A 72,089-nucleotide genomic window follows, 5' to 3' on the forward strand; every position below is an offset into this window, starting at 1 on the left:
CTTCTTCAGCATTACTGGTCAGGGCATAGAATTGGATTACCATGATATTGAATGGTTTGCCTTGGAAATGAACAGAGATCTTTCTGTCATTTTTGAGATTGCATCCAAGTACCTCATTTTGGTTTCTTTTGTTGATTATGATGGTTTTTCCATTCCTTTTAAGGGTTCCTTGCCCACAGTAGTTGATATAATGGTCATCTGAGTTAAATTCACCCATTCTAGTCCATTTTAGTTCACTGATTCCTAAAATGTCAAGGTTAATTCTTGCCGTCTCCTGTTTGATCACTTCTAATTTGCCTTGATTCATGGACCTAACATTCCAGGTTCCTATGCAGTATTGCTTTTACACCATCGGACCTTGCTTCTATCACCAGTAACATCCACAGCTGGGTATTGTTTTTGCTTTGGCTCCATCCCTTCATTCTTTCTGGTGTTACTTCTCCACTGATCTCCAGTAGCATATTGGGCACCTACTGACCTGGGGAGTTCCTCTTTCAGTGTCCTATCTTTTTGCCTTTTCATGCTGTTCAATGGGGTTCTCAAGGCAAGAATACTGAAGTGGTTTGCCATTCCCTTCTCCAGTGGACCACACTCATCACCATGACCCATCCGTCTTGGGTGGCCCTGCACAGCATGGCTCATAGTTTCACTGAGTTAGACAAGACTGTGGTCCTTGTGATCAGATTGGTTAGTTTTCTGTGATTATGGTTTTCAGTCTGTCTGCCCTCTGATGGAGAAGGATCAGAGGCTTATGGAAGCTTCCTGATGGGACAGACTGACTGAGGGGGAAAATGGGTCTTGTTCTGATGGGCAGGGCCATATTCTGTAAATCTTTAATCCAATTTTCTGTTGATGGGTGGGGCTTCGTTCCCTCCCTGCTATTTACCTGAGGCCAAACTATGATGGAGGTGATGAAGATAATGGTGGCCTCCCTCGAAAGACCCCAGGCATGTACTGCTACAGTCTGTGCCCCTGACCCTGCAGCAGGCCTCCACCCACCCACGCCTCCAGCGGAGACTCCCGGACACCCACAGGCACGTCTCCTGAGGGGTCACTGCTCCTTTCTCCCGGGTCCTGGTGCAGAAGGAGCTGTCTCGCCCTCCTAGAGTCTGGTTCCCAGCCCTGTGTACTTCCTGGCGGCTCTGTGGTGGGGTCACTGGTGACCGTCTCCAGGAGGACTTTGCCACACCCACAGCCAGAGCCCCCGTCCCTGCAGGGGGCCGCCACCACCCCGTGCCTCCGCAGGAGACGCCCACACCCACTTCTGTCTCCGTCTCTGTGGGGCCCCTGCGTCCTGGTGCGCATGAGGTTTGCTTGAGTCCTCTGAGCATCTCTGCGAGAGTGGGGTTTGGTTCTGAACACGAGTTTGCCCCTCCTACCATCTGCTGGAGCTTCTCTATTGCCCTTGGACGTGGGGCATCTCCTCACAGCCGCGCCTGTTCCTACCGTGTTACTGGGGTACCTCCTCACGGCCACTGCTCCTGACCTTGGACGTGGGGTTTGGAGGACTAATGGTTATGGTCAGTAAGGTCTCTTTGATATTGCACGCTGGGTGTTTTCCCCCATGAGAATATAAGGTTTTTGTCACTCCAATATCAGATAACATAGTAGGCACTGACATTCTACAAGATCAAATTCTGCCAACCTCTGCAGGTAAATTCTACCTCTGGGTTCAAGTAATCAAACCAGTGCGGAGGGAAAAACCAACTGGGAACCAGTAGGTCTACCACACCAAGGAAGAGTATTAACTCAAACAATATAAATTTCCTGGGGGGGGGGATAAGGTAATAGGATAAGATATCCTGTAACTGCACTGAACAAGTATTGTACACCCTGACCATATGTATGTTGAACAACAGTTTTAAAGACAACAGCATAAAGATGAATGTGTGTGTGCGTGAACGTCAGTCGTGTCTGACTCTTTGCAACCTCATGGACTGTAGCCTGCCAGGCTCCTCTGTCCATGAAATTCTCCAGGCCAGAGTACTGGAGTGGGTAGCTTCCCTTCTCCAGGGGATCTTCCCAACCAAGCGATCAAACCCAGGTCTCCCACATTGCAGGTGGATTCTTTACCATCTGAGCCATGAGGGAAGCCCGTAAAGATGAACAGGGGAAGGGAAAGACAGAGTGACTGGTGGAGGTGATGTTGTTTTGATAGTTGTCAAAAAGATGATGTTTGGTCAATATCTGAAGGTAACTAAGGGATGAGCCATGTAGATACCCAGGAAAAGAGGATTCTAAGCAGAATGTAGCAAGTGCAAGTGGCCCGAGGTGGAATTTGCTTGGTGTGTTAAAGCAACAGTCCAGTGATCCTGGCGGAGAGTGAGAACCAATAGTGGTGGTCAGAAGGCCCACAGGTTGTCATGGGTTATAGGTGATGGAGTTGGAATTTACTCTCAACTTTGATGTCAAAGGAAGATTTTATTATATGCAGAAAAATATTTAAGATAGATTTTTGCTAAACGTTCTGAAATTCCTAAAATTGATGAATGGTTCTAGTTCTAATTCTGCTGGGCTTTGTAGTCAAAAGTGGAGAGAATTAAATTTTTATGTAGGAAACAAATTTAGAAAAACAATATTCTGGGGAGGTATGTGTTTCCCAGAAGTCAATGATAATAGCATCCTAAATTGATAAATAATAGTAATATAACTCTATCCAGTTGTTCTGAGCTGTGTGTGGAAACATTTGAGCACTTTTAATTACTTCAAGGAGTTAGGGTAAACTTAAAAATTGTTTCTTAATATCGCCTCTTATAATAAGCATTGTGTATTTATTTAAGCACTACTAAACACAGTCAAAATAAATGTATTTTCCATTCTGAACTTGTAAGACCAGGCTTAGCTTGAATCTTTGCTCTGTCACATGCTTACTCTTTCACCTTGAGCGAATGCCCACAGCATCTTTGAGTCTCTGTTTCTTTATTCCAAAAATGGGCATAATAGTCTCCAATTCATGGATAATTTCTGGTACGCAATTACCCCAGTTTTTACCACATGGTAAGCATTTAAAGATAGTTGTAGTTATAATAATTATATTGTTTTTGTCTCTCCTAGTTTTGTTACATATTGTAACTAAGTAGGTTATGATATTTGTATTCTGTTCACTAAACCATACTTATTAATGTTTATTGATATTCTTTTCAATTTTTAATAAATCCTGAGGATCTGAAAATAATATGTATATGAATAAAACAAAGAAATCCTATAAATACAAATAATTTAGACAGAAAAGAATATTCTTTTATATAAATCAATTAACATGAAATTTTAATTTCGCAATAACCAGCCTTTGCTTTAGTATTATGAGGACATTGTGTTGTTCAAAGAATGTTTGACAGTGCCTATTTTTTCTGGACTCACCTGGCATTTGTGAATAATGCATGTTCAGTGATTGCTTGACAAAGAAATTCCATGTGTGTGTGTGTGTGTGCGTGTGTGTGTGTGTGTGCGTGTGTGCATGTGCAAGAGAGAGAGAGATTTTTTCAAATGAAGTACGGTTGGGACTGGTGTGCGCTGCAGATAGGGAGGTAAACCCCTGCAGCCACTATGGGGAACAAAATGGCTGTTCCTCACAAAGAACTGTTCCATGACTCAGCAGTTCCACTTCTATGTACGTACCCCCAACATTGAAAGCAGGAACCAAAACAGACATATTTAGAGCAATGTTCATAGCAAACCTTTGCAATAACCAAAAAGTGAAAACAACCCAACTATCCATCATCAAGTGAATGGATAAAGCAAATGTTGTATATACATACGGTAAAATATGATTTGGCCTAAAAAGGAATGGAATTCTGATACATGCTACAACATGGACTAACCTGGGAAACATTATGCAATTTGAAATTAGCCGGATTTTTAAAAACACTGTGTTATTCTACTTATATAAAGTGCATAGCATAGGCAAATTCAGAGCAGAAAGTCTAACAAGGCTACCAGAGGCTGGGGGAAGGTGAAAATGGGGAGTTTCTGTTTCATGGGTACAAAACAAAGTTATGAAAATAGATAGTGGTGATGGTTGTAGAACATTGTGAATGTACTGAATCCCAGGGAATTGTATGCTTGAAATAGTTAAAATGGTAAATTTTTTGTTTGTATATTTTACCTCAGTTAAAAAGAAAAAAAATAGTTTAGAATTTTAAAAAGTAAAGTATCTTCAAAAGTAAATTGACTTTTAAATGCCCAGGTAAATACAGTTATTGATTTTAGTAATGCATGTTGGTTTATACATTCAATTATTGAAAATTTGTGACATGTTAGGGCTGTTTTCCCAGCTTGTTTCCTAGAACATTATGTACCAGCCATGCAGTTAGGGGAGAGGGGTACCAGGTGTTCATATTTTACACTCTCCAGAGTTGCTTTACCTTCTTATGGTAATATGGTTCTTCTAGTCACAGGCATTGCTTCAGAGATGGGTAGTTGCCCAGGCATAAGAGAATATATTAAGGGTTACAGTATTAATATCTGCAAAAGGAGCATGGCTGTAGACTAATTACTACAACTACCGAAGACTTCCTTTCTCCAAGAAGTGGAGAGTTGACTGTGTCAGGGACACTTTTTTTAAAAAATTGAAGCATAAATTGGTTTAAAATATTTCAGGTACATAGCAAAATGATTCATTTATACATACATACATAAACATATGTGTATATGTGTATTTTTCTGATTATTTTCCTTTATGGATTATTGCAAGATATCACAGGACACTGAATACAGTTCCCAGCGGCGTGCAGTAGGTTCTTGTTTATTTTATTATTTGTTAATCCCAAATTCCTAAGTTATGCCTCCTCCCTCCCCATTTTGGTAACCATATATTTGTTTTCTGTGTCTATGAGTTTATTTCTGTTTTGTAAGTAAATTCACTTGTATTATTCTTTTAGATTCCACATATAATGGTATCATATGATACTTGTCTTTCTCTGTTTGACTTTCTTCCCTCAGTTTGATAATCTCTAGGCTCATCCTTGTTGCTGCAAATAGCATTATTTCATTCTTTTATATGGCTGAATAATATTCTATTGTGTATATATGTGTGTGTGTGTGTGTGTGTATAGCATTTTCTTAAAATATATCACAACTTTATAATAACTGCAATTATATAATTTTCTCTGGCTATTAAATACTACTGTCTTAAAAATTCTTATAGGAGTGCTGTTTCAAGATCATGTTACCCCATATTTTCCAGATATAAATAAACAAGTTACATAAAATCTGCTGTTTAATTTTATTGGTGCACTTAATAAGTTGTTCAAATTTGTCCAACAAAGATAAAGGTCTTTTTATTAATGATTCATAAACTTGTTTGAACTTTAAATTTTCTCTTTTAATAGATGGATATGCACTCATCTGTTAGAATTTCAGTTTTTAAATTTTAGGTGCTGTATTTATAATTACTTTTGTAGGTTATTATTTTTTCTGTGTGTTTGTTTTCTTACTGAAGTAGAGTTGATTTATAAGTTTCAGGTATAGAGCAAAATGATTTATATATATATATACATATTTTGGGGGGTTCTTTTTACCCTTATAGGTTAATTCAAAATACTGAGTATAGTTCCCTGTGCTACAGAGTAGTTGGTTCTTGTTAATTACCTATTTTATATATAGTAATGTGTACGTGTTCATCTCAAACTCCTAATTTATCCCTGCCCTTCCTTTTCTGTTTGGTAGCCGTGTTTGTTTTCTACGTCTGTGAGTCTGTTTCTGTTCTGTATGTAAGTTCATTTGTGTCGCTTTTTAAGATTCCACCTGTGAGTGATGCATATACTCGTTTTGCTCTGGCTTCACTGAGTACAGTAATCTCTGGGTCCACCGATGTTTCTGCAAATGGCATTATTTCCTTCTTTTTTATGGGTGAGTCATGTTCCACTGTGTGTGTGTATGTGTGTGTCTGTGTGTGTCTGTGTGTCTCTGTTTGTGTGTGTGTGTGTGTTTGTGTGTGTTTGTCTGTGTGGGTATGTGTGTCTGTGTGTGTATATGTGTGTCTGTGTGTGTGCATGTGTGTGCATGTGTGTGTATGTGTGTGCGCACATGTGTGTGTGTGTATCTATATGTATCTATATCTTATATACACATCCAGGTCACGCTTTTGTTTCATAGTTCTGCTATGAATGTTGTGATGCACGTATCTTTTTGATTATGGTTTTCTCTACGTATAATCCCAGGAGTGGGATTGCTGGATTGTGTGGTAGCTCTATGTTTAGTTTTTTAAATAACCTCCGTATGTTCTCTGGAATGGCTGTACGCATTTACATTCCCAACGGTGCCGGGTGGCTCCCTTTTCTGTATACCCTCTCCGTCATTTATTATTGGTAGACTTTTTGATGATGGTTGTTCTGATCAATGTGAAGGTGATAACCTCACTGTTGCTTTAATTTGCATTTCTCTACCCCATATTCTTTACTCATTCATTTGATAGGCATTTGGGTTGCTTCCATGTCATGGCTGTTCTACGTATTGCTGCTGTGAACATTGGGATGCATGCATCTTTTTAAATTAGTTTTTCCATAGATATTTTTATGACCTAGCATCATAGAACAGAACCAGCCAATACTAAACACTATGTTCCAAGTAAATTCACTGGCATGTTATGAAAAATTAGAGGCTCGCCTGTCTTCTGGAAAGGTGTCAGATACTTTGGTATTTTTTTTTTTCTATAAAAATAACTTGAGAGCCACTAGAAAAACCACTGGCAAACAGAAGGAGAAGCACAGGAAGCTATGAAACATTCCCTGTGTTTTTGTTTTCTTTGTTTAATATGCTAAATGCAAAATAGTGCTGGGTGTATACCTAGGTTCATTTAACTTAAACTCCAAATTTTGCCCAAGAACAATCAGAACAATGTCCACCTTCTCCCGCACCACTCCTTACTTACAGCAAGAGAATCTTCTAAAGCAGACAGAGACAAATTGTTCTCAGCCTGGAACTAAATCACCTCTGGTGGAGGTGGAAAAGGCCTTTGACTACAAAGAATACAATAGCTGAAGTTATTTTGGTTCTGTTTCTCTGCTCAGTAAGTGAAGGCTTGCATCCTTTCTCCTCCCTTCTTCTCTTACCCCATTATCTTTCAAAAAAGGAACGGCAAAAATCAAGATAAACATAAAATAAAGATGATGGGGACAATTGAATATAATCTTAAAGAGACAGTGTTTAAATTCTGTTTTAGTTTTCCAAGTTTATGTAAGATTCAGTTTAATTTAGCTTTTGTAAAGGTACAGGCTTTCGTATACAAGAAGAGGTATTAAACTGGAGTTTAGGAGGTAAAATTACTTTCTATAAATACATAGAAGGGAGGTTATATTGTAAGTGCGACCAAACAAGAATCTTAATATTCCATATATGAAGATTTCAATCACTTGACCACTATCAGTCTAAATGTCTAATTATGGGGAATAAATTGCCGAAATTGCTATGTATTTTTCTAAATAGTGCTGTGGTAAGTCAGGAAAGGCATTCAAGGGGACACAAATGGTTGGAGGTTTTAAAAGAATAAACACAAAGAAGTAACTGGAAGCAAAACCTAGCCAAAATGTGGAGCAGATGTGGAAACGACCATTTGATAAGGATTTTGTGCTTTTTAATTTACATCATGTACATGACTTCAAATTTCCTGTAGACAAGGAAAATCCAGGATTCTATGTTTGGAAACCTAATGGCATGTCTAGAGGAATTATTTCTCTAGGATTAGAGAGAAAAGGGAGATGTGTGAGCAGTGAGGAGAAAAGTTTCAGTCTCTTCAGAAAATGATCTAGATTTCTTAATGAAAAAACCCCTTGAAGCACTCCAGTAAAGGTGTGGGGTGTGTGTGGGAGGGGTCAGAGTAGGAGACTTGAGGCTCCCCTGAGATCTTCTCGTCTAAGTGATCCAGGGTGACTAAAAGCTCTGTGTACAAGACTTATTTTACCTTGCTTGTAACTCCTTTTCCACCATTTTTTTTAATTGACTGTATTTGTTATGCAAAGAAAATGATAATAAGAGCAACAATTCTGAAAGAAATGTATTCACTCAAAAATCTATCTCTTAAATCATTTTTATTTGGCTTTTTTGGTTTGTTTTTTTCCTGTTCCTTCACAATATTTTTTGTTCATATGCACCTATGTCATTTCAAAGTGGTTGTAATCACTTCAAAGGTACTGTTTTGAATTCACCACAGCATTTCACCCTAGCATCTGTTTAAAAGAATTATTTCATCTTCTTGTTAGTTTTAAAATCATCTCGTCGATGGCCATGACTGCATCGATGTGCTAGTGTTAGGCTGCTTCAGTTGTGTCCAACTCTTTGCGACCCTGTGGACCATAGCCTGCCAGGCTCATCTGTCCGGGGGATTCTCCAGGCAAGAATACTGGAGTGGGTTGCCATTTCCTCCTCCAGGGGATATCTGACAATTAAGTTTTATCAGTCTTTTGTAGCCACAAATGATATAAGGACAAGTAATAAAAATCCATTTTTAGAGAGTAAGCGTTTTTGTAAAAATATATCAAAAGCCTGAGGTACAGGGTGGGACATTAAAGCTTCAACTAAGACCAACACTTCTGAGAAAGGGCAGAAGTATGTTAAAGAGACATACAGGAGAAATTATCGAAGCTCCTTGTGAAACAATGGAAAATGAATGTGGGAAGGAGCCAATAATACTGACATGTTCAGCACTATTTAGCTTTTTTGCCTATTTATTATTTCTTATTTTAAATTTTTCTATTTTTTTCTTATTTTCTTATTCTTTCATTTTTCTTATTTTTTCTTTATAAAGATATAAAGAGGAAGCATATTCCTGATAATAATTGGTCTTGATAAATTGTGCCAAATTATTTCTAAAAGAGTTTCTCATTGATTTTGCCATTAACATAAAATAAGACTAATCAATTCTTCCAAATGTTATTAGCAGCTTCCATATATTACACAGCATTTAAATGAACTCAACGGAGTTTTTCACAGTGAGAACAGAGTGAGAAAAAGGATTGCCTGAATTGCTTTGGAGATGGAGTGGATATATCTGAGTATAGTTATGCTTGCTAGTTTTATTGTATCCTTCATTACCTAACTATTGTGTCATTGGTTAAAAAATCTCTTCCTTAGGAACCTCTACCCGTCCATTCATGGTTGCAATGAGAGTTGCCGTGTTATTTCTACACAGTTTTATTTTCCATTGTCACCATTGCTTGGGCCAGAGATGAGACCGTGACCCATTTGGGCTATTGAGTTCATTCCCAGATAATATAGGTGGACATTGACATCAATTTATCCTTGGTTCCAGGACTGTAATATGGGAGGCCCATGGGCTATTGGTTGGTTGTTTCATCATATGGTTTGTGAAGGAGGAGAAGCTTGTGTAAGGAAATATCCTCTAAGAGGAATATCTGGAGAAAGAAGCAGACCCTGAGTGGAGAAAGAAGCTGATGGCACTGGGTCTCTTTCCAATCCGTTCATGCTGTTTAGATCTTGGATTCTGTCTTCTTATTCATTCTTTGGGCCTTCTGGATAGACACACAATACTCTTGTGCACTTTCCTACCTCTATGATGACCTGCTGTGGAATCTTACCGTAGAATCTCATGCTTCTCAGAGATGAACTTTGCTCCTGGTTAAGCTTCCATTAGCTATCAGTTAATTCTATTATCCCTATATTGTTGGAAAAATAATTATCTTATAAACTAATTCACGTTGCAAATATAGGTTAACAGTTTAATACATGTTCCCAAATCTGGTAAATCAGAACTTTCCAGAAAGACACTATATTTTTTAAAATTTCTTTGTTATGCCAGTTATTTCAGAGAACTTAGGGAGAATCACTCAGCAAAAACTGAGACCCTGGCCTAGTCTGACTGGCCTCTCTCCATTTTCTGACTTTCCTCGTTGCCTGCCTCTCTCTGTCTCTGGACTGACTGCCTCTCTTTTCTGTGCTGCATATTTCTGCTTTTCCTCAGCTGCTGTATGTGGTCCATTTCAGATGCGGGGAGGGGTGGTCTGTACAAAAGCCGACAAGTGATTTCCATATTTGGTCAGAACTAAACAAGATAACTCCAGTTGGACTCCATGATCACTTGGTAGAAAGTGAAGTCCCATGACGTCCTGCTAATGCCACGCTTCACTCTTCATCTGCTTACAGCTTGCTACATCTGGACCCAGTCACGTGATGAGCTTGTTTCACTTTTAGATCCACTGCTCACCAACAAAGTCTCTCAATATTCCCTGTTCCAGTGGGTGAGGGAGAGGTTCCCCTGGCCCCTGGCCGTGAGCCATGTACGAACAGACTGGCTAGCACTGCATCGGGTGCTCACTCCTGACCCAGTTCCAACGACAGGAAGCGTGGGTTTACACAGAGTGAGCTGGTCACACAGGCATAACAGAAATCCTCTTAGCAGAGGGACTGGGCAGACGTGACATTAAACGATTCCGTTTTTTAAGTGAGATCGCAATTGATCTTTTTAAATTTTTTTAAGAATTTTCATTTTTTAGCTTCACTGCACAGCCTGTGGGATTTTAGGTCCCAGATCGGGGATTGAACCTAGGCCCACGGCAGTGAAAACATTGAGTCCTAACCAGGGGACCGCCAGGGAATCCCCTGATATCTCAGTTCCCAGTTGATCTCAACCACGAAACGGGCTAAGAAGAGAGAACCATTTTTTTTAAATTTAAAAGATGCCTTAATTCCTTTGTTCCTTCCTTCCTTGTTTTATACACATGTTCACACACACACACACACGTGCACGATAGTTAGCTCATGGTCCCGATTTCTCAGAATTAACCATGTGATGACTCACAGTCGTGGTCCTGGGTTTACTCAGCTCTTTGGAGGCATTATTAGTCTTAATTTTCTTTCCTTTTTTTTTGGTCTTCCCCTTCTCCATCAGGGATTAATATAGGATAGCACAATAGAATGAGCACTTAGAGACAAGCAACTTAGATTCCCTGACAATCACCAGCTCGATAAATGTCTTTGAGAACCCATCTAGGTTTATATAACTCCCTCTCTCTCTATATATATATATATATGTGTGTGTGTGTGTATACATATATGTGTGTATACATATACATATATATTTCTAAATGTATATTTATGTATACACACATAAATATATAAATATTTAAAACAAATATATATAAATATATACATATATATTTATAAATACATAAATAATTTAGTACTGTTTATAAATATATTTAGCATATGCAAAAGGAAAATGACTCTACTCAACACATGTATTTATAAAATTGTCAATTTCCCAAATATAAATTACTATGGGTTCAGGAAAAAAAAATTACTATGGGTTCAAGGTTTTAAGTAGCAATACCAAAAAGAATAAATTATAATCTATAAAATTTACAGTGTCTAGAAATTTTGGAATGATGTCTAGCCCCAATGGAGAATAACATTTCTTTTTATTGAGATGAAGAAGGTATTCCTTCCATGAGTCCTCATAGAGAAGGCATCATATGAGTAATAAACAATCATTTTAATTATCTCCTGAAAATGATTATAGGAGTTTCTGTCATGATTAAGGGAATGGTCTCTGAAAATCTGGCTCAGGTTTTCATATCATCATTTTCAAACTGAGTGACCTTGAGCAAATTACTCACTCTCTCTGTGGCTCTGCTTCCTCATTATTAAAACAGGGAAAATAATCGTTAACTCAAATGTGTTGTGAGGATTAAGTGAAATCTCATACATGTGACTCTTAGAGTAGTGACTGGCACGTAGTCAACACTTATAATAAACTATCATTAATTCTGAAATACAGTTCATTATTTTTTAAAATCTCAAAATAGAAAATAGCCTAACACCAAATTGCATTTCTGTCACAATAAGGGTTTGAACAAGCCAAAAGTTTCAGAGTTCTGTGACAATCAGACTCAATCCAGGGAGATGTTTTAGACATCTCCCAGTAGACAAACAAATGGACCACCTGTTCTTCAGACAAGCATCTGTAAATAGTTCTGTTCAACTTAGTCTGTGATAGCTATTGACCAGCAGTGATTGTGTGGTTATACTCTGACAGGCACGTGGAGCGCAGCTTGTCTGAGTTCTTGATTAAGTGCAAAACTCATGTTTTGAAAGGGCTACAGGATTTAAAGTTGAGAAGCTTGATAAAAGCATGGCTTAATAGAAACCATCTATCTCTGCAGGGAGGTGGGCAGAGGTTACCTGTGGAAAATAGCAACTTTCTAGTTAAAATATAACTTGGGATTTGACCTAGCATCTAGATGGAGGTGTGATTGAGGCACACACTTTTTAATCAGAAAGCAGATGTATTATGATTTCACCTGAAAATGTTTTGAAAGCAGATATAAACAAATGCTCACCTCAGCTGTAAATAAAAACCCAGTGGCATCCTCATTGAATGTTTAACCTTGAGCAATATCTCTTTCTTGTATGTGCACCAAATGTATGCCAAAGTAACTGAATGGATTTAACATACTGCATATGCTTATTGATCAAGAGCCACTTAAGAGTTACAGAACATGAACTCAAAATACCATTTGGTTTATAGAATCTTTCATGGTACAGTTTATATTTGAAATTGCTCTGGTGGCTAACTGTAGCCTAGGCTGGCAAACTGTAGCCTAGGGTGTTGGAAGGCAGTTGTGAAATTGGGAAGGTACATTGGGATACTAAAGCAGGAAAACAGGTGAGTGTTTATGGCTCATGATGAATCCATTTGGAGATTTGTAAAAGACCCTGATAGGAAGCCTACAAGTTTCATCCGCAATCCTGATGTTCATATCCCCAGTTTCAGAAGACTCCTTCAAGGAATATGAGAAATGAAAGTTAAAATATTATAAAATGATCTTTTAAACCTTCGTAGTGCTTTTTAAAGCAAACCATACACAGCTTGCCAGGGATTTGAACTGGGCTCAGAAATTAGAGTTTTCAGTGGTAGGGCTCAAGTGACAGCCCCTTTGCAGGTGACATCGATAAGGATGACCAAAATACCGTTCTCCTTTTTTTTTTTTTTTTTTGCCACTTCTTTTCTCTGAATTCTGGAGACTTTAAAGTTCACAAAACTATCAAAGTGAACATACAGTTATGTGGAACTCCAAGCCTCTTACTGAAAAGTGATGGCAGAGAAAAATTCTATCAGGGTTCTTATTTTTGGCTGTTCAACTAGCCCTGTTTCAGAAAACAAAGTCATAATCTTTGAAGCCTGCATTCTAGGGAATCTACTACACTAAGACTAGAAAACTTGTGAAGCAATATATTTATATTTCCCACCTGGCAATATTAAGAAGTATAACCAATATAGAGCACTTTTTAAAGGAAGATAAGGTCGTATTACCAAAATATTAATATTAAATTCAGGACTTTATTGAGAACTTGGAAGAATCTGAAACTTTATCCTTAATATATCAGCCTGCTACAGTTTTATGTATACTGGTTTGTTGTTGTTGAGTCGCTAAGTCATGTCTGACCCTCTGCGACCCCATGGGCCGCAGCACGCAAGGCTTCCCTGTCATCCACTATCCCTGGAAGTCTGTTCAAATTTATGTCAGTTGAGTCGGTGATGCTACCCAGCTTCATCCCCTGCCACCTCCTACTCCTTCTGCCTTCAATCTTTCCCAGCATCAGGGTCTTTTACAATGAATCGGCTCTTTGGTGGCCAAAGTATTTGAGCTTCAGCTTTAGCATCAGTCCCTCCTATGAATATTCAGGGTTGACCTCCCTTAGGATTGACTGGTTTGATCTCCTTGCAGTTCAAGGGACTCTGGAGTCTTCTTTTGCACCACAATAAGAAAGCATAATTTCTTCAGTGCTCAGCTTTCTTTATGGTCCAACTCTCACATCCATTCATGACTACTGGAAAACCTGTAACTTTGACTCTATGGACCTTTGTTGGCAAAGTGATGTCCTTCCTTTTTAATACACAGTCTTGTCATAGCTTTTCTTCCAAGAAGCAAGTATATTCTAATTTTATGGCTGAACTCACCATCTGTAGAGATTTTGCAACCCAAGAAAAGAAAATCTGTTATTGCTTCCACAGTTTCCCCTTATATTTGCTAAGAAGTGATGGGACTGGATGCCATGATCTTAGTTTTTTGAATGTTGTGCTTAAGCCAGCTTTTCCACTCTCCTCTTTTAGCCTCATCAAGAGGCTCTTTAATTCCTTTTTGCTTTCTGTCATTAGAGTGGTATCATCTGCATATCTGAGGTTGTTGCTATTTCTCCTGGCAATTTTGATTCCAGCTTGTGAGTCATCCAGCCTGGAATTTTGCATGATGTACTCTGCATGTAAGTTAAACAAACAGGGTCACAACATACAGCCTTGATGTACTCCTTTCCCAATTTTGAACCAATTCATTGTTCCATGTAAGGTTCTAACTCTTTCTTCTTGACCTGCATATAGGCTTCTCAGGAGACAGGTAAGGTGATCTGGTATTCCCGTCGTTTTAAGGATTTTCCACAGTTTGTTGTGATCCTCATAGCCAATGAATTAGAAGTAGATGTATTTTTGGGATTTTCTTGCTTTCTCTATGATCCAACAATGCTTGGCAATTTGATCTCTGGCTCCTCTGACTATTCTAAATCCAGCTTGAACATCTGGAATTTCTCGGTACACATTCTGCTGAAGCCTAGATTGAAGGATTTTAAGCATAATATTAGTAGCATGGGAAATCTGTGCAGTTGTCTGACAGTTTGAACATTCTTTGGCATTGCCCTTCTTTGGGATTGGAATGAAAACTGACCTTTTCCAGTCCTATGGCCACTGCTGAGTTTTCCAAATTTGCTGATGTATTGCGTGCAGCCCTTTAACAGTATCATCTTTCAGGATTTGAAATAGCTCAGCTGGAATTCCATCATTACCACTAGCTTTGTTTGTATAATGCTTCCTAAGGCCCATTTGACTTCACATGCCAGGATGTCTGGCTCTAGGTGAGTGATCACACCATCATGGTTATCCCAGTCATTAAGACCTTTTTTTGTATGGTTCCTCTGGGTATTCTTGCCACCTCTTCTTAATCTCTTCTGCTTCTATGAGGTCCATACCGTTTCTGTCTTTTATCATGCCCATCTGGCATGAAATGCTCCCTTCATATCTCCAGTTTTCTTGAGATCTCTAGTCTTTACCATGTATTGTTTTCCTCTATTTCTCTGCATTGTTCACTTCAGGCCTTCTTCTCTTCTTGCTGTTCTCTGCAACTCTGCATTCAGTTGGGTATATCTAACCCCTTTTCCCTTGCTTTTCACTGCTTTTCTTTTCTCAGCTATTTGTAAAGCCTCCTCACAAAACCACTTTGCCTTCTTGCATGTCTTTTCTTTTGTGATGGTTTTGGTAACTGCCTCCTGTACAATGTTATAAATCTCCATCTGTATTTCTTCAGGCACTTTGTCTACCAGACCTAATGCCTTGAATTTATTTGTCATGTCGACTGTAGAGTCATAAGATATTTGACTTAGGTCGTGCCTGAATGGCTGAGTGGTCTTACCTACTTTCTTCAATTTAAGCCTGAATTTTGCAATAGGGAGTTCATGATCTGAGCCACATTCAACTCAAGTTCTTTCTTTCTTTCTTTTTTTTTTTCCCTTGACTGTATGTAGCTTCTCCATTTTCAGCTACAAAGACTATAACCAATCTGATTTCAGTATTGACCATTTGGTGATGTCCATGTGTAGAGTCATCTCTTGTGTTATTGAAAAAGGGTATTTGCTATAACCAGTGCATTCTCTTGGCAAAACTCTGTCAGCCTTTGCCCTGCTTCATTCTGTACTGCAAGGCCAAAGTTGCCTGTTACTCCAGGTATCTCTTGACTTCCTACTTTCACGTTCCAATTCCCTATGATGAAAAGAACATCTTTTTTTTTTGACGTTAGTTCTAGAAGGTCTTGTGAGTCTTTATAGATCCGTTCAACTTCAGCTTCTTTGACATTAGTTTTCTGGGCATAGACTTGAATTACTGTTATGTTGAATGGTTTGCCTTGGAAACAAACTGAGATCATTCAGTCACTTTTGAGATTGCACCCAAGTACTGCATTTTGGACTCTTGTTGACTAGGAGGGCTACTTCATTCTTTCCCACAGTGGTAGATATAATGGTCATCTGAATTAAATTCACCCATTCGCATCCATTTTAGTTCACTGATTTCTAAGATATTGATGTTCACTCCAGCCATCTCCTTCGTGACCATGTCCAATTTACCTTGATTTATGGGCCTAACATCACAGGTTCCTATTCAGTGTTGCTCTTAACATCATCAGACTTTACTTTCACCACCAGACACATCCACAGATGAGTGTTGTTTCCACTTTGGCCCAGCAGCTTCTTCCTGTCTGGAGCTAGTAGTGACTGCCCTCTGCTCCTCCCCACTGGTATGCTAGCTACCGTCTGACCTGGGGAGCTTATCCTTCAGTTTCATATCTTTTGCCTTTTTGCGCCGTTCATGGGGCTCTTATGGCAAGGATACGGGAGTGGATTGCCGGTCCCTTCCCCAGTGAGCCGCGTTTGGTCAGCTTGCCATCTGCCTGCTGCACTTTCATGGATATTGGTAGGAGACAAGAAAGTCTAGAGTCAGAAAGAAAGGATTTTATTAGTGTAGGCATGGCATACAGCATGAGTCTTAATTTGCAATGACCCCTTACCGCACCCGCCCTCCGCCCCACCAAGTTCCACAGGAGCGATTCTGAGCTGGGCCCTGGTGGACGCTTTTCAGGTGACACATTTGCACCGTAGCTGAAGAACCTCAAGCTTAGCACACCTCAATCTTTTGTAATATGGATTCAAGCAAAGCTGCCCAATTTTTGCTCTAAAGGGAGATACTATCTTTGTTATATTGGATATTTAATTCTGCCATCCGCTTCAGAGGCCATATATCTATCTCCCATAGCTCTTTGCTATCCAAAACATACTTCAAAAGATAGCCCAGACAGTTTCTGTATGTCTGCTCATAAGACATACAGAACCATGAGAGACAGATGGAAAATTTTGTCCCAAGAATGGTTATGAGAAAAGCCACAAGTAAACATCAAAATACAATTTTAAGTATAAATTTAGATGTATAGTTCATCTGCATGATGCATTGTACATGATACAAGATACAGGTATCTTCATTGTAAAAAAAAATATATGGTAAAAACATTATCGCCATCTATGTCCGATGTCACACTTTTATCTCATTTAAGCACCTGGTTTGAGAAGCTATTCTGTACATGATTAGTTAGCTTTAACTGGGCTCTTCCATCTTGATCACCGAGAACAGACGAGTGTTCTGGGGTCTTCACAGCAGCAGACGAAGTTCAGCCAGACTTCTCGTGACGGTTCTGTTCTCTCCCCTCCGCCTGCTTCTGTTCCCCTCCCCTTGGCGTTTCATCACACGGCGCACAGCTGGTTTAAAGGCCCTGTGGCCTGTGGGGAGCAGAGAGGGGGCCACAGGCGGGGGAACGTGGCATTTTGTTTGTTTTTGCCACGCTGTTCTCTGCGGTCTCATTGCCACGCGGGGGATCTTAGTTTCTCCTCCAGGAATCGAACCTGCATCCCCCTCCACTGGAAGTGTGGAGTCTTAACTCCTAGACCACCAGGGAAGTCCTGGAACGTGGTGTTTTTTAATTTCCTCTACGTATGATACTGAGAAAAATTATGACCATATTGGAAATTATATGCAGAACCCAAAACAGCATGTTCTAAAAAGTAGCAATTTCCCTGAATTATATCCCTTATGTGGTTTTGCTGTTCTTTCTCCCAACTGTTTAACACTGTATTAAATTAATTGTAATTATACTTTCCTCTTATTTCACTTTCCTATCCATTGACCTGACCATTAAGCTCAAACCACACATGTTAGATTTTCTGGTATACAATAACTCACATTAAAATTCAATTTCTTTAAATAAATGGAACATAAGTAAATAAAATGTTAATTACTGTATTTTTAAAGGCTAAAAATACATGTTACATGACAATGGAAGTCACTAAAAAAAAACTGCTATCAAATTAGGCTTGGATGAGGCAAATGTAAATTTTTAGAAAACAAAAGGGTGGGAAACACTTGAAAAGTTGTTGTTGTAATACAACTTAGAACGGACTCTAGCTGTCTCCTAGTTTTAAAGAAACCTGTAACCGGAAACCATAGGGCTTTTATTTTGTGTGTGGTTTATTCATAAAGAAAGCATCAAATTGCAATTGGCAGGCTTCCATATAAAGATGAGGTTTTGGTCATATGTTGAAAGATTGGGGAAAGCTGTCTATCAGTCTGTTCCTCTATCTGTCCCCTCTTCTGAATTCTCCGTTTTAACCGGCATATGCAACTACATGGCAAATCACGGAGATAGAAGTTACAGGGGTTCCTTCTCCCCTGATGGCTCTGGCTGCATGGCACACTTCTGCTCCTCCAGAGGCTTTTGCATATGAATATTCCGATCCAGTTTGTGCTAATGTAAAATACAATCTTTTGAGGGCAGTTTCTTTCTACCTGTATTACTCAGGAAAGAAAGAGACTTCTTACACAAAACTGGTCAAACTATGTAGCTTTGTGTTTGTTTTGTTTTGTTCTTTGCTTTTTTCACTTAAACCATGAGCATTCACTCATATCATTTAGTCTTGGAAAATGTGATTTTTGGATTGCATGGCATTTTGTCCAATACAGTGGATACTGTATATTTAAATTTACTTAATTATATTTAAATCTGCTTAAGTACTCAAATTTTGGCCATTTAGGTTACTACAAATTTTAAATTTTAACAGTTCAAAACTGTCAGATATTTGCTGTGATTACTCTTGTGCTTATGGTCCAATTATTCCTTTGGATAAGTTACAGAGTTTGAATTGCCCATCAAATGGTATGAAACATTCTAAGGTTCTTGATAAATGTAGCCAAAATCCTCTAAAGAGCTTGTTCTAATTTAAATTTCTTCTAGGCAGCTTATTGCATCCTATTGAACAATGAAGATTAACATTTTATAATCTTTGTCAAATTGTTAGGCCAAAATGGTGTTATTCTACTTTATGGTACATTTGGATATAAGAGGAACATTCCCCAACATGTTTATTGATCATTTGTCATTATTCTCTTGTGAATTGCGTGAATTCTACATTCTTCAAGAATATATGATTGTAGTTTATCACGTTTATTGCAAATATTTTCCATACTTTATGCTTTTTAATTTTATCATGTTTGAAAATGCAACAACATTCCAACAAAGCTAGAAATATAGAAATTTCAATGTTACTATTTAAGCACCAGATTTTTTTAAAAAACTCAGAAAACATTTAAATTATTAAAGGGCTTGCTTGTAATTAACTAAAAGTAAATCAAGCAATCCTTAAATTACTTGATTAAACTTTATGAGTTTTAAGGACCATCATAAAAAGTTGAAGAGAATGATAACTGATTATGACTTTGCTGTAGGAAGATACTACTTTTGTGGTATGGAATATGATTACTCTCTTGAAAAAGAAAATCAGAGTAGTAAGTTTATTTTTCCTTGTCATTTAGCCATCCAAGAAAACTTCAAACATCCACCATGCAGTTATATTATTGACATTGGGTTGGTATGTTTTTTAGTTGTCTGTGTGATTTTATGAAAGATAAGGTGTCTTTAAGGCTGGGCATACTGCGGACAATTTTCCCCAAAAAAGTATAAGAAAACAAACAAGCAAAAAAGGCCTGTTACATTTCATAAAAGAAACATGATACATATTCTCCAATTAGATGTACACACTGCCGTATTTAAAATGGATAGCCAGCAAGGACCTAAGGTGTAGAACAGGGAACTCTGCCGAATATTATATAACAACCTAAATGGCAAACAAATTTGAAAAAGGTTAAATACATGTATATGTATAACTAAATCACTTTTCTGGACACCTGAAACCATCAAGCATTGTTAATCAGCCATACTCCAATATAAAATACAAAGTTTTTTAAAAAAGTAAATCTCAGCAGAAATGTAATCACTTTCATCACAAGAAAAAGAAGTGAGACATAAATAGATATATGGCCTGTGTTGCACAGAGTAAATCATACACATTACATTATGCAATCAAGGTTTGGGATGTTTTAGAAGCACCAGCCATACAAATTTACCTGGTTAAAAAAAAAAAAAAAAAAAAGAATCCAGAAAAGGAACTTTGAAAAATCACTGCATGTTACTGAAATTTTAATACAGTAGAAAGATTTTGGGGAAGTTTTTTTTGCTGTGCTCACACGGAGGTACAGAAACTTTTCTAACGATCTGTTGAAGGTTTGCTTTTCTTCTTGTGGGGCCTGGCCCCATCCTCTGCGCTGCCCTGCCCTTGTGCAGACGTTTTATATGCAAACGCACGCGCTTTCACCTAAGGCAAGCTTGCTGTCATCTCTTATCTCGCGTCCTGCGTCTTGCTCTACCTTTATTCCTTTTCCTGTAGTTTGGAATGAAACAGCTGCCACAAACTTGTCTGAAACCTGCTTTCAGGTTTCAGAGCTTCTGAGGCCAGTACAGAACATATGAGTGAAAAAAAGAGGGGCAGCCACTTGTTTCCAGTGGAAGTTCACTCATTTGAATTTGAAATGGCAAAGTCAGATTCAGGAAAGGAGGAAAGAAAAAAGCTATCTCACAAGTTAAAGAATTGGCATTCAGAAAATTGATCATTGGGTGAACTGGATTTGTAACACTTTTTAAAAATTGAGGTAAAATTGACATAAGGTGAAAATCCCAGATCTTAAATAGACAGATTGATAAGTTTTGATAAATCTTAACACACAGCAGAATCCTTAACGTAAACTTGGATAAAGAAGAAATTATGGATTTGAGTGGGGATGATGAGAACTTGCTACTAGCATTGTTCCTAGAAGTATGGAAAAAGTGGTGGTCTGTGCTAAATGAAGTTGAAATGCCGAAATTGCCATGCAAACAAGGAGAAAGAGACTGAAGGCTCAGAGGACTAGGAATAGTGGAATGGGTATACTATGTGTGGCCAAAAAGCCTTCCAGATGATTATGTTCCATAGGTAAGCTCAGAAGACATGCCGTTTACCTAGGCCGTGAGGAATGTCCCGGTGAGTGCGTTAGCTTCCTTAAGAACGTGCACTGGTAACTCCCCTGTAGCCAGAACTTCGTGTAGGTTAAGACATTAACAACTACGCTCCCTCATGACCATGGTGATGAGAGGATTCTGAAACAGTGAAAGGTAGATGGTGGTGCTCAACCATTAGAAGTTAGAGTATCGATTATTGTCGTCACTGCAGTCACAGCCTAGAGAGCTTGATGCAAAGAGTTGGGAAAAGGTGACTTGAATACAGCATCCCGAAGGGGAAAGCATGTGGACATCCAGGAAGTGTACCGGTGAAACATGTTTAAAGAAGACGAGGATGGACAAGCAGGAGGCCGAGACAGTCACCCAACACCAGTTCTCTGTTTTCAGACCAGGAGGCCTCTAGGGGGACGTATGCTGAAACACCGTTCAGATGCCTCCCGTCCTTCCTCTTCTAGTCCTTCAGTATTGCGCACGGTCACTCACACAGTGACACATGCGGTGAAGGGGCGTACGCAGGCGCTTGAGAACGCTTGGATGTTACAGGCTCTCAGTTGACCTTGCTGTTCTGTCACCATGGCCTCCTATTAGCGTGGAGACATGTGAGACCAGGTGAGAAATGAAATGCTGACCGAGGCCCAGCTTATGATGGGACCAAACTCGCCTCACGGTTGCTCCCTGGATGTATAGTTGGACTTGACATATGGGGCAGTTGACGTCGTCATGTATCGGGTCTACGGTATGTGGGTTAATAACCAAATGAGGTGCCCCCTCCCCAGCCAAGACAGTAAATCAAAAGCAATAGAATGTCATAGCGGATGGAGTGTGATGGAGGAGGTTAGAGCTTCTATTTAAGACTGAACAATGAAGGGGTGGTGATGCTCCCGTTAGTTAATCAGTTTGTCTGCATGCCAAGTTGCTTCAGTCACGTCTGACTCTTTTTGGCCCTACGGACTGCAGGCTCCTCTGTCCAGGCAAGAATACTGGAGTGGGTTGCCACGCTGTCCTCCAGGGGACCTTCCTGACCCAGGGATCGAACCCGTGTCTCTTACGTCTCCTCCATGGGCAGGTGGGTTTTAGCTACTGCAGAACTAGAAGGATACTGCACATCACTAAAAGTTCAAGCAAATTGTGGCTTCCGCACGTGTGACACCCCACTGCCCACTCAGGGCTGCAGTAAATTCATTCTGAGTTTCTAGAAATGAGCGGTCTTATCTAATAAAAGACCTTACAAGGAAAGGGATGGTCCCGATTGTGTTAACGACTTGTTTCGATGGTTGACAAATTCCTTTCGTATGCTCAGAAAGATGCCATTCACCTCTTTTCTACTTTCTAAAACACCTTACACTACTTTCTTGGCAGGCATTTAGAACACGCGCACATACACCATGTGTGAAAAATGGAATAGTGCATCTGTATTAATTTTCTAGGCAGCAATTAGTCGAGGTGATATTTGTTCTCATAAAAATGTTGAACTGCTCCTCAGGGTTGGCTCCGTTTTGCTGGAACTGACTGATTTCCTGGCAATGTTTTCCGTTTTTCTACCCCATGCTGATAGCACCTGAGTCAGAAAGATGCTCAGCCTTGCTTTCGTTCTTGACACTCAATAGTTGTGACCATGTTAATTACCATGCTGTCGAATTGCGCAATGGGGACACTCTAGTACTAGAGTGATTACAGCCTTGCCTTCTTCAGGAGGACTTTATTGGAAACTGCGTGCAATTTGTAATTAAAGTTCTAGTCATCCTTGATAAATGTATCTTTTTCTTAGTATAAAAGTCTATTGCACTTTCATCTTGGTTAAATATTTTGCAAGTTAGGTGTATCTGGGGATAGGATCCTAAGAGTCTCATGTTCTATGGTTTGTGACAGGAATTAAAAATAACAACATTTTCCTTATTCTTAGAAGACCTCTAAATACATGAAATAAAATGCATTCAATATAAAAATAATTTGCATCTTTGTATTTAAAATATATTTTGTTCAAGACTACATAAGACAAAGGGCTTCACCAGTGACTCAGATGGTAAAGAGTTTGCATGCAATGCAGGAGACCCGGGTTCGATCCCTCGGTCAAGAAGATCCCCTGGAGAAGGGCATGGCAACCCACTCCAGTATTCTTGCCTGGAGAATCCCATGGACAGAGGAGCCTGGTGGGCTACAGTCCATGGGGTCACAAAGAGTCTGACATAACAAAACAAAACTATACAGTTAAGTGGATTATTATAAAATGGAAAATGAACAACCAGGAAATCATGTCCACCATCAGTGACTAAACCCTGGATCACCGTCCCTGCCCCCAAAGCGAGCCCTCTTTGACTTTCATGACATAGACTTTCTTTTCTTTGTATTTTTTTTTTCCATTGAAGCACAAATCTCTAAACATTATATTATAGTTTTACCTATTGTGGAACTTCATATAAATCAAACCATACAATAAATCTTTAATTTTTTATGACTAATCTTGCTCAGTGTTCTGTTTGTGAAACTCACCTCTGCTTGTTGATATATTTAGATTTAGTTGGTTCATTTTTATTGGTGTATTCTATTGCTTGAGTACTCCACAGTTTGCTATCCACTTTATGTTGATAGATATTTGGGCTTTTTCCAGTACGAGGTGTTTGTAAACAGTATGTATATTTGTAGATGTCTTTTACTACATGTATGTGCACACATTTTTTTAGTATATACTTTGCAGTGGAATTCTTATTATAGTGTATATATATATAAAAGTTAGCACCTGACTCCAGACTGTTTTCAGAGTGGTTGTCCCGTTTTGTCATCTCATCAGCAATGTATGGCAGTTCCCGTTGGTTTACACTCTTGCTAACATGTGGCTATAAACCTTAACTTTAGTCATTTGTGTGTTTTTAATATCTCTTTGTGATTTTAATTTGCATTTTCCTGATTTTTCTAAGACAAAATATTTTCATATGTTTATTTGTGACTAATATGTCTTTGTGAGGCACCTTTTCCACTCTTATTTACTTTCTCTTTGGATTGACTTTTTGATTTGTAAGAGCTTTTCCTTTTTGATTTGTACGAGCTTTTCCTTTTTGATTTGTAAGAGTTCTTTGGTATTCAGATGTGTGTGTTTGTCTGAGTCACATCCTCTATACATTGGTTTGCCTTTCACTCTCTTGACGGTATCTTTTGAGGAATATGAGTTCTTAATTTTTATGTAGTTCAACTTTTAAATATTTTTCTTTATGTTTACTACTTTTTTTTTTTTTTTTGCCACATACAATTTTTTAATGTATTGCCATTTAAAAAATCTGAGACAGCTAACATTAAAACACATCATTGCTGTTTGGGAATGATATCTGAATGAAAGATGCTATGCACATATTTCCTACTTTATACCACATTAAGGTTTTAGATGCTATAGTTATTGAATATATCTTATGTTGAATAAATGGTATTTGAAAATAAGTATATTTTTCTTTCTGAGTAGCCTTCTGGAAAGAGTTCACTGAATATAGTTTCCAGTAACAGTTTACTTTCCTAACTTGTACTTATTTTAAAATCTCATCAGCAGGGAATTAAACAGTGCAAAACCCAGCAAATCTGACTTTCCCTTGTTTTGATTTGCATGTCCACTTATGACCATCATTTTTGGGGAAACTTTCCATTTAGTGTATCAAAAATAATGCTATGAAAGTTCTTTAAAAGGTTCAGCAGTTTTTTTTGAGTCTCTGAATGATTACAGCATTCTGTAAATCAGCTTCTTCCAGTGTGAGTGTTTCATCTAGCAATTTGAGGAAAGGAAGAGCAGTTGCCAGGGAAAAGGGAGGACTGCTCTGAGATCCCTGGTATTTTTTGATGAAGTCTTTGATGTGGCTTATCCTATGAGAAATGTTAAATTTCTGGACAATCCTTTTCCCATTGGCTAACCAGATCTGTATATTAGTGATGGGTTCCAGATTGTTTAGTGGGACAGCAAACAACTTATTTTTATTCTCAACTTCAATATTCTTTGCTTTAGAAACAATTTTTGGTGTAGCGCTTCCTAGTCTGTGACCTTGTCCTGAGAAGGGCTGGAACACAGGCTTTGTTGACATACATACTTCATTTTTCTTTTCTTCAACTTTAACATCCATCTCCTCTTTATCAAAAACTCCCTGTAATTCTAAAGGTAATTCCCCTTTTTTGATGGAGTTCAGAAACTGTTGACTTGCACCATCAGAATAACTTCTGAAATCATCATTGACAGCGAATCCATTTTTCCCTAATTTTATACTTACATCTACCTGTTTCTTTTGTTCAGTGGAAGACAAACATTTGGCACCAACCTTCTGAGCTTCCTCAAAAAGGCTGTCAACAAAATATTCACAATTTGTTGACTATCACTAAGAGGTTGGTGGTCAGATCCTGTTTCACAAACCCATTCTTCCTTTATACTTTCTTTCTTTTTTTTTTTTTTTTATATATATATTTTTTTTATTAGTTGGAGGCTAATCACTTCACAACATTTCAGTGGGTTTTGTCATACATTGACATGAATCAGCCATGGAGTTACATGTATTCCCCATCCTGATCCCCCCTCCCACCTCCCTCTCCACCCGATTCCTCTGGGTCTTCCCAGTGCACCAGGCCCGAGCACTTGTCTCATGCATCCCACCTGGGCTGGTGATCTGTTTCACCATAGATAATATACATGCTGTTCTTTCAAAACATCCCACCCTCACCTTCTCCCACAGAGTCCAAAAGTCTGTTCTGTATTTCTGTGTCTCTTTTTCTGTTTTGCATATAGGGTTATCGTTACCATCTTTCTAAATTCCATATATATGTGTTAGTATACTGTAATGTTCTTTATCTTTCTGGCTTACTTCACTCTGTATAAGGGGCTCCAGTTTCATCCATCTCATTAGGACTGATTCAAATGAATTCTTTTTAACGGCTGAGTAATATTCCATGGTGTATATGTACCACAGCTTCCTTATCCATTCGTCTGCTGATGGGCATCTAGGTTGCTTCCATGTCCTGGCTATTATAAACAGTGCTGCGATGAACATTGGGGTGCACGTGTCTCTTTCAGATCTGGTTTCCTCAGTGTGTATGCCCAGAAGTGGGATTGCTGGGTCATATGGCAGTTCTATTTCCAGTTTTTTAAGAAATCTCCACACTGTTCTCCATAGCGGCTGTACTAGTTTGCATTCCCACCAACAGGGTAAGAGGGTTCCCTTTTCTCCACACCCTCTCCAGCATTTATTGCTTGTAGACTTTTGGATGGCAGCCATCCTGACTGGCGTGTAATGTTTACTACTTTTTGTGTCCTATTTAAAAAACTTTTTCCTACAGTAAGGTAAGGAAGATATTCTCTTATATTATTGGTATATTCTGATAATTTATAATTCCTTTATGTTTGTATCTACATAGCCCTAAGTTTTCATATTTATATATGATGTGAGATAGAGGTATATTTTGTTTTTTTTTTCTCATATTTTATCCAGTTGTTTTAGAGTTGTTTATTGAAAAGTCTGCCTTTCCCACATTGTTCTACTTTGCTACCATTATTTTGAATTAAATGTTCCTATGTGTATGAATTCCTTACTGGGCTCTAAAATTTTAAAATCTTAAAGTTGTCTGTTTGTATGTGTGTGTGTGAAAATCGCTCAGTCGTGTCTGACTCTTTGCAACCCCATGGACTGTAGCCTGCCAGGATCCTCTATCCATGGAATTCTCCAGGCCAGAATAGTGGAGTGAGGAGCCTATCTCTTCTCCAGGGATTTTCCCGACCCAGGGATTGGAGCTGGGGTCTCCTGCATTGCAGGTGGATTCTTTGCCAACTGAACCATGATATCCTGACATTAATATCACACTTTTAATTTAATGTTGTTCTAAAGTAAGTGTTCACATCATATATTAGAGCAAATCTTTCCCCTTCTATTTTGAATACTATCTTGACCTTCCTAAGTTTATTGCAGTAAATTTAAATTTTAGAATAATTTATAAAGTTACACTCACAAATACCTACTCCATTGTAATTGTATTGATACTGTGGAAGTTTGAGGAGAGTTGAAATTCTCATAATATCAGGTCTTCCCATGAGTAAGCATGCTAATCCTCACATTTATCTAGGTCTTCTTTAATTTTTTCTCAATAGTGTTTTATTGTTTTGTATGTAGAGGTCTTAAACACCTACCGTTAGATTTGCTATATTTCACGATTTTGATGTTCTGTGTTGTGCTCATGAACATTTTTATTTTCTAGCAAATTGTTGTGGGAATTTATGAAACTACAGTAGATCATTCCATGTTGAATTTGTAATCATTAACTTTTCTGAAAATAGAAATGTTTATGTGTGGATTGTTTTATGTTTTCTCTGTATACGGTCACATGATGGAATGGTGTGGACTAATGGTTAAGGTCCTAAGTTCTAGAAGTCGACTATCTGAGTTCCAGTTCCAGCTCCACCACTTTGTGGGCAGGTCTTTGGTAGGCTATTTAGACTTTTCCAGTTTTGTTATCTTATCTGTTAAAAATGCTATAATGATAGAATCTAGTTCATGAGGATTTTGTGAGGTTTATTTAGGTGCTAAACCTAAATTTTTAGGTTTGTTTAGGTTTATTTAGATCTTCCTGAGGAAGCTGGTTAGTAATAATTAGGAGACTGGGAATGGAAACTAAGAATTTATCTATATATATTTAAATAAAAAATTTTAGAGTAGTTTTCAATTTATAAAAAAGATTGCAGAGGTGATACATAAAGTTCCCATATACCACACATCTGGTTTTCTCTGTTACTTATATCTTAATGTTAAATTTATTTCTGTGCCAGGATTCCATCCAAGATACACATAACATTTCGTTGTTATGTCTCTTTAGGCTTCACTAGACTGAGACAGCTTCTCAGATTCTTTTTGCTTTCAATGACCTTGACAGTTTTGAAAGTACTGGTCAGGTATTTTGTAGGCTGTCCATCAATCTGAGTTAGGCTGATCTTTTTTCTCGTGCTTAGACTAGAGTTATGCATTTTGGGGAGGAAAACCACAGAAGTGAAAGACCGCTCTCATTGCATCATATCTAGGGCGAAAATGTTGATTTGCTAAATCATTTCTGACTCTTTGCAACCCCATGGACTGTGGCCCGCCAGGCTCCTCTGTCCATGAAATTCTCCAGACAAGAATATTTGCTATGGTTAGTGTTAACTTTGTCTAGATACTGTTTGTCAGGTTTCCTCACTGCTAAGTTACTTTTCTTCCTCTTTTCATACTGTGTTTGTTGAAAGGAGGTCACAATTGCTGTCTACACTTCCGGAGTGGGGAGTTATACTCCACCTTCTTGAGGACACGGTATCTACATAAATTGTTTGAAATTCTTCCACACGGAAGATTTGTCTCTTCTTCCCCATTTATTTATTCAATCATTTCTTTATATCTATGTGAACTCAGAAGTATTTATTTTATATTTTGGGGTATAATCCAATACTATTTTATTGATTTTGTTCAAATTGTTCCAGCTTTGGCCATTGGGAGGCCCTTTAATCCAGTCTTGTGTCTCTTTGATTGATATACCACCATCAGTGAAGGTTTCCTTTTTCTTTTTTTCTTTTTGAAACTTCACATAAAATGTGAAAATTTTAAAATGCCTCTAGTGGAGAATAAGAGCAACAATAAGCCCTGAAGTAATTCTAAAGGGGAGAGGCTTTATTTTCTGCAGAAAGGTAAAGTGAGGGAACATTTAATTGCCTTATAATATATGATGTACTATATCTTAATTGTTAGAATTAGTACCACTAATCACAATTCAAAGGGAAATGGACAAGAGCTAAGAATTTTTTTTTGAATATGTAGTTGTGAGAGTTTAGAATTTGCGTAGGCAATCTTCCTCTGTTACACTAAAAAAAAAAAAAAGGTTGTAAGGTAACTGTAGGAGCAACTAATTTTTAACACATACTTACACAATGTTTCTGGCACTTCTGTTGTGTTGTATCATTTGCACAATAGCCATCTTCCTAGATTTTCTCTGCTCAAAGTCTGGGGAATAAATTCAACAGCTGGTTGTCCTCATACTACACTGAGATGCTATGAATCATCAAAAGCCAACTGGAGAATTTCAGGAAGCAAGAAACATTAGTTATTGTTATAGAAAGAAGTCAAGTCATATCCAAGTTCCATAGTAATGACTTTCTTGCTACTTTACTACCCCTGTTTGTAAATTTCTAATAATAAGTAGTGAATTACAAAGAATATGGTGTTGAACACAGCTTGTTCCAAGTATATTGATTGTGAAGTGTCCTTTTCTGTCTAGTTACCAAGAGCACACCTCTAACTTCTGTGGTCTAACCCACTGCTGCTGAGAAACATGATTCACCAGTGAGAAGAGTGGTTCTGTGGACCTTTGACTCACGTGATGCATGATGCTCGGAGACTCCCACTGGGGTCAGTCTGTTCTCTCTGCTATGCTTCTGACCTTAGGTTATCACCTGTATTTGCTTTAATTAATGAGATTCTCAGGTAGAATCATACAGTTACTTTCCCCTAGAATTTAAGATATCTCAGGGACTAGTTATATTATTACCAGTCAAGGAAGGGAACCTTGGTTTCCAAGTCTCTTTTCTGTCCTGACAGTAATTCCAGTCTCTTGCTTCTGACTTGCATCTCAGAATAACAGAGGTTCCAGAGCTCCTGAAATATTTTCAACCCACCCCCCCTCAAACATGCATATTTTCCCTAGGAAGGGTTTTTTGACCCACATTTAGAGATGTGAGTACCCACCTGCATTTTAATGAGTGTTTTTAACACAATTTCTATAATGTTGGTATATTCATTTCCTATGACAGCCTTAATAAATTACCACTTGATTTGGTGACTTAAGACAGCAGACATTTACCCTCTCAGTCTGGAGTCGGGAAGTCTGAAATCATGGTGTTGGTGGTGTGTGCATTCTGTGAGCGCTCCCGGGGAAGAATCCTTTCTCGCTCTTCCCCGTGTCTGGGAGCCCCTGGAATCGCCGGCATTCTTTGGTTTATGGCTCCAGCCTCTGCCTCTGTCTGCAGGGTCTCCTTCTCTGCATGTCTCTTTGTGTGCCTCTGTGTTTTCTCTTCTTATAAGGTCACCAGTCATGGAATTTAGGGACTTCCTCAATCCAGTGTGACCTCGTTTTATACCTTAACTGCGAAGACCTTATTTCCAAATAAGGATACATTCCGAAGTTCTGGGAAGACGTGAATTATTGAGTATGCTATCCAACCTTTTGTGCTTGATGATTTCTTTTCTTAGTGGAAAGCAAATTAGGAGAACAATCAGGAGTTGGTTAAGTAAACTTATGAGAGGGCACATGGAAAACAATGAGAAATGCTGCTGACAACCTAACGGTGAGGGAAAGGCTGAAACTGGGAAGTACACTGAGGATGTTGTGTGCATATTACATCCGAGTCCCGCAGTGTGTGTGCGTAAAGAGTATGTTTATGTGGAGCATTGTCCCATTACTAGTTCTTAGAGAGCACTTTATAAATATTAACTTGCATTAATGAAACACTTTACTTTTCTGTGAAGCAAAATATTCCTAACAAAGTTTTGATTTTCTGTTAATCTCATTTACTCATCTAAAATATACCTCCTTAGGAAAAAAATATGATGCATATGTTATTTCCAACATCAGCTAGCATGATTTATCAATAATATCAAGTGTTTATGAAACATATCCTAATTAATTAGAGGATTCTTTATTGTGACAGTTAAGAGGGCAAACTCTGGTAACAGACTGTCTGGATTTAAAGCGTGGCTTTACACTATTAGCTGTGCTTTAGTTTCTTCATCTGTAAAATGGCAAATATAATAGTATCTATACTATAAAGTTGTTCTCAGGTTTAAAGTATATAGATATGTATCAGTGCCTGTATAGATATGTGTGCATATATAAATACTTGTATATATATATATATGTATGTGTGTATGTATTTTATAATAAATACATATTATACAAATAATTATATGCTTGCTACTCAAAGTTCTAAGTGTTTCATTGAATCATGTCATATAATATTCACAACTAACCCTTGAGTTAGTATCATTTTTATATCTCTGTTCTATAAATGAGAGAAAATGGTATTATCTCCCAAAGAGATAAGTAATTCACCGAGACTCTTACAGTAGAGTAGCTAGAATATTAATCTGGGCAGTCTAGTTTGAAAGCCCATGCCATTAATTATTAAAGACTATTGCTTTACTATTTAATAGGTAATTTTAAAAAATTTTCCAGGTAATTAAAGAGCATTCATAATTCAGGAAGTCTTTGCTCTAATTCCTAATAGTTTGACTTGTTCATAAAGCTCTCAAATTTGTGTTGTTCCTTAATATAGGTTGGGCTTCCCTTGTGACTCAGCTGGTAAGGAATCCACCTGCAATGTGGGAGACCTGCATTTGATCCCTGGATTGGGAAGATCCCCTGGAGAAGGCCAAGGCTACCCATTCCAGTACTCTGGCCTGGGGAGTTCCATGGACAGAGAATTCCATGGACAAGAGCAATAATTGTTGGTTCTTACTGACCATTTACATGGATCAGGAATTTGGAACAGTTTGGCTGGGCAGGTTCAGGTTCAGGCCCTCTCATTAGATCACAGTCAGATGTGAACTGGGGTAAAGATGGTCTGAAACCAGGACTAGACCCGGGGGGTCTGGTTCCATTGCGGGTCAGTCTGGTGGCTGGCGAGTCAGTGCTCGCTGCTGAAGGGAGAAGGGCTCAGCCCCTCTTCATGTTGGGCTCTGCTCAGAGCTGCTTGAGTGCCCTCAGCATGCAGCTGGATTATTCCAGAGTAAATAATCAAAGAGGCCAGTGAGAACGTTCCAATGACTTTTATAGCCATGGCTTGGAAGTCAAAAGTCTTCTTTAGTTTTGCTGTATTTTTCTGATCTCAGAGGTCACCCCTGATCTGTGCAGGCATGCGGTTTTAGAGGGGACCTTTTGGAGGCTGGACACCACAGTCACTTTTGTGTAGCATATTTCCTCCTCCAGCCTCTCCGTTTTGGTGAGTCTCCTCCCTTCCTCCGGGACGAGGGCTTTTCTGGATTCCATAGTAACCTGCCTCCCCTTAGGTTTAGCAAAGTGGGAAGGCAGCTTACCCAAGGACTTCCAGCCATCACTTCCAGCTATTTCATTCCTGCATGGGAATACGTGGTTTCAAAAGAGCATCTGTTTAAGTCATCTAGGGAATCCATGGGAAGATTGTTTAGCAATTTCTATTGCTTCCCTGATTCCTGCTCTTTTCCCAGCCTTTGTGTTCAGTTCTTTGAGAACTTTCTTCTTAGTTAAATCAGGGTTGGTGTTTTTCTTCACCATCAGAAATTTCTAATTGATATAGCTACTTTCAACAGGTACCCACCCCCAAGAAAAAAGTACATAGTGTGTGTTATGCAGATGACCCAATCAAGAAGCTTTTGTTGTTGTAGTTTCTTGGTCTCAGAGACAAGTAGCTCTTGTTCCTCTGGGAGACATGTGGTCCCTGACCTTGGAGACCTGCATGAGAAACACCTTTTACCTCTCTTGTCAGATCCTGCCATCATAGGCGCAATACTGAAGGACTTCATTCCTTCTGAATCTGGGCTTATTATTCATAGGAGTCCTGTTTGTGGAGAATTTGTTACTTTAAATCACATTTTAAACTTGATTTAGTCCTGTAGGTGTAAAAGTCGAAATGTGCCTCAGTCTTATATACTATTAAGATTTCATTAAGTAGCTCCCCAAAGTCAAAGTGTTTGGTAAATGTATGACTGTTTCATATGCTGAAAGAGTCCTACATACTAATATGTACAAGAATTTTCCTTTGTAAAAAAGAATTTCTTTCATGTAAATCGATTTCAAATGATTCAGTCTCCTCAATTTCATTATTATAAACTGTGAACACTAGCTTCTAAAACATACTTTCTCAGCTGGAAGTATATCTTATTAGTTTAGTCTTCAAAGCTAATAGAAGTAGACATTGTGTTCTAATATCTTTACAACCTGAAAAAAAACAAGCTTAGGGTAAGAAGGGATACAATTATGTGTGGGAAGGTAAAAATAAGGATAATAGTTCCTGGCACATTGTTAACTAAAAGGTGGGTGTTCAAGAAACCATCAGCTGAGATGCAAGGATATGAATATTCACATAAAGTGAATAATATTACCATAAGGTGAATATCACATAATATTCACATAGGGTGCTTCCTGAATCCCTTCCCACTAGATTAGTGTGTTGGGGTCTTCCCTGAAATGATTAATTGGTATCTAAACCTGATATTCCATGTAAGTGAGTCACAGGTAGCATGATGAATCAGGGACTAGCCTGACAGACTACTGGGCCATGTCGGACGTGGATGTGGGGTTTTAGGGTATTCTAAGTAGAGAAAGCACTGATGCTGCCTCCTGCCATTTGCTCATGTTCTGAGTTTTGCTGGGTGTGTATTTGCTGGTATTTGCTGGTGTGTGGGTGTTGAAAGTTGCCTGAAACACCCTTGCACACACAGGTCACATGTGAACATTTGAGTACCAGCTTTCTCTTGCATCCAGCTAGGCTCCTGGCTGTTTCATCTGTGTAATGAGTGTGTTCAGACTATTGCAGACTCAGTATATGTGCAGGTTTGTGTAAATATCTGTGGCCATACACACATGTGCATACATGTGGACATGTTTTATTGTCTATATGAGCCTTACATCTATTTTTGTGTATCTTCTTACAGGTCCTTCTTAACTCAGTTTTCTATTTCGTTCCATGCTCACTAGTTATTACTCCCTCATGCCTCTAGTATTTTATTTCTTTTTCCCACCTCTTCACTCTAATACAAGAGTTTATGGAACCGCTTCAATTACATAATCCCTTCTTGGATAAACTATTTGAGAATTGAGTCCCTTCCTTCTCCTTCCTTTCTCCCTGAATCCTTCCTGTTTATTTTACAGAAATCTCTTCACTATTGTTGGTTGATAATGTCCGAGACACATTTTCCCTATTTGGGAAAGGAGGGGGGCAAAGAGAAATAACTGGTAGTTCATGGAAGGCAAATATACATCGAAGAGATGTATGTTTTTGTTTAGTTGCTAAGTCATATCTGACTTTCTGTGACCCCATGGGCTGTAGCACATGACACTCCTCTCTCCTCCACTGTATCCCAGAGTTTGCGCAAATTCATGTCCACTGAGTCCATGATGCTATCTAAACATTTCATCCTCCACTACTCCTTCACCGTGCGCCCTCCATTTTTCCTAGCATCAGAGTCTTTTCCAGTGGGTTGGCATTCCTTATTAGGTGGCCAAGGTACTGGGGCTTTGGGTTTAGCATCAGTCCTTTCAATGAATATTCAGGGTTGATTTCCTTTAGGACTGACTGGTTTGATCTTCTTGCTGTCCAAGGGACTCTCACGTGTCTTTTCCAGCACCACAACTCAAAAGCATCTATTCTTTGGCACTCAGCCTTTTTTATGTCCAACTCTCACATCCATACATGACTATATGGACCTTTGTTTTCAAAGTGACGTCTCTGCTTTTTAATATGCTGTCTAGTTTTGCCATAGCTTTCCTTCCAAGTAGCAAGCATCTTTTAACTTCATGGTTGCAGTCATTAATCACAGTGAATTTGAGGCCAAGAAAAGAAAACCTGTCACTGCTTCCACATTTTCACCTTGTATTTGCCAAGAGATGATGGGACTAGATACTATGATCTTTATTTTTTTAATGTTAAGTTTCAAACCAGCTTTTTCACTCTCATCTTTCACCTCATCAGGAGGCTCTTTAGTTCCTCTTCAATTTCTGCCATTAGAGTGATATCATCTACACATTTGCGGTTGTTGATAATTCTCCCAGCAGTCTTGATTGCAGCTTGTGGTCCATTCAGCCCCGCATTTCACAGCATACACTCTGCGTGTGTTAAATAAATAGGATGACAGTATACCCATGTTTGACCTCTTTCCCAATTTTGAACCAGTCTGTTACTCTATGTCTGGCTCTAAATGTCGCTTCTAGACCTGCATGTAGATTTCTCAGGAGGCGGGTAAGTCGGTCTGGTATTCCCATGTAAGAATTTTCCATTTTGTTTTGATCCACAAAATCAGAGGCTTTAGTGTAGTCAGTGAAGCAGAAGTAGATGTTTTCCTGGAATTCCTTTGCTTTCTCCATGATCCATTTAATCTTGGCAATTTGATCCCTAGTTCTTCTACCTCTTCAGAATCCAGCTTGTACATCTGGAAATTCTCAGTTCACGTACTGCTGAAGCGTAGCTTGGAGGATTTTGAAAGTAACTTTGCTAACATGGGAAATGAACAAAATTGTATGGTAACTTGAACATTCTTTGACATCGTCCTTCTTTGTGATTGGAATGAAAGCTGACCTTTTCCAGTCCTGCGGCCACTGCTTCAGTCAGTTCAGTTCAGTTCAGTTCAGTTGCTCAGTCGTGTCCGACTCTTTGCGACCCCATGGACTGCAGCACTCCAGGCCTCCCTGTCCATCACCAACTCCTGGAGTCTATTCAAACACATGTCCATTGAGTCGGTGACACCATCCAACCATCTCATCCTCCGTCGTCCCCTTCTCCTGCCCCCAATCTTTCCCAGCATCAGGGTCTTTTCAAATGAGTCAGTTCTTCGCATCAGGTGGCAAAGTATTGGAGTTTCAGCTTCAGCATCAGTCCTTCCAGTGAATATTCAGGACTGCTTTCCTTTAGGTTGGACTGGTTAATTTTCCAAATTTGCTGGCATATTGAGTGCAGCACTTTAATGACAGCAGCATCGTTTAGGAGGCCCTGCAAGGCATGGCTCATGACGTTATTGGGTCCTGCAAGCCCCTTCACCACCACAAGGCTGCATTCTGTGAAGGGGCATAGAGGTAAAGGGGGTGCATCTTTTGGCATAGTGATTTTAAAAGTTACATAGAAGCAATATATTCCTTTTTTCACCCAGCATTTATTGATTTTCTTCTGTGTTCAAGGTAGTATTATGGACAATATTTACCAATGATAATGGTATTCAATTCTTCAAATTTTTCTGATAGTTGTACTAAAAGAAAAATATTCCAATAAGAGATTTATTTGTTCAGTAGGAAGGTATCTCTTAAAAAATAGTTCTAGTGGAAAGAGCAGTGGACTTGGAGACTGTATCTGCACAGAAACCACAGCCCTCCAAATACTGACTTAGTCTCTACACTGTAACCAGATATCTGCTTGTTCTTTAATGGTTATTCTTCTGAGCATAATGTCAGTCTTTAATGTGGTGCACAGATCCGTGCAGAGTCTGGCTCCACCTGCCTCTAACCCCATCTGCCACTCTTTCGACACCACCCCCAAGCCCGCCCACCCGGGCCCCACGCTGTTTGCTCCAGCCCCTGCTGCTGTTTGGTTACCAAGTCGTGTCCAGCTCTTTGCGACCCCATGGACTGTAGCCTGCTAGGCTCTTCTGTTCATGGGATTTCCCACGTGAGAATATCGGAGTGGTTTGCCATTTCCTTCTCTGGGGGATCTTCCCAATCCAGGGATTGAACCTACATCTCCCGCTCCGCAGGCAGATTCTTTACCAGTGAGTCACCTGCAACCTCCAGCGGCTGCAGCAGTAGTTTATTTACTAGACAGCACCCATCTCTCAGGACCATTGCCCACGCTACTTTTCTCTTGGACACCTCTCCCTCTTGGCCTTTTAAACTTCCACTTATCCCACTTAGAGCAGATTAAGTGGAGTAATGAAACATATTCATGAAACCATGTTGCTTTCCTTTGATCACTTACCTGTATTCTTAATTGTATATTTATTTGTGTGGTTAATGTTGGTCACTCCAGCTTGACTATTTGTGTTCATGACACTTGCAAGCCCTATGTCTATCACTTTCTGACAGAAGCATTTTTTGAAAAGTTGAATAATTGGGGGACATTATTTGAAAGATCTGAAACAAAGTTTCACCAATTATAGGATGAGGATAATAGTTAAGAATAGAATGGGCATGTTAATGGAGAGAGTGTGCATAAAAGATTTTCAGGATATAATTAGATAAAGAATAGGATAATATAATAATAGCCAAGAGGAATTGCTATTTTAATTAATTTGGACTGTAGAGAAGTGGTGATGTGGGTGTGAAGATAACTTTAAGAGAAATCATTGTCTTCCTGCAGAGAGAAAACAGAACTTCTGTGTCTGTATTCCCCCATCTCTCTATCTCTGTCTGTATCTCTATATCAAAAGATAATTTAAAAGGAAGTTTTCAAAATATGAGTTTCTTCCTTCCTCTGTCCTCACTTCTAGCTGCAATCTGCAATTGTAACCAACTTAAAGAATTTTTGTTTTCAGCTAATCTGTGATTATTGCTGGCTATATAATTATGTTATTTCTGTTTCTCCACTTACTAACTTTCAATAGTATCCATCATACTAACTCCCACTTTTCCCCCTTTCTGCTCCCCAGTTATTGTTTATATTACTCTACTATTAGATTTATGACCTGAAATAACATTCTTCCACAAAATTTCCTTCATCCATGTAACTTCTGAGCACATGTTGGCCTCACTTTATACAAGATAAAAACATAGTACACTTACATTTTTCTTTAATTGTCCTTGCCCTTTCCATTTCCTGAATTCTGTCAAGTGAAAAAGTCACTCACTTGTGTCTTGACTCTTTGTGACCCCATGGACTCTATAACCTGCCAGGCTCCTCTGTCCATGGAATTCTCCAGGCCAGAACAGTGGAGTGGGTAGCTGTTCCCTTCTCCAGGGGATCTTCCCGACCGAGGGACTGAACCCAGGTCTCCCGCATTGCAGGTGGACTCTTTACCATCTGAGCCACCAGGAAGCCCAAGAGTCCTGGGGTGCCTGGCCTATCCCTTTTCCAGGGGATTTTCCTGACCCAGGAATTGAGCTGGGGTCTCCAGCATTGCAGGCAGATTCTTTACCAAATGAGCTACCAGGGAAGCCCAAATTCTGCCAACAGTTATTTGATTTTTGCCAACTTATAGTCTATTTCATTTTTAAAATTTTTATGTTATTGTCTGTGTTTTGTGTGTTTTTGCTAATAGTTCATTTAAAAATTGAATACAGATCAACCTCATAAAACAGTAACATTATGTAAATGTGATGAGTATTATGCATAAACAATATTAAAAACAAATAAATTTTATTTCAGTCAAAGTGCTGTAATGGGACCCATTGACAAACAGATGCAATCCTATATAATTGAAACTGCCACACAAAAAGATAATATTCCAAGTTCTTAACACTCAAAATCATATTATATTTTAGTGTTCAATATATAGTCTATGAGTTTCTTATTCAGCTTTTTGTTCTCTGAAGAGTTTCTAATTGGATTTATTACAGGCAGCAATACATCCCCATAAGTTTAATCACATTGGTAAAATCTTTCAAAATCATAATACGGATTATTGCATGGAATTTATCTTCTTAAGGAAGTTTTTTACAGAATCCTCTTCCTGTTTTCATTTGAACTGATTACATAGAGATTGCATTGTGTGTGTGTATGTGTGTTCAGTTGCTAAATCGGGTCTGACTCTTTGCAGCCCCATGGACTGCAGTAGGCCAGGCTTCCCTGTCCTTTACTATCTCTGAGTTTGCTCAAATTCATGTCCACTGAGTTGGTGATGTTATCTAACCATCTCATATTGTGCCACCTCTTTCTCCTTTCCTTCAGTCTCTCCCAGCATCAGGGTCTTTTCCAATGAGTCAGTTCTTCACATCAGGTGGCCAAAGTATTGGAGCTTCTACTTTAGCATCAGTCCTTCCAATGAATATTCAGGGTTGATTTTCTTTAAATTGACTGTTTTGACCTCCTTGCAGTCCAAGGGACTCTCAAGACTCTTCTCCAGCACCATAATTCGAAAGTTTCAATTCTTCGGCACTCAGCCCTTTTCAATAATCCAACTCTTACTTCCATACATGGCTACTGGAAAAACCACAGCTTTGCCTGTATTCACCATTGTTGGAAAAGTGATATCTTTGCTTTTTAATACACTGTATAGGTTTGTCATAGCTTTCCTTCTAAAGAGCAAGTGTCTTTTAACTTCATGGCCACAGTCGCCGTCCACGGTGATTTTGGAGCTCAAGAAAAGAAAATCTGTCACTGCTTCCACGTTTTCCCCTTATATTTGCATATGGCAGATTACATTGCTTAATTTCAATGAATCCAAAAATGCTTCTCTATCTTGATTTTTTTTTTTTTTACTTTTCCATAATACAAACTCAAGTTTTTTGTAAGATGCCTGCAAGCAGATAATCATTCTTAATCTTGAAGGTCTGAAAGTGATTTTTAATTTCTTTTTAAATTTGATTGCTATGTTGACTGGATATGGAATTGCAATTTCAAAGTAATTTCCCTCAGAAATTCTAAAGTCTTTGTTCTATTGTTTCCTTACCTTCAATATAGTTAATGAGAAGCCTGATACAAGATTCTTTTTCTATTGTAGTTAAACTTGTTTTCTAAATATTTTAAGTATATTCTTTTTATTTGGGAGTTGAAATTCTACTGGGATTTGCATCCATTTGGATTAACTTTTCATTCTTTTCTCTTTTTTTTGGCATAAAGTAGACTCATTCTGGATGTTATATTTTCCTTTAGCTCAGGAAATACATATTTTTAAAAATGTTTCTCCTCTTCTCACTTTATGTCCTCTTTTTTACAGTCCTCTTAGATATTTTCCTTCCTATATTGAATCTCCCTGGCTCCTTACCTTATTAATTCACATAGTTTTTGTCTTTTTGCTTTATAATTATTCATTAATTCATTAATATATCAATAAAAGCTTATTGAATATCTTCTAAGTAAATATTGAACTCTAGGCTTTGTGAATACAATAGGAAAGGGGCAAAATTCAGAGCCCCACCATTATAGGGTCTAACATACCTTAGTTTTGGTATTCTGAGAGATCACCTCAGCTTTGTCTTAGAGAATGATAATTTTGTCTTCATCTCTATTTATCTTATATTTTCCCTCTGTTAAAGTTTTAAATGTCAGTTATCATATTGCTAACATATAATATTTTTCTTTATCTACTTGAATAGATCCAATATTGCTAATCATCCATCTCTCTATCTATCTATGTATCCATTTCTATTAGAAAGGCACCAAATCATTTCCAGGGTGTTATGCATGGTGAGGATGGAGTTACAAGAACACAGAATTGGGTTACAGCTATAGGGTCTAGGAAAATGGAGAATGTGAACCTGGACTTCTTGCCTTATTGAACTGACTTTCTCTAAGTAGGAGGTAAACCCAGAATCTGTTTCTCCAACAAAGATATGGAAAACCAATTTTTTTTTTTTTAAAGAACTCTGAAGTTATTGGCCAACTTGTGAATTCTGTCCAAGATTTAAGTCAATGATTTCCCTGCCAATGGTGCAGTGCCCTTAAGCATAGTTACTGGCAGAATTTTCCTTGCTAGGGACGTGCCACCCAAGGTGGAAGAGCCATTGGCATAAATTTCACTGAAAATGTGGGTTTCAGGTCTACAGACACTACAGACACTATCGACCTCCAAGAAAAACTGCAGTTTTGTTTTTCTGGTTTCAGTTGCCAATGGTCAACTGTGACCTGAAAATATTATATGGAAAGTTCCAGAAATAACAATTCATAAGTGTGCCATTCTTGGTAGTGTGATGAAATCTCATGTCCTGCACCATCCTACCTGGGATGTGAATTACCCTTTTTTCCCATATATCCTGCCTGTTGGCATCAGTTACTTACCCATCTTGGTTGTCAGATTGACTGTCATGACATTGCAGGTGCTTGTGTTCAAATAACCCTTATTTTGCTTAGTAATGTCCCCAAAGCAGGAGAGTACTGATGCTGGCAACTCAAGTATGCCTAAAATAAGGTGTAGGGTGCTTCCTTTAAGTGAAAAGATAAAGGTTCTTGACTTAATGAGGAAAGAAAAAACTCCTATGCTGAGGTTGCTATGATCTACAGTAAGAACGAATCTTGTACTTGTGAAATTGTGAAGGAAGAGAAATGTGTGCTGGTTTTGCTGCTGTAACTCAAACCCTCAAACTACAAAAGTTATAGCCACAGTGAATGTCAGAGAGAGAGAGAGAGAGAGATTCACATAACTTTTATTAAAGTGGATTCGGCTCTTCACACCAGGTGGCCAAAGTATTGGAACTTCAGCGTCAGCATCAGTCCCTCCAATGAATATCCAGGGTTGATTTCCTTTAGGATTGACTGGTTTGATCTCCTTGCTGTCCATGAATTTCTCAAGCATCTTCTTCAGTACCACAGTTTGAAAGCATCGGTTCTTCAGCACTCAGCCTTCTTATGGTCTAACCCTCACATTTGTACATGACTACTGGGAAAACCATAGCTTTGACAATATGGACCTTTGTCAGCAAAGTGATGTCTCTGCTTTTTAGTATGCTGTCTAGGTTTGTCATAGCTTTTCTTCCAAAGAGCAAATATCTTTTAATTTCATGGCTGCAGTCACTGTCCTCAGTGATTTTGGAGCCCAAGAAAATAAAGTCTGTCACTGTTTCCATTGTTTCCCCATCTATTTGCCATGAAGTGATTGGGCCAGATGACATGATCTTGGCTTTTTGAATGTTGAGTTTTAAGCCAGCTTTTTCACTTTCCTCTTTCACCTTCATCAAGAGGTTCTTTGGTTCCTCTTCACATTCTGCTATTAGGAAGGTGTCATCTGAATATCTGAGGTTATTGATATTTCTCCCAATAATCTTGATTCCAGCTTGTGCTTCATCTAGCCCAAGCTTTTGCATGATGTACTCTGCATGTAAGTTAAATAAGCAGGGTGACAATCTACAACCTTGATGTACTCCTTTTTCAATTTCGAAATAGTTCATTGTTCCATGTTTGGTTCTAACTGTTGCTTCTTGACCTACACAAAAATTTCTCAGGAGGCTGGTGAGGTGGACTGATAGTCCCTTCTCTTTAGGAATTGTCCACACTTTCTTATGATCCACACAGTCAAAGGCTTTAGCATAGTCAGTGAAGCAGAAGTTTTTCTGCAATTCCCTTGCTTTTTCCATGATCCAGTGGATGTTGGCAATTTGATCTCTGGTTCCTCAGCCTTTTCTAAATCCAACTTCTATATCTGGAAGTTCTCGGTTCATGTACTGTTGAAGCCTTGCTTGAAGGATTTTGAGCATTACCTTGCTAGCATATGAAATGAGTTCAATTGTGTGGTAGTTTGAACATTCTTTGGTTTTGCCCTTCTTTAGACAATACACCAAATGACATAAAATATCTTAAATATATAGCCTTAATTAGAGTAGCTAAATATAAATAAAAGGGCTGAATTCTTTCTGAGTAAACACACTGTTGTCACCATCATTATGACTGACCCCAAATTCCTTCTCTATCAACATTTGAGTTCACTGTATGTTGATAAACTCTATAGAGAGAAGGATATATTGGTTTAAATATTGGTTGAGATTAGGTAGAATCTCTGTCATAGGAAGATTTACAGCCTAGTGGATCTAATTATCTGTCAGTAAGTTTAGAAAATGCATCAACTTGTCAAACCTAGCATCAGTTTAGCACCAAGAGCAAATATTAAATAATGAAGATGGTTTATTAACAAAAATCCTAGGGATAATCATTTTAATTTCATTTACAAAAATTTTTGGACCTACTTAGGACAGAAAAGCAGCAAAGTAAATGTGAACCATTTTATGGCAATTCTTTCCCTTTTGCCACAAGAGATATGCTGCATTTGTAGCCCTTTAAGTGCTGGCTTTAAAATAATGTGTTGCCATATTTTATTTTCTCCTTCATATGCTCAGAGATAAAATTGCAATGTCAAAGCAGTAAATGCTACACAAGATATTGATGGAAACAGTAGCATAATAGAAAATATAACTCACTTTTTCTATTTATATGGGAATATTGGAAAACAAATCAAATAAAAGGGGAGGTCTGTGAGAAGGGATACATTTTTAAATATTGCCAATTAAATTTTCTTTTAGTTCCTCTTTTAAAAGACTATATTTTCTTTGTATTTCTTCACTTATCTCTATGAAGATGACTCTTGTGGACATCGGAACTAGTCATTAGAGGTCACCAAAGGCGATTCTTCAGTCACTGTTGCTCATTTCGTTTAATATGCAAATAGCTCCCATGATTTTGTTCTCTCTTGACTTCTCTTCAGTGCTTTTCCAGAATTATTTTGAGGCACACATCATTATCAAAGAACAGTAAAAAAAAAAAAAGGCTTCAGTTGTCCCTGCTGAGGATTTAATTACATTTCTGTTTTATACTATAGCCTGTTAATGTCTTTCTTATCAGTTGCTAAATTGATATTTTATATTTTTGTCCTCCAACCTGATTTAAAGTTAAAGAATATGCTTCATGTAATTTATCTTAAACGTTTTCTTTCCATTTGATATTGATAGGTAAATATAACTGATTTTGATAAGTTATCTATTTTGTTATTGTAGACTTCTCAAAGTGAAAGCGAGTGTCACTCAGTCGTGTCCTACTCTTGGCGACCCCGTGGGCTGTACACAGTCCATTCAGTTCTCCAGGCCAGAATACTGGAGTGGGTAGCTTATCTCTTCTCCAGCAGATCTTCCCAACCCAGGAATCGAACTGGGGTCTCCTGCATTGCAGGTGGATTCTTTACCAGCTAGCTAGTAGGGTAGAATTCTGGGCCTTCCTTAAATTTTGAAAAGTTCAAATCATCTTTGCCTAGATACACATTGTTGTTGTTTAGTTGCAAAGTTGTGACTGGCTCTTCTGTGACCCCATAGGCTGTAGCCCTTCAGACTCCTCTCTCCATGGGATTGCCCAGGCAAGAATACTGGAGTGGCTTGCCATTTCCTCCTACAAGGGATCTTCCTGACTCAGGGATTGAACCTGTATCTTCTGCTTGGCAAGCTGATTCTTTGCCATTGAGCCACCAGGAAAGCTTAGATGTATAGTCATTGCTTAAATGACTCCAAATAATTGGATATGGAGAAATTTCTGTGGCTCTTGGTGCTACTCATGGTATATATGATAAAAATGTTTATTTTTCTTTATGTTTGTTCATAGTTCTAAACTGTGGAATGACTCAATAACATTGCAAACACTGCCATATCTTCTTACATGTACACTTCATGATAGAAAATGATTGTCAGAATTCATATGCCAAGGACACCATGGTTCTGTCCCAGAGAACAACTTACTCACTTGTGATGTGGGGTCTGGCAGTGAGGAGACAGAGCCTCATTCTCGGAAGCTAGAACTATTGCTCTTCCAGAGTCCAGTACAATGAAGTCCATGAGATGTTTTGATTCATGAAAGAAATCCAAAATAGACATGTGGATTTCTCTGTCAGTAAGTAAGTGAGTAAGTGAAGCCACTCAGTCATGTCCGACTCTTTGCGGCCCCATGGACTATAGCCTCCAGGCTCCTCGGTCCGTGGGATTTTCCAGGCAAGAGTAGTGGAAGTTGCCAGTACTTCTCCAGGATTTCTCTATAGACCTGTGCCAAATATTCCAGGTGGAAGGAGAGGAGTATTTCTATTCACTAGGAGTGATATGTTTTACTTAAAGTAATTATAGTCCATTCAAAACAATGTGGTTTTTTATGGGTAAATTAAATATTCAGTATGAGAATCCATCTGTCTGTCTCACTGTTTCTGCTTGTTCTTAAGAAGGTGAGTTGATATCTCTATGAAAGCAGTAACTCCTTTGAAGCCCTCCTTAATGCCAAAAACCAATCCTGATTTCCTGAAACCTCTGGCCGTTTAAATGTTCAGCTCTGTATCTTGTGTCTCAGTACTCTATTTTTGTCACCAGACTCAATGTCGTCACTTCATTTCTTACTCATAACCCCAGTGTTGGCTTAGTGTTGCCCCGTTTTGGGAATTTGTGTAGCTGGATTCTCCTGAAGCTCTGATTGCGCTCATGACTGGCTGTGGCAATTGGTTTATCTGCTCATTTCAGGGCCACTCTTAGCTTGTTCTATCCCTGTCAGAGTTTGCTATATGTAGCAGTAAATCAAAGATTGTGTATATAAAACTTCATGTAACAAGTCCACTAATTAAAATCTATTGAGGAAAAATATGATTCTCAGGGGCAGCAAGTGTTTCATAATACAACCTATCATCAGTTTTTCACATACTAGTATCTCTGAAATTGGTTTTCATGTTAGAGTCAAGGCATCTTAGATTTGATTAAAAATGGTTTCTTCTTAGTCCTTAAGCACTCTATATCAAATGTGCAAAGAGTGAATTGGGCTAGATATTTTAGGAAATGAATTATACGAAGAGTGTTCATTTCTGAAATGAAGCATCACATCACTATGGGAATACGACAGATGTTGGGAAAATCCCAAGATGAGTCATACTCTAATCAGTAGGATATAAATCAGACCCTGGGTTATAACAATGTCTATTTTTTAAGATCCTACCAGGCAGAGGTAATTGGAATGGAATTGAGAAAGTTAAAAGAAAATAAAACTCACAAAATCACACCTCGCACAGTATTACGGTGCACTGACAGGTTTCTGGAAAAGTTGAAACTCTCTTTCAAATGGAAAAATTCAAAGTAGAGTGTTCTGAACAAAAGTAAATAAATAATAAAGGGAAGTAATAGCCAAAACAATCTAACTTTCTGACCCATATAAAAACTTAATAAAGAAAGAGATCTAGCCATTCTGTTAAACTCACACACAAACCCATTTTATGTTGAAACCACGCGATCAAAAATCCTAGTTAAAAAGGCCACTAAAAAGACACTATTGAAGCCCTCTGGCTCTTTTCAGAGGGTGACCTTCCAGGCTGCTGTTGGTTGCACAATTACTGAAGCCCGTGAGCACAGACTCTGCATTCTGCCGGCTTTTGAAGTGGATAAGCTCCACCCGAGGAACCCTCAGTACACAGCGTCCTTCAGTGTTAGCATCAGCAATGACCACAGCTGATGACGTTTCCCCATAAACTGTGCTCTACACATCATTCCGGACAGAGCCATTTTTGAAAAGAGAAATATTTCTTTGACTTGACAGGCCCGATAAATCAAATCTAGGTTTCAAAGCCAAGAGTAGATCCAGTGAAACCATATGAAGTCAAGAGCTGATACTAGAGAAGCTATCTAGTAAAATTAAACTTATTTTTGAATGTCAAAGTTATGCTTGGAAGTCCCATTTGGTTGGACAGTTATATTATTTTAATTAATTTGTGTACTCAAATTATAAGGGTAACAACACGGAAAATTGAAACCGTTCATGGTCATTGAGCTTAGATGTCCTTTTTTTATTACTTGAGGTCAAACTAGATAAATGATTCTGAAGTTGAGGGTAGAAAATACCTAGAAGTGTCTCTCACTGAATTCTCATTTCTGTTGAACATCATCAACGATTAATACATGCAAGAGACTGTGGTGAGACGGAAATGCACTGGCCAGATCTCCCTCAAGGTGGGACTTGTTCTCAGAGTCATCAGACAGCCTGCAGCTGTTAGCCCCTTCAGTGTTTGCCTCAGCTGGTGCCTCCCTCAAGGATCAGACTGTCTGAGGTGGTCCATGGTGGGGTCTAAAGGCCTGGCCATCTTGTTCACCTGCTCCTGAGCTCTGCAGGGGCTTAGCTGAGGCTTTTCCAGGGACTGTGTTGCTATTCATCTGCTCTCTCTGCTCCATCCTGCATCCTTTCCGTCCACACACTGCCACAGTCATCCTGCCACCGAGTCCCTCCTCTGTGTCTGCTTCTGGAAAACCAGCCTGCAGCAAGGAGCGTACAGAAATGATCTGCAAGCGATAATGTCAAGCCCTAGCTTTTCTCTGAAAACATCACAACAGATAGTTCAGCCTGCACAGAGCTCTGGTGGAGTGAACGATGGCAAGCGTGATATCTACCCCTACTTGCTTCCCGGATCCACTTTCTCACTGCCCTGTCGGAAAGGATCGTGTGTTTTTTCCTTCTTTACCAGTTACTTACGAAGTGATGATTATTGCAGATTTTCCTTATTTTGTATACTACGTTAAAAACCTGGATAAAAAGGAATTTACCTTTTTAGGGGAGACAACTCCAGAGGAGAGAAATGTAACATGTTACAGAATGAATCCTGGTCTGGTTTGCTTTCAACAGCTATTTAACAACTCAGTACTCTCAGATCCACCTACATATTTCCACTGAATTAAGCAATCCTAAAAATCATGCACCAGAAAAGTAAGAGAGTCCCATTTATTTAAACTAAAATGGAAGCATGAGGGTACTGTTACTACAATGCTGTATCTCCTGCTCTTGGCTTTAAGGGAGGTGATTCTCACTGTGGGAAGCTTCTCCATCAGGGCACATGCTGGTGGCAGTGAATGGCATGTGACGTGTTTGCACAGGGCCCTGGTTTCCTGCGCTTTGTTCTCACTCTTTTGAGGAAGGTTAAGAGGGTTGAAGGTAAAAAAAAAAAAAAAAAAAAAAAGAGGGTTGAAGGTGGGTCTCAAGGCATTATCCAAATGTACATCATAGCAACCTAATCTCTGATACGGACTTTTTCAACTAGAAGCATTTTCCCTTTCCCTCACGTTTCCATCCCCCAACACCTGTCTATGAAATTCAAAACTTCTTGTAAATAGCTCCTCTCCTCCAAGGCTAATTATCAGAAAAGGAAATCGAGACTCATCTCTGATAGCTTCCATTACCTGTAAGTCCCAATCAGAGGGACTGGAAATCTCATTTGTTCAGTGCCTTCAATTTTTTAGTTATATAAAGCAGCAATTACTAGGAATATAATACAGTCCTCCTGCCAGATATATTTGAATGAGAAAATGTATTTATTACTGAACCCTGAATACATCAATAGAATTCTCTATTTTCCTTGAAAAAAAAAATCAAACCACAAAGAAGTTACTATACTTGCTCTACTATTTTCTCCTAAACCTGAAGAATATCTGTATAGTCATAAAAGGAAATCTAACTGAGTAGCTAGTGAGGCATACCTTCCTACCCCCCATCACACACAGCTTCTCAACCACCCACCTGTGCTTTCCAAAAAAGCGTGAGAAAGAGACCACTGAGATGAACAGCCGTGAAATTCTAAGGAGGAAGTTGACTCTGATTTTGATGAATGCAAATGACCCATACTTGAACCTTAGAGCAAGAGTAGTCCTCAGTTCAGTTCAGTTCATCACTCAGTCGTGTCTGACTCTTTGCGACCCCATGGACCGCAGCACACCAGGCCTCCCTGTCCATCACCAACTCCCGGAGTTTACCCAAACTCAAGTCCATTGAGTTGGTGATGCCATCCAACCATCTCATCCTCTGTCATCCTCTTCTTCTCCCGTCTTCAGTCTTTCCCAGTATCAAGGTCTTTTCCAATGAGTCAGCTCTTCACATTAGGTGGCCAAAGTATTGGAGTTTCAGCTTCAACATCAGTCCTTTCAATGAATATTCAGGATTGATTTCCTTTAGGATGGGCTTGTTGGATCTCCTTGCAGTCCAAGGGACTCTCAAGAGTCTTCTTCAACACCACAGTTCAAAAGCATCAATTCTTCAACAATCAGCTTTCTTTATGGTCCAACTCTCACATCCATACATGACCACTGAAAAAACCATAGCCTTGACTAGACGGACCTTTGTTGGCAAAGTAATGTCTCTGCTTTTTAATATGGTGTCTAGGTTGGTCATAACTTTCCTTCCAAGGAGTAAGCTTCTTTTAATTTCATGGCTGCAGTCACCATTTGCAGTGATCTCCAGTAGCATATTGGGCACCTACTGACCTGGGGAGTTCATCTTTCAGTGTCCTATTTTTTTGCCTTTTCATACTGTTCATGGGGTTCTCAAGGCAAGAATACTGAAGTGGTTTGCCATTCCCTTCTCCAGTGCACCACGTTTTGTCAGCCCTCTCCACCATGACCTGTCCATCTTGGGTGGCCCTACACGGCATGGCTCATAGTTTCACTGAGTTAGACAAGGCTGTGGTCCAAATGATCAGATTGGTTAGTTTTCTGTGACTGTGGTTTTCATTCTGTCTGCCCTCTGATGGAGAAGGATAAGAGGCTTATGGAAGCTTCCTGATGGGGGAGACTGACTGAGAGGGAAACTGGGTCTTGTTCTGATGGGCAGGGCCATGCTCAGTAAATCTTTAATCCAATTTTCTGTTGATGGGTGGGGCTTCCTGTTATTTGACTTGAGGCCAAACTATGGTGGAGGTGATGAAGATAATGCTGACCTCCTTCAAAAGGTCCCATGCATACACTGCTACACTCAGTGCCCCTGACCCTGCAGCAGGCCACCGCTGACCCACACCTCCGCTGGAGACCCCTGGACACTCCCAGGCAAGGCTGGGTCAGTCTCCTGTGGGGTCACTGCTCCTTTCTCCTTGGTCCTGGTGCACAAGGTTCTGTCTGTGCCCGCCAAGAGTCTGTTTCCCAATCCTATGTAAGTTCTGGCAGCTCTATGGTGGGGTTAATGGTGGCCTCCTCCAAGAGGGCTTGTTCCATACCCAAGTCTGCTGCACCCAGGGCCCCTGTCCCTGCGGCAATCCACTGCTGACCCGGACCTCCGCAGGAGACGCCCAAACACAGTTCTGTCTCGGTCTCTGTGGGGCCCCCGGGTCCTGGTGTGTCAAGGTTTGTTTGAGCCCTCTGAGCGTCTCTGGCGGGAGTGGGGTTTGATTTTAAACATGAATTCGCCCCTCCTACCATCTTGCTGAAGCTTCTCCTTTGCCCTTGGATGTGGGGTATCTCTTCCCAGCCGGCACCTACCGTCTTATTGGGGCTCCTCTGACCTAGGGCGTGGGACATCTGCTCACGGCTGGTCCAGCAGAGCACAGCCGCCACTCCTGACGATGGAGTCGGCTCATCTCCTGTGGCCACTCGCTGCTCCAGTGCTGGGCAGCTGCCCAAGGAGAGGTTCCAGAGAACAAGTTTCTCTTGGCCAGTAGTTGCTTTCTGTAGTCTTTTTGAGATCTGTTTCAGTTTTGCCTGAGTTTTAATGATTTTTGCGTTCTCCTGCTCATTCTTAATCTTTGATGGTCAATCTACTTGTAGGGAGTGTGCGGCAGTTAACTGCTCTGCCTTCTTTGTTCCACTTTTCCTCTGAATCTGTTCCTTTCCACTCCTACCATGTGACGAGACAGAGGTATACTGTGTTAGTGTATAGTACTTATACTATATACATAAATGTATATGGTATACAGTATTATATGTGCCTTTAGTATATGAAAGCGTTAGTCACTCAGCCATGTCTGACTCTTTGTGACCCCACGGACTGCAACCTGCCAGGCTTCTCTGTCTATGGGGTTCTCCAGGCAAGACTACTGGAGTGGGCTGCAATTTCCTTCTCCAGGGGATCTGCCCAACTCAGGGATCCAATCTGGGTCTCCTGAATTGCAGGCAGATTCTTTACCATCTGAGCCACCAGGCAAGGGCCTTTAGTATATGGTATTAGTAATTATGTTTTATGGAATAAGAGTTTGACTGGCTGTGTGATGAGAGGAAAGATACCTCATCCCTCTCAAAATTTTGGTCAGAAAAAAATAAGTATTTGGAAAACGAGTATTTTAATACTGGGAGAAACTACTTTAAAATTATCGGAAAATTGGAGGAGTAAATGTCAGGGAGAGCCATCACTCTAACAGCCTCTGTAGTTTCTATGAATCCACGTGTTACTCTTGTTATCTGGCTCAGGAAATCCAGAAACCCAGTCCATGAAGGGCCCAGCAGCATTTAATACCAAGATGGGTGATTTACGGGAGAACAGTGGGTGCTTTAGCAAAACTTCCTACCAGCAAAGCCCCCATGTCTGATCTGACCATGCAGAAGAAGGACATTAGCTTATTTCTTTCTAACAAGTACCTCTCCTTGCTGAAATCTAAATAGGAACCACACTAAAAAGGTTTCTAGTACACATAGCTCTCGGGGTTCTTGGTTCCTGAAGCTTTTGTTTTTCAGTAAATGCAGTGACTTGTGTGTTCCTGCCTGGGGTTAGCTAAGAGAAATAAACTTACTTCATATTACTAATATGATGATCAGATCACAGCCAGTGGGAGTAACCTCAACTAACAGTGACTTGGGATGAAATCCCCAAATACTACGGATACAGGTGCCTTTGTTCAAAGACATCCCTGAATCAATAAAGGGGATGGTTTCCATGGAACTGCTCATGGTCTGACTACTGTAATTTGAGAGGGAATTGTTTTACTCTAGTTCCTCAAACATAATATTTTTGCAAGATTTTTATGCTCTTTTTTGGAATAAGTTAAATTTAATGTCTGTCAGTGTCTTTAACTCTCTTCTTCTTAAATCTTCTGTGATTTATAAGCTGCTTCAAGAATAAAAATATGATCTGGAGTTAGAAGTTGATGCCAGATTCTGAATAATCCCTCCAGGCTCTATCTGCCTCTCCTTCTCTCTTCCTACTATTTTTTTTCTTTTGCACTATCAAATCCCACCTAAGGGATTAGCAAGGCCTCCTGTTCTAGGAGGTTCCTGCCCACAAGCTGTTGATATTTAAGCAGCTAAAGTGCAATATTTAGGAGCTTAATATTAAGTTGTTTTTTCTTCTGGACTGTCCATGATATTGCTCACTATTTTCATAAATGGGCTTCAGGATGGTTCCCTGCACTTGATTTTGTTGGTTTGAGTTTTATTCTAAGAGAGAGACAGGGACAAGGCTATCCTGCCTCTTCCTTTAATCTCCTCAGGTCTCCAACCCAGTGACTCCACACATACTTGTCTCTTTCCTTTGAGTTACTAATCTGCTTGAATGTGTGACTTTGCCCTCTGCGTTCAACCACTAGGATAACAGTTAAAAAGAAGAATATTATTGGCATGATGAAGTGTAGAGAAATTGCTAAATGGGCACAGCCAGGAAGACTAGGATAGTTAGATGGTGATACAGAGGTTGAAATAATGAATTCTCAAATTGGATTTGGAAGGAAGTAAAGCTAACAGGATTTATAGATTTGGAAAAGATGCATGTTGTGGTCAGATACTAGTAAAAAATAGAAAATAATATTCCTAAAGGAGGTAAGAGTTTATATCTGAATATTTGGAGAATTACCAGAGCGTGGAAAAGCTCCCAATGTCTATTAACAGCAGGGACTTGTTTTGTACCCTGTGTGTGAAAGGACCGAAGAAGGGAGCGGAGAAAGAGGATGAAACACTCAAAGACATGGATGAGGAGGCAGAGGCAGAGAGAAGAGAGGATAGTGGGAGCTTAGTTATTAGAGAATGTGGCCTTTGATAGCGGAAAGAGACAGGAAAGTAAATTCCTCATCTCGCGCTCCTCCTACCCTCTGATATCATGTCTGAGGCTCATTGGCTGAATTCACCCAAAAACCAGAGTTGCGAGAGACCCTGCCTGGTTCTGGCAGTGCATCGGTGAGTCCTGTTGGGAGTCCAGGTGGTAGAAAAGCAGGCTCTAGGTTGGTGTGGCGTACCGAAAAGGACCTGGTAAAAGGAAGGCGTAAATAGATATGAGACTTTTTTAGAATAAAGAAGCGTGAAAGTTGCTATATGTTTTTAAAATGCTGGTAGAGACAAGGGTTTTTAAGCATTCAGTGCTGTGGCAGTTTTGGAGAGTTACACATTCTAGTCTGCATTCAAGTAAGTGGGTGATGAAATAGAGAAGGTAAGAGGGTCATTAGGTTTGGTCATGAAGGTAGAGTCAACTCCACTAGTTTGCTTGTGATGAAGAGTTTTCTGGGGATTTAGGACAGTTGGTGCTAAAACCAGGAAAGTCCTGGACAAACTGGGACAGTTGCAGGCAAATTGTAACAATTGGTCAAATTCCCTGAAGGTTAAGTGAATACTGACAGAATTTATATGCAGTGGGAAAATGTTAGTCAAGGTATAGAAATAGTAGTAGGGGATATTTGCAAGAACAATGACATGCATTTTGGTTGGAATCTAGGGTAGATTTAATAGGAAGGGTAAACAAAGTGAAAAGCAGTATCCCGAATTTATGCAAGAGCAAGAAACTTGAACTTTCTGCTCTGTAATCAGTATTTGGGTGTTCTAGTATTGGTGTTGAATCTAGTGGACCAGTTTATACATGACAGAGATAATCCATATAGAAGTGTATAATTTTTTCTCTCTTTTTGATTGTCTGATTTTGTCATTCTTGTCAGTCATTCAAACTACCTGAAGTCTTTAGGTAAAATCTGTTAGTGTATGTTTTTATATTTCTATGGTTATAATTATCTGAGAAGCTTGAGTTTTCAAATCTAGCTTGTATTTCAATCATCAGATGCTCTAGCAATCAGTAGGATTAAAAGAAAGAAAATTCAATTTCTCCCCTAATACAGTACTCAAGTTTTAAAATCCCAGTTAGGAAATTTGTGCCAGATAATGCCAGATGTTGTCTTAAATTTGGAAAAAATACAACAAATGAAAAAAAAATCTGTCATTTGAAACAATGAAATCAGGTTAAAAATGGAAATGGCTGTTACAGTTAAAATAAGTTTGTTTTTCTATTTTAAATATGATTTAAAATTATAAACTGTGATTTCACATCATCTAAGATGCTTCATTATGAACCACTTATTAAAACATCTGTATCATATTAATATTGATATTGAATAATAGTTTTGTTCTTGGGATTAGTCTATTAGCTAAAGTGTTTCTTTAAATACTTCCCAGTGACAGCAGAAATAACTAGTTTTGTGAAAGCAGTGTTGAAAGAGGAGATAATTTTGGGAAGTAAATGAGGGTGTTCTGCAGTTATGATGAGAAGTCCATATGACTTTAAAGTCCTTACAGATAGGCAAGCATAGCTCTGTTAAAATGGCCGCTTATGCCTAGGAATGTAACCAAAGTTGCAATGCTGAAAGCAACTCTGAGGCTACTTTTCAGACTTATTTGTCTTTAAAACTCAAAAAAGGAAAGGATGTCATGTCTAATTAAATAAAACATCATCAAATTCCAATGTTACTATGAAATTGATACAATTTGGTTTGTTGGAAAGGTGTATGCTAAATAAATTCTATCTGGAATTTTTTCTAAAATGTAGTCTGGAGAAGAAAGCTTGTTAATCATATGATACCTTGTATATCATGAGCTCTTAATCAGTGTATTTTTAAAATGCTAACTTTGTTTGCTGTCTTTATGTTCCGCACTTCAGCCAATTCATCACTGGGGCAGAATTACCCGAGCAACATAATGCAATATTGATCAGTCCTAGATTTAAATTACACAGGATCTACCTGTTTTCAGAGGTGATTTTTAAAAACTTTTTTGATTAAAATAATATAATAGGTCATTAGGAAATCATCTATGTTTTAAAATACTTGAAAGTTTAGTGATAAGTTCAAAAAATGGTGTTATATTGTTGCTCACCCAATTTATCAGTTGTTTCCTATGTTAATATTTTCTTCATGTGTTAATATGGGCACATGAAACTTTAGTGGCTCAGATGGTAAAGAATCTACCTGCCTGCAACATGGGAAACCTGGGTTTGATCCCTGGGTCAGGACTAGAGAAGGAAATGACTACCCACTGTGGTATTCTTGCCTGGAAAACCCCAGGGACAGAGGAGCCTGGCGGGCTGCAGTCCATGGGACCACATAGAGTCAGACATGACAGAGCAACTTTCACAAACCTTATAGAATAGAAGAACTAGAGGATGTTTCTATATTTATTGTTGTGGGTAATTTCCTAGGTTATTGTGACCACTGTACAATAAAGAACTCTGAGCACTGAATAAGAACCAATGAGCAAGAGCTCCAGAGAGGTCTCGTTCTGGGGGAACACTTATAAAACCGTTAGACCACGTATATTCATGTTGAAGTATCTAAACCACTTCTGAGTATATATTTATAATTTTTTGTAGTATTAAAAGTTCTGCTGACCAAAAAAGATATACAACTTGACAACTGGGAGTTAAGTTTTATTTGGGGCAAAATGAGGACTGCAGCCCGGGAGGTAGCATCTCTGATAGCTCTGAGAGACTGCTTCAGAGTGGCACTGAGGGAAAGTCAATATATAAGGTTTTGGCGAAGGGGGAGCTCCATACCATTAAGCATTCATTTTACAAAATGTTTGTTGCTAGTCAAGAGGACCTGATGTCACCATGAGGGGATTTAGTGCTTTTCTTGATATGAGGAGATGCAAGGATTGGGATTGTAAGATCTTTTCCTAAAACATCTATCTAAAGACCTCTCCCACCAGATTGCCTGGAGCACAGAGAGCCTTATTCCACCTGGAACTCCCTCAGGGAGTGTTGAAGGTCAACAGCTTCCACAGGGCAGGGTTTAGTATCCACAGAGGCAGCCCTTGTTGTTCAGCTGTCGGCAACCATCTTGGCAAGTGCCAATTTGTAGTGGACAGTTCTTTAAATTCTATAGTGCTTTATAATTTTCTAAAGTTTCACACACGTGATTGCATATGGTCCCATGACTTTCCCCCCTACTCCCATCGCACTCAGGAACACGCTGACAAAAGCACTCCCAGGCCAACCTGGACTAGAGAGACCGTGCTGAGACCTCAGGGTGGAGGAGACAGCTGGGGAAGCTGCCCAGCAGGCAAGGAGAACATAGTTCCCAGGACCCCCTCAAGTGTGGCTAAGATGAGTATATATTATATATACAAAAAAGACTAACCCAGAAGGTATCTAGGAGCTTTTGGCAAATAGAGTTCATCCCCCTGTTCCAGCCCGTCTCTGCACTTGAAAGGACTGTGCAAGGCCAACGTTTGCTGGGCTGTAGGAGGAAAGTGTTCTGTTGTATACTCTGCTCTGGGCATTGATTATATTGCTTCTCCTCCTACTTTGGTTATATTGACAGTTTCATAACCAAGAGAGATTTACATTTTTTTTTCTCCCATAGTAACAAAAATCTGCTCAGAAAAGACTTGCCTTTTTACCTATGATCACAGACGTACTTCAGTTGGCAACTCTCCTATACGTTTTAAAGTTCCCTGTGGCAAGGTCAAGGTGGAAATCAACTGCTTCTTTGCTGGGTTGGAAAATAAAAATCTTTTCCTTCCTCTTTTTTTTTTTTGGTTATAATTTCTTCAACACTAGCAGTTTCACATTGCATCTAACATTACACAAGACTTGTCTGTTATTAATAGATGTGAACCAGTGTTTGCTTAGAATTTTCCAACTCCTTGATCCTTTTTATCTCTCACAGAATGTAGCAAATTCTTAAAGTTATAGCATTGAATGAGTTGGGGAGTTGAATCTCACTCCCTAAAATCAAGTCTTTCTACATTGTTTTGAACATCATACCATGGCTAAAAGAAAGATTCTTTACTGATTTCTTTCACTAGGAAATTTAAAGGATTTGTCAAGACTGACTTCAGAGAAAGGAGTTTTTGTTGTTTTGCTTGAAAATATTCTGAAACTTATATAACCAAATGTATGAAAGTGAAAGTGTTAGTTGCTCAGTCCTGTCTGACCCTTTGCGAACCCATGGACTGTAGCCCAGCTTGCTAGGCTCCTCGGTCCATGGAATTCCCCAGGCAAGAGTACTGGAGTGTGTGACCATTCCCTTCTTCAGGGGATCTTCCTGACCCATGGATCTAACCCAGGTCTCCTCTATTGCAGGCAGAGTCTTCACCATCCAAGCCACCAGGGAAGCCCATCCAAATGTATAAGGGGAGTTACCTGCAAACAGTGTAGTGGTACTGCACAATGGCACTCATCTCACACACTGTCAAAGTAATGCTCAGCGTTCTCCAAGCAAGGCATAAACAGCATGTGAACCGAGAACCTCCAGATGTTCAAGCTGGATTTAGAAAAGGCAGAGGAACCAGAGATCAAATTGCCAACATTCACTGGATCATAGAAAAAGCAAGACAGTTCCAGAAAAACATCTACTGCTTTATTGACTACACCAAAGACTTTGACTATGGATCACAACAAATTGTGGAAAATTCTGAAAGAGATGGGAATACCAGACCACCTGACCTGCCTCTTGAGAAACCTGTATGCAGGTCAGGAAGCAACAGTTAGAATAGAACATGGAACAACAGACTGGTTCCAAATTGGGAAAGGAGTACATCAAAGGCTGTATATTGTCACCCTGCTTATTTAACTTATTCAGATTACATCATGAGAAATACTGGGCTGATTAAAGCACAAGCTGGAATCAAGATTGCCGGGAGAAATATCAATAACTCAGATGTGTAGATGACACCACCCTTATGGCAGAAAGCGAAGAAGAACTAAAGAGCCTCTTGATGAAAGTGAAACAGGAGAGTGAAAAAGTTGGCTTAAAACTCAACACTCAAAACATGAAGATCATGGCATCCAGTCCCATTTTTCAGCACTCAGCTTTCTTCACAGTCCAACTCTCACATCCATACATGACTTTGCCAAGAAGGGTCCATCTAGTTAAAGCTATGGTTTTTCCAGTAGTCATGAGTCATGTATGGATGTGAGAGTTGGACCATAAAGAAAGCTGATTGTTGAAGAATTGATGCTTTTGAACTGTGGTCTTGGAGAAGACTCTTGAGAGTCCCTTGGACTGCAAGGAGATCCAACCAGTCCATACTGAAGGAGATCAATCCTGGGTGTTCATTGGAACGACTGATGCTAAAGCTGAAACTCCAGTACTTTGGCCACCTGATTCGAAGATCTGACTCACTGGAAAAGACCCTAATGCTGGAAAAGATTTAAGGCAGGAGGAGAAGGGGACGACAGAGGATGAGGTGGTTGGATGGCATCACCAACTCAATGGACATGAGTTTGTGCAAGCTCTGGAAGTTGGTGATGGACAGGGAAGCCTGGCGTGCTGCAGTCCCTGGGTCACAAAGAGTCGGACACAACTGAGAGACTGAACTGAACTAGTTAAAAAGAAATTTATGATCACCTCAAATCATTTGAAATGACAATATGTGGAGGAGGAAATAGGTTTATTCTTTTAGCTTCAGATTGCAGAACTAAGGAAACTTGTGAATGTCTTTGAGAAGCAAATCCAATAGAATCAACCACAGACTTAAGTAGACTCTGAATGACCATAGATTGCAAATGTTACAGATTCTTGCATTGAATGGGGAAGTGGACAATATGCATATTCAGATATTCTCCAACTTAAGAACTCTAAATTCTTCATACATTTCATAATTTGCGATGATAAAAGCTTAATTTAGAAATGTGAACATTAATCAGATCTTTCTTGAAAATCTCTTTTTATTGAAGTAGACTTCAGAGCCCATTTCTTTCTACCATGATAAAAATGTAGTTATATAAATTTCTTGATTTTCATTCTTTCCTTCCTCTATGAAAAAAAGTCAAAGTGTTAGGGGTTCAGTCATGTCCCACTCTTTGCGACCCCATGGACTGTCCCACCAGGCTCCTCTGTCCATGGAATTCTCCAGAAAAGAATACTGGAGTTGGTAGCCACCGCCTTCTCCAGGGGATCTTCCAGACCCAGGGATCCAACCTTGGTTTCCTGCATTGCAGGCAAATTCTTTATTGTCTGAGCCACCAGGGAAGTCAGCTTCTTCCTCTATGTGTACCTTTAAACTTCTTTTCATCTTACTTCCCTCTCCACCTCTGATGCACATGGACTCATAGTACTCAGCAGGTTTTTGAGCCAACAATTTCGATGATCAGACAGTCTGTATGCTGTCTTTCTTTAGAAAGAATCCCTGGGGAGCAGAGGCTGTGATATAGACCCAGACTAGAATGGAGAGCTTTCAAGATATACATTAGAATAAATACGGATCTTTCTTGTCTATGTTATGTAACAATAAGACTTGGTCTCAAAAAGTCAGTCATGGAAGTTTCATACTTTTTTAATCATAGGATTCTTGTGATCTTTATTATCGTGGATAAATAAAAAAATAGTACTTCTAATAATTCTAAAGTTCATCTAGCATTCTGAAGCACTGTTATAACCAAAAAACTGGAGATGGTGAAGGACTGGGGAGACTGGTGTGCTGCAGCCCATGGGGTTGCAAAGAGTCAGACACGACTAACAACTGAACGACAGCAACAGTCATTGAATTACTTCTTGTTTTTTATTTTTTTGTTCACAGAAAGCTCTTAAAATGGCAATGTGAACTCTGGAATTAATAATGCATAAAGTCATATACCCTTGTAACTCATGAATACTTTCTGATATCTACTTTTCTTTTATGAAGCAGAGAGCAATGCCTTGGGGAATTAGGACATAAGAAAGCCACGCTATGTATGAAGTAGGAATGGTAGAGACCCTGGAGGGCAGGACTCCACTGGGTGTATTATACGCAGAGGGGCGAGCAGGTCTTTGGCAGCTTGGTCCGTTCAGTTCAGTCACTCAGTTGTGTCCGACTCTTTGCGACCCCATGAACCGCAGCACGCCAGGCCTCCCTGTCCATCACCAACTCCCGGAGTTTACCCAAACCCATGCCCATCGAGTCGATGATGCCATCCAGCCATCTCATCCTCTGTCGTCCCCTTCTCCTCCTGCCCCCAATCCCTCCCAGCATCAGGGTCTTTCCCAGTGAGTCAACTCTTCACATGAGGTGGCCAAAGTACTGGAGTTTCAGCTTCAGCATCAGTCCTTCCAGTGAACATCCAGAACTCATCTCCTTCAGGATGGACTGGTTGGACCTCCTTGCAGTCCAGGGGACTCTCAACAGTTTTCTCCAACACCACAGTTCAAAAGCATCAATTTTTCGGGGCTCAGCTTTCTTCACAGTCCAACTCTCACATCCATATGTGACTACTGGTAAAACCATAGCCTTGACTAGACAGACCTCTGTTGGCAAAGTAATGTCTCTGCTTTTTAATATGCTATCTAGGTTGGTCATAACTTTCCTTCCAAGGTGTAAGCGTCTTTTAATCTCATGGCTGCAGTCACCATCTGCAGTGATTTTGGAGCCAAAAAAAAAAAAAAGTCTGACACTGTTTCCACTGTTTCCCCATCTATGTGCCGTGAAGTGATGGGACCAGATGCCATGATCTTTGTTTTCTGAATATTGAGCTTTAAGCCAACTTCTTCATTCTCCTCTTTCACTTTCTCAAGAAGCTTTTTATTTCCTCTTCACTTTCTGCCATAAGGGTGGTGTCATCTGCATATCTGAGGTTATTGATATTTCTCCTGGCAATCTTGATTCCAGTTTGTGCTTCTTCCAGCCCAGCGTTTCTCATGATGTACTCTGCATATAAGTTAAATAAGCAGGGTGACAATATACAGCCTTGACATACCCCTCTTCCTATTCGGAACCAGTCTGTTGGCCCATGTGCAGTTCTAACTGTTGTTTCCTGACCTGCATACAGGTTTCTTAAGAGGCAGATCAGGTGGTCTGGTATTACTATCTCTTTAAGAATTGTCCACAGTTTGTTGTGATCCACACAGTCAAAGGCTTTGGCATAGTCAATAAAGCAGAAATAGATGTTTTTCTGGAACTCTCTTGCTTTTCCGATGATCCAGCATTGTTGGCAATTTGATCTCTCGTTCCTCTGCCTTTTCTAAAACCAGCTTGAACATCTGGAAGTTCACATTTCACGTATTTTTGAAGCCTGGCTTGGAGAATTTTGAGCATTACCTTACTAGTGTATGAGATGAGTGCAATTGTGTGGTAGTTTGAGCATTCTTTGGGATTGCCTTTCTTTGGGATTGGAATGGAAACTGACCTTTTCCAGTCCTGTGGCCACTGTTGAGTTTTCCAAATTTGCTGGCGTATTGGGTGCAGCTCTTTCACAGCATCATCTTTCAGGTTTGAAATAGCTCAAATGGAATTCCATCACCTCCACTAGCTTTGTTCGTAGTGATGCTTTCTAAGACCCACCTGACTTCACATTCAGGGAATAGCATAAAGTAATTGCCTTGTAGTTGGGAAGAAAAGAGTCTAATAGGAATGGATATGAGTTTGTCTCTTACAGAAGATAGCCTCAGTTGGACTTAAAGTTAGTGCTGAAAGATTAGATATTGTGTTATCTCTAGCAAGTTGTTTAGCCTATATAAACTTCCTTATCCTTACCTGTAATTTAGAAATAATTCTTCTTAACAGAGGTTGGTATTTAGATGAAATGATGTACATGAAAGTATGTTAAATTCTTCTGAGTTATGAATGAATTAATAAATACTGTCAATGATGATTATCGTAAGTTGTATTTGAGGTCTGAATGATACATGAAACAATTAGATTTAAGAATTAAATCTAATTACAGTGCTGAATATTTGAGGAAAATAGCAATTTCTCCTAAGAAAAAGCTGTTATCCTATCAACTACCAGTAGAAATCTTAGTTTTTATGAAAAATTTTATTTTTTGTGACCTGTAATTTGGGCAGAAATTCTGTGTGGCAGGTTGAGATGGGGAATATAAAGGGTAAGCAATTTGTTGTTAGCACAGCTGAGTATCAGACTGTTTCCACATCATGATTTCCTGATTCTCCAGACATGCCATCTCTACTTCTTATTTGCATTTTATTATTTTATTTTATTTCTATTGTAGTAAGAGTAGTTAACATGAGATCTAGCATCTGAACAGATCTTTAAGTGTACAATACAGTATTGATAACTATAGGCAGTGTTGTGCCATGGGTCTCTAGAACTTATCTTGTATAACTTAAATTTTACTCCCATTGATTAGCAACTCCCTATTTTCTGCTCCTCACCCCATCTCCAGTAATAACAATTCTGTTCTCTACTTCTGTAATTAGACTATTTTAGAGATCTCATCTAAGGGGAATCACGCAGTATTTGTCCCTTTGTGACCGGATTTTTCACCTAGCAGAATGTCCTCAAGGTTCATCCATGTTATTGCATATTGCAAGATTTCCTTCTTTAAGTCTGAATAATATTCCAATGTCATATACACCACACTTTATTTTTTTTTATTATTATTTTATTATTTTTTTTTTCCAGTGGGTTTTGTCATACATTGATATGAATCAGCCATGGATTTACATGTATTCCCAATCCTGATCCCCCCTCCCACCTCCCTCTCCACCCGATTCCTCTGGGTCTTCCCAGTGCACCAGGCCGGAGCACTTGTCTCATGCATCCCACCTGGGCTGTACACCACACTTTAAAATACATTCGTCCTTTGATGGACCTTTGGTTGTCTCCACATCTTGGCTGTTATGAATGGTGCTGCAATGAATGTGGGTGTGCTAATATGTCTTCAAGATCCTGATTTCAATTCTTCTGGATAAATTCCCAGAAGTAGAATTGCTGGATCCTATGGTAGTTCTAGTTTTAATTTTATGGGGAAACTCCAAGTTGTTTTCTATGGTGGCTTAATCATTTTTCATTCTCACAGTGTTGTCCAAGGGTTCTAATTTCTAAATAACCTTGGAGATAACATTTGTTATTTATTTACTTATTTAATTTATAGTTGCCATCCCAGCTCAAATAAGATAATATCTAATTGTGGTTTTGATTTGCATTTTCCAGATATTTAAAAGTATTGTATGTTTTTTATATGCCTGTTCGCCATTTGTATGTCCTTAATTAAATGAATGTTGGCTGACCCTGGGGAACTGGTGACCTCAAAGATCATGTGGTAACTGGCAATTGACTAGTGCCTAGGGCCTGATGGATGGCTCCCAACATACTCACAATAGATTTTCATTAATACTACCAGCTATTAATATAACTTTTTGACCTGTCCCTACTCTGTTTCAGAAGTTTAAGAAATAAGATCCTTATTTGGGCAAATGTGTTAGTCCTATTTAACAGTGGTTAAACTTGAACATATATTCAGTTGGTATGTATGTCTGTGTATATACATTAGGTGTATGTGTCTGTATGTGCTTAGTCAATCAACAAGCCCACCTGTGGTTCTATGAACGGTTCTATGAAGACCTACAAGATCTTCTAGAACTAACATCCAAAAAAATATCCTTTTCATTATAGGGGACTGGAATACAAAAGTAGGAAGTCAAGAAACACCTGGAGTAACAGGCAAATTTGGCCTTGGAGTACGGAATGAAGCAGGGCAAAGGCTAATAGAGTTTTGCCAAGAGAACAAACTGGTCATAGCAAACACACTCTTCCAACAACACAAGAGAAGACTCTACACATGGACATCACCAGATGGTCAACACTGAAATCAGATTGATTATATTCTTTGCAGCCAAAGATGGAAAAGCTCTATACAGTCAGCAAAAACAAGACCAGGAGCTGACTGTGGCTCAGATCATGAACTCCTTATTGCCAAATTCAGACTGAAATTGAAGAAAGTAGGGAAAACCACTAGACCATTCAGGTATGACCTAAATCAAATCCCTTATGATAATACAGTGAAAGTGAGAAATAGATTTAAGGGACTAGATCTGATAGAGTGCCTGAAGAACTATGGATGGAGGTTCATGACATTGTACAGGAGACAGGGATCAAGACCATTCCCCAGAAAAAGAAATGCAAAAAGACTAAATGATTATCTGAGGAGGCCTTAATATAACTGGGAAGAAAAGAGAAGCGAAAAGGAAAGGAGAAAAGGAAAGATATACGCATCTGAATGCAGAGTTGCAAAGAATAGCAAGGAGAGATAAGAAAGCCTTCCTCAGTCATCGGTGTGAAGAAATAGAGAAAAACAATAGAATTAGTAAGACTAGAGATCTCTTCAAGAAAATTAGAGATACCAAGGGAACATTTCATGCAAAGATGGGCACAATAAAAGACAGAAATGGTATGGACCTAACAGAAGCAGAAGATATTAAGAAGAGGTGGCAAGAAATACAGAAGAACTGTACAAAAAAGATTTTCACAACCCAGATCATCATAATGGTGTGATCACTCATCTAGAGCCAGACATTCTGGAATGCGAAATCAAGTGGGCCTTAGCAAGCATCACTATGAACAAAGCTAGTAGAGGTGATGGAATTCCAGTTGAGCTATTTCAAATCCTGAAAGATGATGCTGTGAAAGTGCTGCACTCAATATGCCAGCAAATTTGGAAAACTCAGCAGTGGACACAGGACTGGAAAAAGTCAGTTTTCATTCTAATCCCCAAAAAAGACAATGCCAAAGAATGCTCAAACTACTGCACAATTGTACTCATCTCATACACTAGTAAAGTAATGCTCAAAATTCTCCAAGCCAGGCTTCAGCAATGTGTGAAATGTGAACTTCCAGATGTTCAAGCTGATTTTAGAAAAGGCAGAGGAACCAGAGATCAAATTGCCAACATCTGCTGGATCATCGAAAAAAGCAAGAGAGTTCCAGAAAGACATCTATTTCTGCTTTATTGACTATGCCAAAGCCTTTGACTGTGTGGCTCACAATAAACTGTGGAAAATTCTGAAAGAGATGGGAGTACCAGACCACCTGACATGCCTCTTGAGAAATCTGTATGCAGATCAGGAAGCAACAGTTAGAACTGGACATGGAACAACAGACTGGTTCCAAATAGGAAAAGAAGTATGTCAAGGGTGTATATTATCACCCTGCTTATTTAACTTATATATTCAGACTATATCATGAGAAATGTTGGACTGGATGAAGCACAAGCTAAAATCTAGATTGCTGGGAGAAATATCAATAACCTCAGATATGCAGATGACACACCCTTATGAGAGAAAGTGAAGAGGAACTAAAGAGCCTCTTGATGAAAGTGAAAGAGGAGAGTGAAAAAGTTGGCTTAAAGCTCCACATTCAGAAAACTAAGATCATGGTATCTGGTCCCATCACTTCATGAAAAATAGATGGAGAAACAGTGGAAATAGTGGCAGACTTTATTTTTGGGGGCTCCAAAATCACTGCAGATGGTGACTCCATCCATGAAAATAGAAGACGCTTACTCCTTGGAAGGAAAGTTATGACCAACCTAGACAGCATATTAAAAAGGAGAGATGTTACTTTGCCAACAAACATCCGTCTATACAAGACTATGGTTTTTCCAGTAGTCATGTATGGTTGTGAGGGTTGGACAATTAAAAAAAAGCTGAGCACCAAAGAATTGATGCCTTTGAGATGTGGTGTTGGAGAAGACTCTTGAGCTTCCCTTGGACTATAAGGAGATCCAACGAGTCCATCCTAAAAGGAAAGCAGTCCTGAATATTCATTGGAAGGGCTGATGCTGAAGCTGAAACTCCAATACATTGGCCACCTGATGCAAAGAGCTGACTCATTTGAAAAGACCCTGATGCTGGGAAAGATTGAAGGAGGGAGGAGATAGGGATGACAAAGGATGAGATGGTTGGATGGCATCACGGACTCAATGGCATGAGTTTGAGTAAGCTCCAGGAATTGATGATGTACAGGAAGCTTGCATGCTTCAGTCCACAGGGTCACAAAGAGGCGGACACGACTGAGCGACTCAGCTGAAACACAGCTAAAATCCTGCTCCTGTCACACACTCCAAGGGCATCCTCTACTCTCCCTCATAGCAAGGATCATGAATGTGAAAGTGAAAGTCGCTCAGTCATGTCTGACTCTTTGTGACCCCATGGACTGTAGCCCGCCAGGCTCCTCTGTCCATGGAATGTTCCAGGCAAGAATACTGGAGTGGGTTGCCATTTCCTACTCCAGGGGATCTCCCCATCCAGGGATCAAAGCAGCATCTCTTTCATCTCCTGCATTTGCCGACGCGTTCTTTACCACCGTGCCACCTGGGAAGCCCCTATGAGTGTCAGAATTACAAAAATTGGCAGTGCTATTCGGCCTTCCCTGGTCGCTCAGATGGGAAAGTAGTATCCTTTTCATGATACCTTTTGTCTTTGTATCCATTTCACTGGCTGTAAAAGTCAAAAAACAAACAGAAAAAAAATCAGGAAGTCCATGTTCTAAAAAGTTCTTTTCTTGTCTAGACATGTTGTCTTATGTATTGATGCTAATAATATTAAATTACAAAGTGCATTTTTTCCATCTTTAAACTAGAGAGCTTTCCTCCTGCATTTCTGTAAAAATTATAAGAAACTCTTAAAAAATAGATTTATGTGTGGGTTGAAAATTGCTTACTTGTTTGGAAGTGCATGTTATTTTCAATCCACGAACAGTAGTTTTCAAAAAAAATTTCTGAGAATTAATCGCCTCTCCTGTGTCCTCGCTATATGTGACGCTTTGAAATATCTACCTAATTAGAGAAATTCTTATCTTCAAGACAAACTGACCTGCCCTGTTATCTGCAGGATAATTTTCCCCATCATTGATGCTTTCATTTCCAGTGCATGTTCAAGGGCTAGGGCTCTGAATCAAGAGTGCATGGGTGTGAATCCAACTCTGCCATTTACTGAGTCAGCGCTCAGACCTGACTAACACACATTAGGACGATTTTCTGTTGTGATGGTAATGTCCATGTTGCCATTATATACTCCGAATATTACCTCTCACCAGCTGTAGGACCTTGGATAAATTACTTAATTCATCTGTGCTTCAGTTTCCTCAACGGATAGAATTAATCTCTATCTCACTGAAACGTCATGAGGATTAAATATATAAACATCTGTCCAGTGTTTACAAAGTTCCTGTCACAGAGCTAGTGCTTAGTCTATACTATACCTCATCTTCTGTTTCCCTCTGGCATCTTCTGATCTGTGTCTCTCTCACTTTTTCTGTGTTCTTCCTGAACTTACGTTCTTATAGAATGTAAATGTGAAGGGAAAAAGGGAAGGGGGAGAAAAAGTTAAGGTAAGGCTATTTCAGGTTGCTTCAGGTTATTTCAGCGGTCTGTTTATGAGGCACCAAAGAAGAGCTTATCAAAGGGAGCAGCTGTGGGATGGAAATCAAGAACTAATGATAATAGCTGACATTTATCGAGCATTTATAATGTATGGGGCACTATGATTTCTTAAATTTATTCTGCCACAGATTTTGTTCTAGGTATACCAATCAACAGTTTAAGGACACTAGAATTTGCCGAGGTTAAACAATTTGACATTCAATCAGTGACAGACTCAAAATTTTAATTTAGATGTTTGAGAATCCCAAGCATATGCCTTAACTACTACATGTCACTTCATTTTGGGGAAAATACGTATTCAGGCATTGGACCTAAAGGACTCAAGGAAGTCTGGTTGATATGGCTGGAGTTATTTGAGAAAGCTGTCGGAAGATAATATTTTAATTTTTTGGTTTATTGTTTCAGTAGCCAAAATGAAGACTTTCATCAGAAGCAGCTTCCTTTTTGATCTCTAAAAGCTGTAGGAGTCTTATCACCAATAAAACATCCAAGTGATAAAGGTGGATTCATTAACCTTATCTCTGTAGACGGGCTGAACACTGGCTACCTAGTGTTGTCCCATACTATTTTACCTGGGCACAGGATGATGAATGGCAAACCTGCCCTTTTCCCCCCCATAACTCTTCCTCATCTTTTCTGTTTCCTGGTCACTAGTATCTGAAGAAATTAAATAGAGCCTGCCAGCTTTTTTTTTCCTCTGAAGGAGAACCAAAGACAGATCCCTTTTATAAATAATCCCCTTCTTTGCACAAAAGAAATGTCACTTCTTAATATAATTTGTAGCAACTCTTACTATTTCATGAATTCACACATTAGTTAAATCAGTCATGGAATCCATACTTGAGAGACAGAAGATAAACTTGAATTTTGGTTGATCTGATTTTTCTTGATTACAAATATTGAAAAGGGAGAGTTTGGGAAATAAATACCTCTAAATATAGATTTCTGTTTTATATGCACTATATAACACACTATACTCAAATATTTAAGATGAAAACAAAAGACATACTTCCATCATAGACATTTTACATATGTAAGAATATAGATGTTCATGTATACAGCTTTGTTAAATTGTATTATTGAGCTTTGGTTAAATTCAACGATCTGTAACATTATATAGAATGTCAAGATCTTATAAGGGAATTTTCTTTTTCATTATCAACTGCTGTGAACACAGTGCATGTTTTGTCTTTTTCTTACAGATTTGGTAAATTTCCCCCCTAAGCTAAATATATAAGACTTACTTTTAAGAATATCCATAGTTCAGTCATACATATCTGATAAATAAATAATGTTTTTATAACCTTTATTTCATAAATATGTATCAAGGGCTGATTATGTTCACTCTCCTAGTCACTGTGAAGAAAGCAATGAGAAAACAGTGTCTTTGTCTGTGAATGTTACAGTCAAGCCAAGAAAGACAATAAACAAACAAACCAGTCATATGTCAGAGTAATAAGGGCTATGACAAACGGTGGAGTTGGGCAAGTGTGATGCTCTCAGGGTGCTAGTTATGCATCAGGGATCTGTGGTTAAGTCTTCCCTGAGAAAATCCTTTACTTACACATGTGTGAACAAGACTCATTATTTAAGACATCACTCTTCTCAAAAGGAGACATTTCTGAAAGGAGACAGCAGAAAGGAAACCAACACCTAAGTATTGGAGCTTGAACACAATCTCTTGTTTACCTAGATCACTTAAAGGTGTATATATATATATGTATCCATAAGTGGACTTGCTACAGTTTAAAAGAAAATATATAGACTCTGAGATGGGCCTGTGGCATGCAAAACAATACAACAAAATAAGTAAACACAGTCATAACAAAATGTACTCAGGAAGCATTCAAATATAAGAAGATTTTATTATTAGAATATGGAAGTATTTATATAATATTTTCTGCACCAGTGCCCTATAGTTTAGGGAAACAAGGGGATCTCATGGTTGCAACAGGCAATTTTGAAAAGTGCATGTTGGACTAGAATAAATGTCCTTAATTCACATGCATCTGGGTTTTAGCAAATAGAAACAGAAAGCTGAAGTGTGAAAGAATGTATATTAGAGATAACCTGAGTTGTCCTTTAGTCATTTTGCCAACACTGACAAGATAAACAACTTGTCTAGTAGGGTAATCAGCCTGGTGCATAGAGCACTTTGGAGCCCAGAAAGATATAAATGAATCATTAGTACCATGAGGCGAGAAGATCAAATAAGACAAAGTAATTATATTGATACATTTATGCTTCAGTTTATTCTAAATTGATACCCCTGGTTGCTTTTACAAGTGTGAATGGGCTTAGTATTGATAACTGATAACTGTAAATATCTTTTTTTCAGTAATAGCTTTATTGACTTATAATTCACATACCATAAAATTCACTTTTGTAAATTGTGATATTTATTGCTTTATAGTGTACTCACAGAGTGGTGAGACATTCCCAGTTCTCTAATTTTTAAATCACCAACTGAAATCATACAACCAAATGAAGACTCATGCCCGTTAGCAGTGACTCCCCACTCCAGCTCATCCCACCCCTCCTCCTCCAGCCTGACAACCAAGAGTCTATTTTCTGTCTCTACAAGTTTGCCTGTACTGTACATTTTATATAATATGTGGTCTTTTGTAACTGGCTTCTTTCACTTAGCATAATGTTTTCAAAGTTCATCTGGGTTGCACATGTATCAATATTCCATTACTTTTAATTGCCTAATAATATTACACTGTATAGATATACCACATTTTGTGTATCCAGTCTTCAAATGATGGACATTTGGTTTGCGTTCACATTTTGGTTAATAGGAATAATTCTGCTCTGAACATTCACATCCAAATTATTTATGGGCATATGTTTTCAATTTTCTCGGAGAGATAGATAGATAGACAAATATAGACATAATAGATATAAATATTGAAATTGCTATATTACAAGATAATTGTGTGTTTGAGTAACTGACAAACTTTCCAAAGTAGCGGAAACATAGAATGAATCTCACCAGCAGTGAATAAGGGTACCAATTTCTCCATATCCTTGCTAACACTTGTTTTCATTTGTCTTTTAATAACCCTAGAGAATGTGAAGAAAAATTTGGATTTGATGTGCATTTATCTAAGAACTAATGATATTGAGCTTCTTTTCCTTTCCTTGTTAGCCATCTATATGTTTTATTTGGGTACATGATTATTCAAAACCCACTGTCCATATGTTAATTGAGTTGTCTTTATTGGTGAGTTTTAAAAAATAATATTTAGATACATGTCCTTATCATTATATAGTTTGAAAGTATTTTCTCCCATTCTGTGAGTTTCCTTTTCACTTCTTGATGGTGCTCTTTGAAAGACTTTTTTTTTTTTTTTTACTTTGATGAAGCCCATTTTATCTATATTTTCTTTAATTGCTTGTATTTTTGGTCTTATAGCTAAAAAACAATTGCCAAACCAAAATCATGAAGATTTACTCCTATTTTTCTTCTAAGGTTTTTAGTTTTGCTTTTACATATAAGTATATGATCAATATTTAGTTAATATTTGTATATGCTATGAGACAGAGGTCAAATTTATTCTTTTGCATGTGGATATCTCAATATCCTTTCAAAGTTCTCTCTTTAGTTTTGACTTGCTACAACAGTTTGGTTATAGTTTAGTGTGCTTCTCTTTGAGTCTGTTCTACTTAGAATTCACTGAGCTTCTTGCATTTATAGATAAATATTTTTCATCATGTTTAGGAAACTTCAACCATTACATCTTCAAATATCTTTTCTATCTCCTTTTCTCTCTCCTTTCCTTCTAAAACAACAGTAATGTATATATTGATGTGCCAGATATTGTCTGAGAGGTCTCCAAAGCTCTTCTCAATTTTCTTCATCCTCCTTTTTTACATGTTGAGCCTCAGCCTAGATAATCTCAATTGACCTATTATCATACTGGATGATTCTTTCTTATACCTAATGAAACTGATTTTGATTCCTCTAGAGAAATTTTTACTTCCATTGTTATACTTTTCAGGATTGCCGTTTTGCTCTTTTAAAATTTCTTTCACTGTTTGGTATCTCTATTTAATGATATTATCTTCATGCTTTAATTTTTAGACATGATTCCCTTTCTCCTTTTTAAACATTTATTATTGCTGATTTAAAGTCTTTGTCTAGTAAGTCTAACATCTGGGTTACGTCTGGGAAAGTTGGCATTGACTGCTTTCATTTTTCCCCCCTGGGTATTGACCATACTTGCCTTCTTTTTCTGTGGGTCTCTGTAAATTTTGTTTAGAGCTGGACCTTTGAAGCCATACAATGTGGGGTCTTAGTAAACTTGCCTTCCCCTCCTGCCCAGGGCGTTTTTGTTATCGGTGTTTGTTGCTATTGTTGTCGTCCTTGTTGCTGTCTCTTGTTTGTAGAGTGACTTCCCTGTACTAACTTTGTCAAGTCTGTATTCTTTGTTGTATGTGGCCACTGCAGTTCCTGCTTAGTTTGCATAATGGTCTGCTGATGATTGAGAGGGATGTCCTTAAATGCCCCGGAAGAACAAGTCTCTCAGTCTTTGCTCTAGGGCTCTGTATTTTGGGTTATGCTTTTAACCTTCCAGTATTTCACAACTCTACCTTATCTTTACTTCCTGCTTACACAGAGCTTCAAGGTGAGCTAGGCATGTGAGATTTAAGCCAAATCAAATATTTCCTAGGCCCCCACACAGCTCTATATATGAAGACAATGTACTGTATCCCTCAGAAACATGTCAAAACTTTTAAACACTTAGTGTGTTAAGTCATTTTGGTTGTGTCCGACTCTCTGCGACCCTATGGACTATAGCTTGCCAGGCTCCTCTGTCCACGGAATTCTCCAGGCAAGAATGCTGGAGTGGGTTGCCATTTCCTTCTCCAGGGGAGCAAACCCGCATCTCTTATGTCTCCTGCGTTGGCAGGTGAGTGTTTACTACTGTGCCACCTGGGAGGCCCTCTGAAAGCAGAGCTGTTGTACTTAGTCACTCGGGCGTGTCTGACTCTGCGACCTTATGGACTATAGTCTGCCAGGCTCCCCTGTCCACAGGGGTTCCCCACGCAAGAATACTGGAGTGAGTTGCCATGGCCTCTTCAGGCTGTCGTCCCAACCCAGGGATTGAACCAGGTCTCCACTGGTTCACTGTCTGAGCTGCCAGGGGTGCCCAAGAATACTGGAGGGGCCGGTATTCTTTTCATACTGGCAACAGGGGCACTTTTGAAGCCTCATATATACATGGAATTTCCCAGATTGGTCTTCTGATACTTTTTTCTGTTTTTCGGTCAATCTCTTGTTATATCTAACTAGTCTCAGAGCTCAGGCAGTTGCCATGTTAAATACTGTTTTTAACAAACCCTTTTTAGGACAGAGTTTTCCTTAGGAAATGATTGCTGCATTGGGTCAAATAAAGCTTTGTGAGTGATGTTTTCCCAGGGTGCTGCCAGATAAACTAAATAATATATCTGTGGGAATGGGACTTTTGGAAGCTCCAAAATGTGTGCCTCCTCCTGTCCGCCCCCTCCTGGAGGCTGCTAGGCTCTTGGCATTCACAGTTACTGTGGCTGTGAGATTGCTGTTTTCAAGGTCTCTGTGGATCTGGTAGAAGAGAATGTGAGCAGAGCAAATTGAAATGCTACAAATCTCACCGTTAACCAAGATTTATTTAGTCGTTTTTCTTAAGGCTTCCTCAGATTGTTACAAGTCTTTGCTTAATTGCCAAAGAAAGTTCTGAAATACTTGATATATATGGAGACTTGCTGTAACAATAGGCTCACACGGTTAT

General features: G+C 39.0%; 1 protein-coding gene across 1 annotated transcript; it reads right to left on the minus strand.

The window, feature by feature from the left end:
• Nucleotides 1-24,582: 24,582 nt before the first annotated feature.
• On the minus strand, nt 24,583-55,496 carry LOC133071567 (uncharacterized). The gene is given in 8 exon segments (XM_061164077.1): nt 24,583-25,266; nt 25,269-25,335; nt 35,611-35,705; nt 46,376-46,562; nt 47,031-47,180; nt 49,518-49,650; nt 52,196-52,205; nt 55,355-55,496. Coding segments are annotated over 8 exon segments (1,449 nt in total). The 3' UTR covers nt 24,583-24,601.
• Nucleotides 55,497-72,089: the final 16,593 nt, after the last annotated feature.

The sequence above is a fragment of the Dama dama genome, chromosome 17 (assembly GCF_033118175.1).
Source record: "Dama dama isolate Ldn47 chromosome 17, ASM3311817v1, whole genome shotgun sequence".
In the NCBI taxonomy this organism is placed as follows: Eukaryota; Metazoa; Chordata; class Mammalia; order Artiodactyla; family Cervidae; genus Dama; species Dama dama.